General features: G+C 43.8%; 2 protein-coding genes and 1 long non-coding RNA gene across 3 annotated transcripts; 1 reads left to right on the forward strand and 2 right to left on the reverse strand.

Moving 5' to 3' along the window:
- Nucleotides 1–16,237: 16,237 nt before the first annotated feature.
- LOC124688191 (probable amino acid permease 7) lies at nt 16,238–19,217 on the forward strand. The gene is made up of 6 exons (XM_047221906.1): nt 16,238–16,522; nt 16,761–17,003; nt 17,345–17,438; nt 17,952–18,181; nt 18,298–18,431; nt 18,498–19,217. Exons 1-6 carry the CDS (start codon nt 16,417–16,419, stop codon nt 19,104–19,106), a joined length of 1,416 nt encoding a protein of 471 aa, XP_047077862.1. The 5' UTR covers nt 16,238–16,416; the 3' UTR covers nt 19,107–19,217.
- A 705-nt stretch (nt 19,218–19,922) lies between these two features.
- On the reverse strand, nt 19,923–21,719 carry LOC124693018. Its single transcript, XR_006999827.1, has 4 exons — nt 21,053–21,719; nt 20,784–20,979; nt 20,515–20,669; nt 19,923–20,240 (listed from the first exon to the last, which is right to left on the reverse strand). It is a non-coding gene; the product is annotated as an uncharacterized LOC124693018 (long non-coding RNA).
- A 2,609-nt stretch (nt 21,720–24,328) lies between these two features.
- Nucleotides 24,329–28,561, reverse strand: LOC124693017 (ADP-ribosylation factor GTPase-activating protein AGD12-like). The gene is made up of 9 exons (XM_047226458.1): nt 28,483–28,561; nt 27,262–27,363; nt 27,058–27,142; nt 26,591–26,666; nt 26,283–26,446; nt 26,075–26,204; nt 25,784–25,900; nt 25,608–25,703; nt 24,329–24,824 (listed from the first exon to the last, which is right to left on the reverse strand). Exons 2-9 carry the CDS (start codon nt 27,311–27,313, stop codon nt 24,546–24,548), a joined length of 999 nt encoding a protein of 332 aa, XP_047082414.1. The 5' UTR covers nt 27,314–27,363; nt 28,483–28,561; the 3' UTR covers nt 24,329–24,545.
- Nucleotides 28,562–72,089: the final 43,528 nt, after the last annotated feature.

Consider the following 72,089-nt stretch of genomic DNA (forward strand, 5'->3'; position numbering starts at 1 on the left):
CCAAGACACAAATATAAAACAAAAATACTGGAGTAAAAACATGGGTTGTCTCCCATAAGCGCTTTTCTTTAACGCCTTTCAGCTAGGCGCAGAAAGTGTATCTCAAGTAACATCGAAGGGTGGTGCACCTACAGAGGGGTTTGGAGTTTTCTCAACCATGCATAGTATATTGGATACATAAGTTTCAGCGTCTCCCTTTTCATTAGTCTTGGGCTTGCTACTCTCATCGAACAAATTTTCAGGAACAAGCCAAGCATAGTTATGTTCTAGTGCATCATTAATAGCTAGGAGTTTACATGGTATTGGTGCTTTGATCTCCCCACCATCATTAACATTATTAGTGTACCTTATCCTATCCATATCCATTTTTTTAAGGAGACCAACAAAATTAGTATGAGAACCAAGCATATTAAATTTAGCAAAGACCTTTCTAGCCTCTCTTGCTAGACCACCAAATTCTCTAAGAAGGGTTTCTAAAACAAAATCTTTCTTTTCCCCTCTTCCATATCACCAAGTGTAAGAAACATGTGTTGGATTATAGGATTGAGATTAACAAATTTAGTTTCCAACAGGCGAACTAAAGCAAGCAAGCAGCAATTTCATAAGTAGGAGCAAGTTCTACCAAGTGTCTATCTTCAAAATCTTCAACGGTACTAACATGGGTGAAAAATTCTTCTATATTGTTCCTCCCAATTATAGACCCTTGTCCTACCGGTATGTTCTTTGCGGTAAAATCAAAAGGAAACATGATGAATCAAGTAAAGTAAATGCAAGTAAACTAATTTTTTTGTGTTTTTGATATAGCAAACAAGATAGCAAATAAAGTAAAGCTAGCAACTAATTTTTTTGTGTTTTGATATAAGTGCAGCAAACAAAGTAGTAAATAAAATAAAGCAAGACAAAAACAAAGTAAAGAGATTGAGAAGTGGAGACTCCCCTTGCAGCGTGTCTTGATCTCCCCGGCAACGGCGCCAGAAAATATGCTTGGTGGCGTGTATTTCACACGTTCGTTGGGCAACCCCAAGAGGAAGGTATGATGCGCACAGCAGCAAGTTTTCCCTCAGAAAGAAACCAAGGTTTATCGAACCAGGAGGAGCCAAGAAGCACGTTGAAGGTTGATGGCGGCGGGATGTAGTGCGGCGCAACACCGGAGATTCCGGCGCCAACGTGGAACCCGCACAACACAACCAAAGTACTTTGCCCCAACGAAACAAGTGAGGTTGTCAATCTCACCGGCTTGCTGTAACAAAGGATTAACCGTATTGTGTGGAAGATGATTGTTTGCAGAGAAAATAGTAAAAACAAGTATTGCAAGCAGATTTGTATTTCAAGTATTAAAGAATGGACCGGGGTCCACAGTTCACTAGAGGTGTCTCTCCCATAAGATAAAAGCATGTTGGGTGAACAAATTACAGTCGGGCAATTGACAAATAGAGAGGGCATAACAATGCACATACATGACATGATAAGTATAGTGAGATTTAATTGGGCATTACGACAAAGTACATAGACCGCCATCCAACTGCATCTATGCCTAAAAAGTCCACCTTCAGAGTTATCATCCGAACCCCTTCCGATATTAAGTTGCAAAGCAACGTGACAATTGCATTAAGTATGGTGCGTAATGTAATCAACAACTACATCCTCGGACATAGCGCCAATGTTTTATCCCTAGTGGCAACAAGCACAACACAACCTTAGAACTTTCGTCACTCGTCCCGGTGTCAATGCGAGCATGAACCCACTATCGAGCATAAGTACTCCCTCTTGGAGTTAAAAGTAAAAACTTGGCCGAGCCTCTACTAGAAACGGAGAGCATGCAAGATCATAAACAACACATATGTAATAACTTGATAATTAACATGACATGGTATTCTCTATCCATCGGATCCCGACAAACACAACATATAGAATTACGGATAGATGATCTTGATCATGTTAGGCAGCTCACAAGATCCAACAATGAAGCACAATGAGGAGAAGACAACCATCTAGCAACTGCTATGGACCCATAGTCCAGGGGTGAACTACTCACTCATCACTCCGGAGGCGACCATGGCGGTGTAGAGTCCTCCGGGAGATGAATCCCCTCTCCGGCAGGGTGCCGGAGGAGATCTCCGGAATCCCCCGAGATGGGATCGGCGGCGGCGGCGTCTCGGCAAGGTTTTCCGTATCGTGGTTTTTCGCATCGGGGGTTTCGCGACGGAGGCTTTAAGTAGGCGGAAGGGCGTAGTCGGGGGCCGGACGAGGGGGCCACACCATAGGGCGGCGCGGGCCCCCCGGGCCGCGCGGCCTCGTGGTTTGGCCACCTTGTGGCCCCACTTCGTGTGTTCTTCGGTCTTCCGGAAGCTCCGTGGAAAAATAGGACCCCGGGTCTTCGTTTCGTCCAATTCCGAGAATATTTCGTTACTAGGATTTCGAAACCAAAAACAGCAGAAAACGAGAACCGACACTTCGGCATCTTGTTAATAGGTTAGTTCCAGAAAATGCACGAATATGACATAAAGTGTGCATAAAACATGTAGGTATCATCAATAATATGGCATAGAACATAAGAAATTATCGATACGTCGGAGACGTATCATCTACACAGTTCAGTCGTCCCATCCTCGCCCTCCAAACTAACAACGGTAAGGAGTTCGACAACACCACCATCCGCACCCTCCTCTCCACACACGGCACCATCTTCCGCCTAACTTGCCCATACACCTCCCAGCAGAACGGCCGCGCCGAGCGCGTCCTACGCACCCTTAATGACTGCGTCCGTACCCTCTTGTTCCACGCCCACATGCCTGATACGTCTCCGACGTATCGATAATTTCTTATGTTCCATGCCACATTATTGATGATATCTACATGTTTTATGCACACTTTATGTCATATTCGTGCATTTTCTGGAACTAACATATTAACAAGATGCCGAAGAGCCAGTTGCTGTTTTCTGCTGTTTTTGGTTTCAGAAATCCTAGTAAGGAAATATTCTCGGAATTGGACGAAATCAACGCCCAGGGTCCTATTTTGCCACGAAGCTTCCAGAAGACCGAAGAGAAGACGAAGTGGGGCCACGGGGCACCGCCACACTAGGGCGGCGCGGCCCAGGGGGGGCCCGCGCGGCCCTAGCGTGTGGGGCCCCCGTGACCCCTCTGACTCCGCCCTTTCGCCTACTTAAAGCCTCCGTCGCGAAACCCCCAGGACCGAGAACCACGATACGGAAAACCTTCCAGAGACGCCGCCGCCAATCCCATCTCGGGGGATTCTGGAGATCTCCTCCGGCACCCTGCCGGAGAGGTGATTCATCTCCCGGAGGACTCTTCACCGCCATGGTCGCCTCCGGAGTGATGAGTGAGTAGTTCACCCCTGGACTATGGGTCCATAGCAGTAGCTAGATGGTTGTCTTCTCCTCATTGTGCTTCATTGTTGGATCTTGTGAGCTGCCTAACATGATCAAGATCATCTATCCGTAATACTATATGTTGTGTTTGTCGGGATCCGATGGATAGAGAATACTATGTTATGTTAATTATCAAGTTATTACCTATGTGTTGTTTATGATCTTGCATGCTCTCCGTTATTAGTAGAGGCTCCGGCCAAGTTTTTGCTCTTAACTCCAAGAGGGAGTATTTATGCTCGATAGTGGGTTCATGCCTCCATTGATATCCGGGACGATGACGAGAAAGTTCTAAGGTTGTGGATTGTTGTTGCCACTAGGGATAAAACATTGATGCTATGTCTAAGGATGTAGTTGTTGATTACATTACGCACCATACTTAATGCAATTGTCTCGTTGCTTTGCAACTTAATACCGGAAGGGGTTCGGATGATAACCCGAAGGTGGACTTTTTAGGCATAGATGCAACTCGGATGGCGGTCTATGTACTTTGTCGTAATGCCCAATTAAATCTCACTGTACTTATCATGACATGTATGTGCATTGTTATGCCCTCTCTATTTGTCAATTGCCCGACTGTAATTTGTTCACCCAACATGCTTTTATCTTATGGGAGAGACACCTCTAGTGAACTCGTGGACCCCGGTCCATTCTTTTATACTGAAATACAAATCTGCTGCAATACTTGTTTTACTGTTTTCTTGCAAACAACCATCTTCCACACAATACGGTTAACCCTTTGTTACAGCAAGCCGGTGAGATTGACAACCTCACTGTTTCGTTGGGGTAAAGTACTTTGGTTGTGTTGTGCAGGTTCCACGTTGGCGCCGGAATCTCTGGTGTTGCGCCACACTACATCCCGCCGCCATCAACCTTCAACGTGCTTCTTGACTCCTACTGGTTCGATTAAACCTTGGTTTCTTACTGAGGGAAACTTGCCGCTGTGCGCATCACACCTTCCTCTTGGGTTTCCCAACGGACGTGTCAGCTACACGCATCAAGCAAATTTCTGACGCCGTTGCCGGGGAGATCAAGACACGCTGCAAGGGGAGTCTCCACTTACCAATCTCTTTACTTTGTTTTTGTCTTGCTATATTTTATTTACTACTTTGTTTGCTGCATTATATCAAAACACAAAAAAAATTAGTTGCTAGCTTTACTTTATTTACTGTCTTGTTTGCTATATCAGAAACACACAAAAATTAGTTACTTGCATTTACTTTATCTAGTTTGTTTTATTTACTACTGTTAAAATGAGTAATCCTGAAGTTGAAGTTCGTTCGTTTAAGCAACAACGGGGAGAATGTTTAAAAAATGCTTGGTATAGAATTAGTGATGCCCATAATAGGTGCACTAAGAAACACTCCACCACTATCCTACTCAGGAATTTTTATGTTGGTATCTCTAGCTGGAATAGATATGTTCTTGATTGTCTCGCGGGAGGTAACTTCCTAGGCGCTCCCGCTTTAGAAGCTAGTTGCATTATTGAGAGTTTATTTGGAACACCACCTGTTAATAAAACTAAAATTGAAACCTCCCTTGAGGATGTTATGAAAAAATTGGAAACCATAGAGAAAAATTTTCCGAGTGTTGGAACTAAGTTGGAGATGTTACTTGATAAAACTGATGAACTTGATAAATCCTTAGGAGGAATTGATGAAAGAATTAGTGTCCTAGGAACTTGTGTTGACCATGATAATCAAATTAATAGGATTGGCGAACTTGAAAAAGCTATGGGAACCTTGGGTTCAACCTTTTCATCTTTACAGTTTAGAGAGAAAGCTTATGTGGGAAAGGAGCAAAAGTTTATGTATGTCTCTAAAGTGCCTAAACCAAAGAAATATTATTATAGGCCTAAAATTGACAAAACCCTTAGTACCACTACAGATGGGGGAGCTTATGATATCAATGCTCCATCTCTCGATAATACTTGATACACACTTTCTGCGCCTAGCTGAAAGGCGTTAAAGAAAAGCGCTTATGGGAGACAACCCATGTTTTTACTACAGTATTTTTGTTTTATATTTGAGTCTTGGAAATTGTTTACTACTGTAGCAACCTCTCCTTATCTTAGTTTTGAGTTTTGTTGTGCCAAGTAAAGTCTTTGATAGTAAAGTAAATACTAGATTTGGATTACTGCGCAGAAACAGATTTCTTTGCTGTCACGAATCTGGGTCTAATTCTCTATAGGTAACTCATAAAATTAAGCCAATTTACGTGAGTGATCCTCAGATATGTACGCAACTTTCATTCAATTTGGGCATTTTCATTTGAGCAAGTATGGTGCCTCAATTAAATCCATCTTTACGGACTGTTCTGTTTTGACAGATTCTGCCTTTTATTTCGCATTGCCTCTTTTGCTATGTTGGATGAATTTCTTTGATCCATTAATGTCCAGTAGCTTTATGCAATGTCCAGAAGTGTTAAAAATGATTGTGTCACCTCTGAACATGTTAATTTTTATTGTGCACTAACCCTCTAATGAGTTGTTTCGAGTTTGGTGTGGAGGAAGTTTTCAAGGATCAAGAGAGGAGTATGATGCAATATGATCAAGGAGAGTGAAAGCTCTAAGCTTGGGGATGCCCCGGTGGTTCACCCCTGCATATTCTAAGAAGTCTCAAGCATCTAAGCTTGGGGATGCCCAAGGCATCCCCTTCTTCATCGACAACATTATCAGGTTCCTCCCTTGAAACTATATTTTTATTCCGTCACATCTTATGCACTTTGCTTGGAGCGTCGGTTTGATTTTGTTTTTGTTTTGTTTGAATAAAATGGATCCTAGCATTCACTGTATGGGAGAGAGACACGCTCCGCTGTAGCATATGGACAAGTATGTCCTTAGGCTCTACTCATAGTATTCATGGCGAAGTTTCTTCTTCGTTAAATTGTTGTATGGTTGGAATTGGAAAATGCTACATGTAGTAATTCTAAAATGTCTTGGATAATTTGATACTTGGCAATTGTTGTGCTCATGTTTAAGCTCTTGCTTTTGCACCCATTAATTAAGAAACACTTAGAGCTTGCTAATTTGGTTTGCATATTTGGTTTCTCTACGGTCTAGATAATATCTAGTATTGAGTTTTGAACAACAAGAAAGACGGTGTAGAGTCTTATAATGTTTACAATATGTCTTTTATGTGAGTTTTGCTGCACCGTTCATCCTTGTGTTTGTTTCAAATAACCTTGCTAGCCTAAACCTTGTATCGAGAGGGAATACTTCTCATGCATCCAAAATCCTTGAGCCAACCACTATGCCATTTGTGTCCACCATACCTACCTACTACATGGTATTTATCCGCCATTCCAAAGTAAATTGCTTGAGTGCTACCTTTAAAATTCCATCATTCACCTTTGCAATATATAGCTCATGGGACAAATAGCTTAAAAACTATTGTGGTATTGAATATGTACTTATGCACTTTATCTCTTATTAAGTTGCTTGTTGTGCGATAACTATGTTTCTGGGGACGCCATCAACTATTCTTTGTTGAATATCATGTGAGTTGCTATGCATGTCCGTCTTGTCTGAAGTAAGAGAGATCTACCACCTTAATGGTTGGAGCATACATATTGTTAGAGAAGAACATTGGGCCGCTAACTAAAGCCATGATTCATGGTGGAAGTTTCAGTTTTGGACATATATCCTCAATCTCATATGAGAATAATAATTGTTGCCACATGCTTATGCATTTAAGAGGAGTCCATTATCTGTTGTCCATGTTGTCCCGGTATGGATGTCTAAGTTGAGAATAATCAAAAGCGAGAAATCCAAAATGCGAGCTTTCTCCTTAGACCTTTGTACATGCGGCATGGAGGTACCCCATTGTGACACTTGGTTAAAACATGTGTATTGTGATGATCCGGTAGTCCAAGCTAATTAGGACAAGGTGCGGGCACTATTAGTATACTATGCATGAGGCTTGCAACTTGTAAGATATAATTTACATAACTCATATGCTTTATTACTACCGTTGACAAAATTGTTTCATGTTTTCAAAATAAAAGCTCTAGCACAAATATAGCAATCGATGCTTTCCTCTTTGAAGGACCATTCTTTTTACTTTTTTGTTGAGTAAGTTCACCTATTTCTCTCCACCTCAAGAAGCAAACACTTGTGTGAACTGTGCATTGATTCCTACATACTTGCATATTGCACTTGTTATATTACTCTATGTTGACAATTATCCATGAGATATACATGTTACAAGTTGAAAGCAACCGCTGAAACTTAATATTCCTTTGTGTTGCTTCAATACCCTTACTTTGATTTATTGCTTTATGAGTTAACTCTTATGCAAGACTTATTGATGCTTGTCTTGAAGTACTATTCATGAAAAGTCTTTGCTTTATGATTCACCTGTTTACTCATGTCATTACCATTGTTTTGATCGCTGCATTCATTACATATGTTTACAAATAGTATGATCAAGGTTATGATGGCATGTCACTTCAGAAATTATCTTTGTTATCGTTTTACCTGCTCGGGACGAGCGGAACTAAGCTTGGGGATGCTGATACGTCTCCGACGTATCGATAATTTCTTATGTTCCATGCCACATTATTGATGATATCTACATGTTTTATGCACACTTTATGTCATATTCGTGCATTTTCCGGAACTAACCTATTAACAAGATGCCGAAGAGCCGGTTGTTGTTTTCTCGCTGTTTTTGGTTTCAGAAATCCTAGTAACGAAATATTCTCGGAATTGGACGAAATCAACGCCCAGGGTCCTATTTTGCCAAGAAGCTTCCAGAAGACCGAAGAGAAGACGAAGCGCGGCCCTAGCGTGTGGGCCCCCCGTGACCCCTCTGACTCCGCCCTTCCGCCTACTTAAAGCCTCCGTCGCGAAACCCCCAGTACCGAGAGCCACGATACGGAAAACCTTCCAGAGACGCCGCCGCCAATCCCATCTCGGGGGATTCCGGAGATCTCCTCCGGCACCTCGCCGGAGAGGGGATTCATCTCCCGGAGGACTCTTCACCGCCATGGTCGCCTCCGGAGTGATGAGTGAGTAGTTCACCCCTGGACTATGGGTCCATAGCGATAGATAGATGGTTGTCTTCTCCTCATTGTGCTTCATTGTTGGATCTTGTGAGCTGCCTAACATGATCAAGATCATCTATCCGTAATACTATATGTTGTGTTTGTCGGGATCCGATGGATAGAGAATACTATGTTATGTTAATTATCAAGTTATTACCTATGTGTTGTTTATGATCTTGCATGCTCTCCGTTATTAGTAGAGGCTCGGCCAAGTTTTTGCTCTTAACTCCAAGAGGGAGTATTTATGCTCGATAGTGGGTTCATGCCTCCATTGATATCTCGGGACGAGTGACGAAAGTTCTAAGGTTGTGGATTGTCTGTTGCCACTAGGGATAAAACATTGATGCTATGTCTAAGGATGTAGTTGTTGATTACATTACGCACCATACTTAATGCAATTGTCCGTTGCTTTGCAACTTAATACTGGAAGGGGTTCGGATGATAACCTCGAAGATGGACTTTTTAGGCATAGATGCGAGTTGGATGGCGGTCTATGTACTTTGTCGTAATGCCCAATTAAATCTCACTGTACTTATCATGACATGTATGTGCATTGTTATGCCCTCTCTATTTGTCAATTGCCCGACTGTAATTTGTTCACCCAACATGCTTTTATCTTATGGGAGAGACACCTCTAGTGAACTGTGGACCCCGGTCCATTCTTTTATACTCGAAATACAAATCTGCTGCAATACTTGTTTTACTTGTTTTCTTGCAAACAACCATCTTCCACACAATACGGTTAACCCTTTGTTACAGCAAGCCGGTGAGATTGACAACCTCACTCGTTTCGTTGGGGCAAAGTATTTTGGTTGTGTTGTGCAGGTTCCACGTTGGCGCCGGAATCTCCGGTGTTGCGCCGCACTACATCCCGCCGCCATCAACCTTCAACGTGCTTCTTGACTCCTACTGGTTCGATTAAATCTTGGTTTCTTACTGAGGGAAACTTGCCGCTGTGCGCATCACACCTTCCTCTTGGGGTTCCCAACGGACGTGTCAGCTACACGCATCAATGCCCCCTCAGTTCTGGCCGGACGCCCTCTCCACCGCCACCCTCCTAGTCAACCTACGCCTGTGTCGCCCTCGCTGGAATTACACACCACATAACCTCCTGTTTGGCTCACCCCCTTCATACGACGGTCTCCACATTTTTGGTTGTCGTTGTTTCCCTAGTACCGCTGCCACCACCCCTCATAAACTCGCACCTCGCTCCATTCCGTGTGTATTTCTAGGTTACCCGGCTAACACCAAAGGCTACCGTTGCTATGATCCGGTCTCTCACCGCGTCATCACGTCCCGGCACGTGTACTTTGATGAGCAATGTTTTCCCTTTGCACAGGAACAGGTGAGGACTTCTCCTCCCGCGACCGACGGTCCGCGGCGTCGCGGCCCTACCTTGGTGGAGGTCCCTGGCTCGGCAGCGCCTCCGCGCGCTCCCTCTACTACAGCTGCGACGCCTTCCGTGACGCCCTCGAGCCCCGCATCGGGCGCCGCCGCCTCGCCCCCGACACCGCCCGCGTCGCCCTCGAGCACTGCCTCGGGCACCGCCGTGTCATCTGCGCCCTCGACCGCGTCGCCCTCGAGCCCCAGCTCGGGCGATGCCTCGCCTCCGGCCCCGCCTCCGCCTCCTCCGCCGCCGGCGACGGGCCCCCTCACGCGCGCCCGTGCGGGGATTCGCGTCCCGAGCACGCGGTACCCCTCGGACGAGTACGTCTGCACCGCGTCGACTTCCGCGCCTTCACCAGCCACGCCGTCGCCTATGCCCACCTCTGCCCGGGCTGCTCTCCGCGACCCGCAGTGGTTTGCGGCCATGCATGACGAGTTCGACGCCCTGCAGCGGAACCAGACATGGACGCTTGTTCCCCGCCCCCCTCACGCCAACGTCATCACCGGGAAGTGGGTTTTCAAGCACAAGTTCCATCCGGACGGTACCCTCGACCGCCACAAGGCGCGGTGGGTGGTTCGTGGTTTTCGCCAGCGCGCCGGCGTCGACTTCACCGACACCTTCACCCCGGTTGTCAAGCCCGGGACGATCCGCACCGTTCTTCAGCTCGCGGTCTCCCGCGCATGGCCCGTGCATCAGATGGACGTCTCCAACGCCTTTCTTCATGGCCATCTCGAGGAGCAGGTCTTCCGCCGGCAGCCCACCGGGTTCGTCGACGGCGCCCACCCCGACCATGTGTGCCTGCTCTCGCGCTCGTTATACGGGCTCAAGCGAGGCCCCACGCGCCCGGTACCGGCGCATCGCAGCGTTTCTTCACCAACTCGGCTTCCGCTCCACCCGCTCCGATGCATCGCTGTTCGTGTACAACAACGGCGCCACCACCGCGTACCTGCTGCTCTACGTCGACGACATCATCTTAATGGCCAGCTCCACGGACCTACTGCGCCAGCTCACCGACCGTCTTCGCGCTGAGTTTTCCCTCAAGGACTTGGGGCCTCTGCACTACTTCCTAGGCATCGAGGTCGTACGTCGCACCGACGGCTTCTTCCTCCATCAGTGCAAGTACGCCCATGAGCTCCTGGATCGCGCCGGTATGCTTAATTGCAAACCCACGGCCACGCCTGTTGATACGAAGTCCAAGCTCTCCGCTACAGACGGTTCCTTGGCCACGGACGCGTCATCTTACCGCTCCATCGTCGGTGCCCTGCAGTACCTCACCCTGGCTCGCCCCGAGCTGCAGTATGTTGTTCAGCAGGTGTGCCTTCACATGCACGCTCCGCGGGATCCTCATTGGGCTGCGGTCAAGCGGATCCTCCGCTACATTCGTGGTACCATGGACTTCGGTCTCTCTCTCCACGCCTCCACCGCCACGGACATCGTCGCCTACTCGGACGCCGATTGGGCAGGCTGCCCCGACACGCGTCGCTCCACGTCTGGCTACTGCGTCTATTTCGGCCCTTCGCTCATCTCCTGGTCGTCTAAGCGACAGCCCACGGTATCTCGCTCCAGCGCCGAAGCGGAGTACCGGGCTGTTGCTAACGCGGTTGCTGAGGTCTCCTGGCTACGGCAACTCCTCGTTGAGCTCTCATGTCCCGTCGCCAAAGCCACCGTGGTCTATCTGCGACAATGTCTCCGCCGTCTACCTCTCCGCCAACCCGGTTCACCATCGCCGCACCAAGCATATTGAGCTGGATATCCACTTTGTTCGGGAACATGTGGCGCTTGGACACATTCGAGTTCTTCATGTGCCCACCTCCCAACAATTTGCGGATATCATGACCAAGGGTCTTCCTACAGCATCTTTTGAGGAGTTTCGGTCCAGTCTATGCGTTCGACCAGGCGACGCTTCGACTGCGGGGGGTGTTGAGATACATATCTTGTATATCTGGATGTGTGTCCTCTGTAGTTATTGTATAGCGATACATATCCTTGTATTTACTATTAGGCCCGCCTCCTTCCTTGTATAGTCGAGGACGTGGCCTATATATGTACCGCCATATGCATCCGATCAATATATCGAGCATTGCATCTCCTTCTACACTTCCGTGTTGAGTCGATCTCCCCACCCCCACCCCTTTCTCCCCGCGCGGTCGAGCCTTTACACATGGTAGGTTTCTAGACTGTAGTCTTTCATGTGCACTTTGTCGTCACTTGTGCGCACACGGGGCTACTTTCTGGCCAGTCACCCATCCTCAAATTATTTCAGGTCAAACACGCTTAACCTTGGAGTTATTTAGAGATGAGCTCTTCATGACACACATATGCTCCATGTGTGGTCCCATCTTCAAGGAGCGGAGCACAATTAGCTCTTCGTGAAAGCATGTATCTAGGTGGAGAGGGTTGTCAAGGAGGCTTTTAACTACTCCATCCATCTCAGTTTACTAGTCTTCCCCGTACTTCTAGGTTGCCAATTTAATCTATATAATTTAAATTATATAATGAAAAAATTATATTATTAGAAAATAGAACATCTAAACTTTCTTTCTAATGATATAATTTTTCTAACATATAACTAATGCTAACTTGATTAAATTTGCAACCTAGGGGTACGTGCACGCCTAATAAACTGTGAGAGAGGGAGTAGCATGGATGGAGGCGTAATTTGCACATCCGGTCTTCGACAGCTTAATTAGGTATGTTTCATCATTTGTCATATGAAATAGTAGCTTTGTTCAAACTTTATTTTTTTATGTTTTTAGATCATTTTTTACTGTTGTGAGTTGTGTGCATCTCACTGTGCAGATATCAGATGCAGACTCTTCTACTAAAATGGGTTTTCTTCCACAAAATCTCTAGATGTAGGGATTTTATCCTATCTAGGAAAAGTGGATTAATAATTTATCTAGAGAAAATTAGCTTTTAAATCCAATGATGTCATTGGTCGCGAATTCCAGACAAAACTAGAGCTCCAGCAAGGCAATCCACTTTCACCGAGGTTTAATATTGTGGTTGATATGGAATATACCAAAAAAAAACCTCAAACTGGTATTGTGTGCTTTTGAGGAGCTCTCTTGATCTAAAATAAATTTTGACCAGAATAAATTGTTCTGTTTTGACAAGGCCCAAAGAGTTTTGGATGGTTTTCCTACTACCTTTGTTTGTGAGAGGGTGACATAGGCATCCCAAATGGGCCTGCCAAAGATAGTACCCGAGGTTTAATGAAGGCCCACTACCCGAAGAATAAGAAGATTCGGGAGCCCAAGATATATTAAGGAAAGTAGAGTTGTAATAGGAAGTGTTGTTTGTAATCTGGCGGGATGAGTTAGAAACCGTCCCGGACTATGTAACTTGTACAAAACGAAACCCTCGGCTCCGCCTCCTATATAAAGGGGGAGTCGAGGGACGAAGAGATCATCGAATCATTGTTCACAAACCCTAGTTTTCATAATCGTCGAGTACTTTTCGGCTGAAACCTTCGAGATCTACTTGCCCTCTACTTCTAACTAAACCCTAGCCTATAATCCATAGGCATTGACAAGTTGATACCTTGTCAGAGGGTCAGGTCCCTCATTCTTTATCTTGAGATCCCGATTCATTATCGTTCCTGCACGATAGAGGAGTAGAAATCAGGGCAAATGAATTGGAAAAGACTTAGGAATTGAAAAATAAATATCTAACCAGGGGTAGACCTTTGGTATTAATGACTCTGTGATTATGAGTATGGTGTTATACATGTTATATTTCTTCCTTGTGCCAATTTTTTTTTTTGCAAAAACTGGACTATTACCGTTCCAAGTTTTATTTCCAAACTGATAGTAAAAAACAAAAAAAATATCTGGCAAAATGGAGTGTCATATGCTGATAAAAAGACCAATTGGATTGGGGATCTATGATTTGGAACCTAGAAAGACAACATTTCTCAGTACATGGTTGTTCAAACTTTTTACCAAGGATAAGGTGTGGAAAGATGTTTTTCGGAATAAGTATATTGGAACAAAGGCTCTTTCCTAAGTCTATTGGGGAAAAAGTAATTCCTATTTTAACTCTTTGGCCGGATTCATGAAACTGAAGCATTGATTCTTCTATGTTGGGGCATCCACTATTAGAGATTCTCCATCGGATTCTGAATACAGGGCCGGCCCTGGGGAGGGTCTAGCGGGGCGGCCGCCCCGAGCCCAGAAAAATTGGGGGCCCATATTTCTGTATAGGTTTAATATACATTGCAGAAAAAAGAGAGCAGTTTTGCGATTTTAGATGGGTTTGGTCTACAGTTGGACCTTTTCTTTTCCTATTGGTTTTCAATCCGGTTGGCAGGCCACGACTTGAGTCATCGCCTAAAATTTGTTCCATCTATCGATATGTGAAGCATCGCCAATTTGCCCGAGCCCGACGCCTCGATTTCCTGCCTGCCCTCTCACGGTTCGTGGCTATCGCCCAGGACGCCTGGTTCCTGCCCTCGCTCTCGCCGATCGCGACCGACCGACCGCGAGACGATCTGCTGACTGCCCTCCTGCGGACTATGGTGTTGCCTGCTAGTCCGCTGGCTAGTGGCCGTCGCAGTTGGCAGTCCCAGTCCAGTCGTCGTCAGTCAGGCAATCATCCAATCTGCGTATTAGATTAAGATAGAAGGTAAGAATGCCCGCTGCAGTTCTCTTAGAATTCTACTGTATGCTCGCCTATAATTCGGGTTCTAAATTTTAATTAGCAGTTGTTGTTCTTATTTGTAGGATCGGGGTTAACTGGTTTGGCAACTCTATACATCGACAAGTAGTTAATGGACGAGTTTGATATTGATTCCATCGTCACGGATTTTGCTTCTAGGAATTAGAAGAGAAAATTTTAAGGTATCATATAAATATTGTTTTATATGAATATTGAAGTTGTGTGTACTTAAAAGTATTTATTTTTCATCATCTCATTCATGCGGCAAAAAAAGTAGTAAGAGGGACCCAAAATTTTAGTTTCGCCCGGGCCTCCAAAATCTCAGGACCGGCCATGTCTGAATATCCAATAGTTTATTATATTATACGGTATAAATTTGTTATAATCATGAAAGTGTTGGGTTCATATCCCTGAGATGTCTCCTTCTAGTTATCCTGACTTAATAAGGAATAGATTGATAGCATGAAATGATCTTTTAGGTCGACTAGCCGATGTAGTCTTAACACCTGGTCATGACTTCTTTCTGTTGGACTATGCATGAAAATAGCATATTTCTGGTCAGATTCGTGTACCAAGTGTTAGTCCACGTGGATACAACAATTAATAACAAGTGAATTTTTGAAATGAAGGTCCCCTCAAAGATTAGTATATCTTTATTATTTGATATCTAAGACATGGGGTCATTTTAACAAAAGATTATCATGAGTTGGCATGGGAGTAAACATTGTTGTTTTCTCATTAAGATGCACTAGGATCTCTACGCTAGAGTTAGCTCAGCGGTTCAACGGAGGTGTTGATTTCTGAAGTCAGGGCACAATATGTTCGCTAAGCTGCTGGCTTGGGTTAGTGCTCCTGTTTCGTTATAGGGTGACTCGGTGATGCCTCCAGTACCTAGATGGTGAGGTGTTCGTGTTTGTAGGGCATAAGGCCCTGGTATTTTTCAAAATGTGGAATTACCTTGGCCTCTGCATTGAAGATATACATATGGCCTCGATTTATTTTATTTATTCAACAAAAACTGGCAAAAGCCTTACAACGATCGTACAATACAAACTGAATCCGTCAAACAAGCTTTCAAAGCACCACCATCTAAGATAACGATAGAGGATCAAGCGGAGCCTTATGCCCTGGCCAGTGCCATCATGGGCTCCCCAACTAACTCTACAGATAGTGCCTCCCCAACTAACTCTACAGATAGTGCCTCATACGCGTGCTCTGGCGGTCGCCTTCGTCATGTTCTGCCAACTCGTCTTCAGGTTCTAGATCGAAGCAAAGACCCTCTCCAAGCCTGCTATTAATGCCACCATGGTGCCATATAGCGCCACCACCCTGCTCGCGTCCATCATCACCCATCCTCTGACAAATTCCCGTTGCGCCACGTCGTTTTGTCTACATTTTCCTCTCTCATCGTCTAGTTTGTACCTATCGTGTGGCAGCTCTGAATCTTTTGATATATGCTTTTACAGTTCTTTGTTGAATAAAATGCAGATAGAGGCTGAATCTTAACCTCTATTTTGGAAAAAAGAAATACTGTAAACAATAAAGCTACCGGCCATTGAGCAACACACAACCTACTAGTATGTAACAGTAGTCAATACCTTCGTACCTACCTGCGGTCCACGAGCTGATCTGGTGGACTCTTGATTGCGACAGCGCCCTTGTTGTTTGTACATTTCCACTACCAAACGAAGCAATCAACTTAACATTAAATTGACGGCGATTTTGCGGTACCTATATAGACCCTCCATTTTGTGTGATCCAAATGCACTAAACTGAGAGAGTGCTATATTATTACGACGGATTTGGTGGCACAAGAATCTTCATGTTTTCTGTCTGCGGGTGAATCTTTATGTTCTTTATATGAAGCTGACATGGACTAGCCTATTCTCTTGGACAATCAATACAAAGAGGAAATAGAAAAGAGAAGCGAGAAGCCATGGGAAGAGGAGGAGGAGGAGCAGAAGGCGATCGCCAAACAGAGCCGCTGCTCGAGGAGCTCTCGAAGTCCTCTTCATCCAAGGAGCATCTAGTTCAAAGAACCGGTAAGTCGTCCCAGCATCTCATCAGCTAATCCATCAAGGCAGATTATATATCTTGTTTCTTCCCTAATCCCTGACAAGCTATGTACCATATGCCTCCTTCCAACTTCCAAATCCCCCCATCTCTGAAACTGCTGGTCCGTGACTTCAATTCTGTGTAAGGTTGGAGTATAATCCATTCCAATTTTGCTACTGCCGGAAATTTTTGATTGATTCGCGGAGTTTTTTTTTCGATGGACAGGCACGGTATGGACGGCGATGGCGCACATCATCACGGCGGTGATAGGGTCCGGCGTGCTGTCGCTGGCGTGGAGCGTGGCGCAGCTCGGCTGGGTCGCCGGCCCGGCGGCCATCGTGCTGTTCGCCGGGGTGACCGCGGTGCAGTCCTCACTACTCGCCGACTGCTACATTTCTCGCGACCCGGACGAGCTCGGCAGCATCGTCAGAAACAAGTCCTACGTGCAAGCCGTGAGGTTCTACCTAGGTGATCATTGCTCTCTCTCTCTCTGGCTCTCTCAATTTCAACCCTTCCTTTCTTTTTCTATTTTTTAGATGTTTTATCCTTTCCTTTCAGAAAAAAAGAGGTTGTACATCGATGGGTCGCAGGTGTGATTAGTCGATTAGTTTCCAGGCCGTAGTCAAGCCAGAGGTCCCTATATAGGCGAGTACTTTTAGTATACACAAACAGATAATGTAGACAACGACTGAATCTGATATGCATCGGCATACTGATTTGTATTATTATCATCTGTACTTTATTAGGACATATTAATTACATTATTGGTTCTTACACTCGTAATATGCACGACATGCTTGCAATTGCAGGTGAGAAGAGCCGCTTGTTTTGCGTTTTTTTCCTTAGCGTCAACTTGTTTGGGAGCGGCGTGGTGTATACCCTCACCTCCGCAACTAGTATGAGGTAAATTATGTCCACTAAACATATCAGTTCATGTGCATGATCTCAGGTTCTCAGCCTCGCGTGGCAACCACGAGTTTATTAGCTGTGAATGGTCAACTGGGATCCCGCTTTTTCCATTTCTATTTCATTAATTTGGCAATTTCTATTTAAAAGTTCGGTCCAAAATTTTGCACCAAAAATTCCTATATAAACTAAAAGTGAGATATTGGGGGGATCCCACTTATATCTCAACTAGTAGGTAAGTAGGTGAGTGCTCGACCAAACAAAGATCCAAATCAAACTCCTAGTATATGCACTGACCTTCGTGTCCATGAAATTTATTCTTGACTTGGCCGAAGGAGATACTAACCACGGTTTCAACCAGAATTTTGCTAAATTGACAGATGTCAGTGTGACAAATTTTAGCGCATTTTAGAAACTTATCTTCCCTAGTTAGTATGTGCGACACATGTGGTCCTGTAATTAAAACTCACATTTTGTAAGAAAAAACAGTCTCTCAGATTAAATTTTCAGGGCCATTCAGAAAGCGAACTGCTACCACCGTGAAGGCCATGGCACTGCCTCATGCTCCACCGCCGGTGGGGGGTCAGATGTCTACTACATGCTCGTGTTTGGCCTCGCGCAAGTGGTTCTGTCGCAGATACCGGACTTCCACAACATGGCATGGCTTTCCGTCTTCGCTGCCGTCATGTCCTTCTCCTACTCCTTCATCGGCTTCGGCCTCGGAGCCGCCAAAGTGATCGGTATGTGATGTAATCAACACAATGTAATAGCTCGCCCAAAAACCATGATCTCATGGTTTGCATTGGTAAAAGGCATGTGTCCATTCCTTATTGGTTGATTCGTCCATCTCTGGCAGAAAATGGAGTGATCGAAGGGGGGATAGGTGGCATTGCCCTAGCATCCCCGATGCAGAAGGTGTGGCGCGTCGCGCAGGCCCTTGGGGACATCGCCTACGCCTATCCTTACACCTTGGCGCTACTAGAGATCCAGGTAAGCACTGAGTGATATTGCTTCCATGAGACCTGAGCCAATTTGAATGTAATGAGTATCAAACAGGACACCCTCAGGTCACCGCCGGCTGAGAGCGAGACGATGAAGACGGCGTCGAGGGGCAGCATTGTGGTCACCACCTTCCTCTACCTCGGGTGCGGGTGCCTCGGCTACGCGGCGTTCGGCGACGCCACCCCGGGGAACCTCCTCACCGGGTTCGGCTTCTACGAGCCCTACTGGCTCATCGGCCTCGCCAACCTCTCCGTCGTCCTCCACCTCCTCGGCGGCTACCAGGTGTACGGCCAGCCGGCGTTCGCGCTCGCGGAGCGGCGGTTCGGCGCCGAGGCTTGCGTATTGGACGTGGAGATGCCGCTGCTTGGCTGGAGGCGCGTGAGCCTGTTTAGGCTGTGCTACCGCACGGCGTACGTGGCGGCGACCACGACGGTGGCGGTGTGGTTCCCCTACTTCAACCAGGTGGTCGGGCTGATCGGCGCCTTGAGCTTCTGGCCCAAGGTCATTCACTTCCCCGTCGAGATGTACATCGTGCAGGCCAAGGTGGCGCCCTGGACGGGGCGGTGGCTCGCCATCCGGACCTTCAGCGCCGCCTGCCTGCTCGTCTGCGCCTTTGCCTCCGTCGGCTCTGCCGTGGGGGTGTTCGGCTCCAAGAGAAGCTAGACAAATCCTGCAACGAAAGAATGTACACGCTAACACGCATACTATGCGGTTTGTTCGATTGGTTTTCTTCAGGTCGGGAACTGCAGCAACATGATTCTTTGCAGGAGCAGGACTAGGAATGTGCTAATTTGTGAGCATCAGGCTCTGCCCTGCTTGAGTGAAATGTATGTACAAATGTACATAAGCAAAGTGGCAATTCTATGTTCAAAATAGCTAGTGAAACATGTGTGTAGGCGCACCCGTTTATTCAAAGCTTAAACAAAATGCTATTTAGAAGTTTCAAAAAAAAATGGCACGAGTATCACGATGCTATTTCGTGTAGATCACATAGGGTCGTATTTTCACTTGAGAATTGGCACAGGTAAGTATCACAAATTGTACGTTCAAAAATTCATTTCAAAATTTTCTGAAACTTATAAATGGCATTTAAAAAAAAAAAACAGGTGAGCATACACCCATGTCCACCAAATCCGTGTCGGTCTATGTTGAGCACTTCAGCAAACAGCACTATGCAATTCAGGCACATGAAGCACTTTACCAGTTCAAGCTTGAAGTTGACTAAATGGTCAAGCAAGAATTGAATAAGGAACAAAGCATACGCACTGAAGAACCAGTGACACATTAGCGACAGTAACTCAATAGCTTTATGTTCATCTCTGCACAATATACGCGTCCTTTTAATGTAACTAGGAAGTGTTGGCGCGGCGCACGCCGCACGCCGCGCCCATGGGTTGATATTGATGTTTGCAAAACTTAACACTAATGACAGGACTACACGTTAATGAATATACTTTATGGAAATAAAATACGATAAGATTGCATCTAGAGGGTATATTTTTCATAGTCAGTCAAAAGTAGCTTATGAAGTACAATGATGATGCAAGAGTTTTCTTTCTTGTTAGTTCATACACTGGGCGTCACTGATTGACATCAGTTTCATATGCCAATAGCACCTGTGAAACACCAAAGTGTACAGCCCACGTAGAGCTGGTGTTGGCAATCTGGGGCGTCGTCTTCAGTGTTCTGAAGATATCTCCAGCATGGCCCATCATGCTGCAGTCTGTGGTGACCTCTTCATCCCCAGCATCCGGGATCGGCTACGCCTTGTTGTCGTCTCCACCCCACACGCTTTCCCTGAAAAAATCAATGTTCCATGAGATTTTGTTTCATCGTTGTGTTTCTGCTTTTTTTTTCTATTTGTTCCAAAAACTGGCAGTAGCACTGCCGTTGTTATAGTAGCAAAGGCCACTCTTTTCTGAGAAACGGTCAGGACAACTGCTGGTGTATGTTTGGTTTCCAGTGAAGAACAGAACAAAGTATGCAGTATCTTCAAAATAAATTTAATGTGTCGGTAATCGGGTTTAACATTTGATAGATAAAAAATATTAGTTGTAGTTTGCCGTCTCACCAGTATGGTTAGGCGATGAGCCAGCGAAATAGATTTTAGTCATTTTGGTGATGTTCATTCCCAGCTAATTAGTTAGCTTCTTGAGAGAGATCTCAAAACCTTAGACCATCTTCACTTCGTCGAGCTTTGCATCACCATCGTCAAATGAGGCATACCTGATCATTGTAAATGGTGAAGAGATTTTGATCAGTTCAGGTATGTGTTGACTTGACTGTAACATCATACGTATAAATATATATAGTATGAAGAAGCAAAGGAAATATACTTACATGACCTTCATCCTCATATTGGCCTTCTGATTCACCGTTCCTCTATGTATAATGGAATGCTTCTTAATTTTATACCTTATGATCTGGTACTCCATCCGGTAGATTATCAGAATGTTGTTGCTTGATTCCAGTATCAGCGACGACCAGAATTTGTATAAGTCAGCTGACAGAAAGTGTTATGCATGCCTCCTATGTTCTGTGAAATTCAATATTCAGATATTAAAAATATACGCCTTTAAGGAGGCCATTGTAAACACGCATCTTCAGACCTTAGGAATGGAGGAATCGAGCATGCACACCAGGGAGACCAATTTGTTCCTATTGATTGAGTCACCGACGAAGAGCAGCCTCTTGTTTCTGAGCTTTGAAGTACTTTTCTTCACAGTTTAACATGTCATAAAATAAGAACAGGATGGAAAATTCTGACAGCCCATGATCTTTCACTTTCCATCGGTTTCTTTGTGTGTTTTCTTTCTAGTCGTGTAGCAGAGCAATCATATTACTGTTCCAATATGACTAACAGTTGGTTGTCTCTGCTGTACTTATTTTCTGTATTATTTGAATTCAGATAGAGAGCAAGCAAAGATTTACCCTCAAAGAGTTGAATTTCAAAACTGTCACCATCAAAGATTCGATATGCAAATAATTCTATTGTCAGATATGTAGCTAGCCTTATGGAATTGCATGGAGAACTAAGGAGGACAAAATAGGAAAAATCTTTTAGTGTCCATTAGTTTCACCGCTAAACTCTGTTTTTTTAGAAAACACTGACCTCTCGTTCAGCAGAGCATTCAGATTAGTTCTGGAATTTTAACAACTGTTTTATTCTTTACTTGTCTTGCTTTCTTTTCTTTCAGCTGCAGACCAAGAAAAAAATCACCTTCAAAACTACTTAATTTTTTCACTGTATTAATGCATTGTATATGATATATCCTTTTCGCAGGTACAGAAATAAAGCCACTAAATTCGCACCTCATGTGATAAAATTCTGTTCGGCGATAAAGTGTTAACAATGAGGGCAATTTCATCATGTTATCAGATGGACTAAGCAAGAATACTTACTCAGATAAGCAGCGTGCAAAACCACCCTTCGTGTGTAAAAATGTAAAACATTATTTGGAATAGTGTGAACAAAATAAAACAACCATGCAAACTTTTGTCCTTCTGTAAATATAGTTCCCAAGAAACAACTACAAAGGGAACGGATATAAACCGTTTAAAAAAATTTGTAGACTGTATTAATAAATGCACACCACACAAAACATTAGCAGAGTTCCAATCTTGTCGTTCTCGTCTGCCTAAACAGTTAGGTCATTTACCGATGTAGATGGCTTGGCAACTTTAAGAAAAGGTAGATACTTTGAGTCTCTGGTGAGAACATTAGTTCGTAAACTTTGCAAGTTCAAGTATCTCCTCCCAACTCCCAAGTAGAAAACTGATTAAGCATGAACTGTTCCACAGAAATGAAATTATCCAATACGCATGCATTTTTCCACTGAACTGGTACTATAATCAGTGATTGTCGGATCATAATCACTGAGCCAATCTGTATTTCCCGTGAGCATGGGTCTACAATATCATTCTTGCATAACCATACGTTCTAGAACATAATGTAGTTCGATTTCCTTTCAAAATAGCTGTATTCCCCCCAAAGTAATGAGCAAGAAGTGGTTTCATTTACTACATGTCAAACCAAAATAAGTTGAATACTAATAACTACAGGCTCAAGAAGTTACTAATTAGCTCGCTTGTCTGCAGTAAGTAGAAAAGGTGATATATCAGTAGCTGAGTTAATATAATCTATTGACCACAAAACAAATGAGATGTTAAAATGTAGAAGATACATCCTTTTAACACCAGGCACAGTCATTTAGAACAGATATTTGATGATCTTTCAAATATGCAGTAGCTACTAATTTCAGAAGACACACAAGCTGATAGTGGATTATCAATCAAAATCGAGTTGGCATCTCAATAATCAAGGTCCTCCTCAAGCCCGTTCCCTGCCGACTTGGCAAAAGTGATAGGACGTCTCTGAATATCTTGCTTTCTTAGTGCTAATAGCTCATCACCGCACCAAAAATACAGGCAAACCTACCAGTACACTGGAATTGAAGAGAGATGGAGAGAAAAAGCAATACTCGCCTGATGCGCTGCCCATACTCCACATCTTCGATTTAGCCGGCTCATCCAATTTGCCCTGTTCACCAAATAAAAATCCCCAAAAATCAACATTGTAACATAAAAAAGGAAAGCGTGTGAAAGAAAAAGAAAATGTTTACAATAACTTTCTCTCTACCTCTCCCTCTGATTTGAAAGTCGAGTTCAAGATGGAGAGAATTTTTAAACAAATAAAAGAAAGAGAAAAACCTATCTAACCAGCCAGCCCATCCTTTCTTTCCTTCCCAGCCTAGCCGGACCAAACCACCTGGCCAGTACCCCTTGGCTGATCCTTCCATTTCGTTACAACAGAGGGGAGCACAAGAGGAGCTCCTCTGAAGTCTGAATCCTATCGTCGCCACCAGACCGCGCTCTAGCTCTCACTCTGCTATAACCTGGACGCGGTCACGCGGAGAAGCCCCTGCACGCCATCCTCCTTCTCGCCCTCCTTTTCCCACTCATCCACGCAAACAAAGAAGAGAAAAGTTCAGTTAAGGTTCAGTTAAACCTCACCGGAGTTTGCCTCGGCGTCGCTGTTTCCCGCCGTCTTTGGCCGCGCTGAGCACGGGGATGAAATCCCCATTGCTCAGGATTCCTCGTCGCTGAAGATCTGGAGCCGGGAGGCTGTAGAACGTCGACTCCGACCTCGCCGGCAGCACGGACACCGCGGGAAAAATCCGACATCGGAGATCAAGTTCAGGTGGCGCCTCAGCGTCTCCATCCTCGTCGGTCGCCCCGCTCTCGTCGCCGTCGAGGACGTTGGCGACGCGGCCGTCTCTGGCGATGCTGCACCCGTCACTGAATGAGAAAGAGGAGACCAGAGAGAGAAAACCAAGAAAAGAGGGAACGTTCAGGCAGACATGGGTGGCGGCGGCCTGCTGGAAGTCGACGGCGCCGACGCAGATGGAGGCCTGGCGCGACGTGCGCTGCTGGGGAGGGGAAAAATTATGGCAACGGGGTTGAGGCGGGCGGCGGCGACATGGCGGAGCGACAGGGTCGACGCTGATGGTAGTCTGACGGGCGGGCGGCGTGCGTGCCTTGGAAGAGAAAAAGGTGAGATAGAGAAGGGAGATATGGGCTGCCTAGATTGTTCGATGGTCGATCCCACGTTCATTGCAGCACCGCTTTGACCTATCCTCCACCGCTTTGACCGCGGGAGGAGAGAAATAGAGCGGCAGGGCATATGCACTGAAGGAAAAAAAAAAGAAACTACAAACTAAACCATGATATCTACGGTGGTAAAGTTAACGTGTCAATCGCTAATTGGAAAAAACGTATAGGTGAACAGTTGCCCAATCGCTGTGGTAACAGCAAACACCTTCAGCTTTGATATATAGTAAATATAATACAAGATGCTGAGTCAAACGGAGCACTCAGTACCCGCATGGTTTAAGCAAACTCAGTATAAAACTAGTATCAAATATGTCGCGAGTATATCCGACAAACTACAACAACACATTGTACAATCTTCATTTTTACAAATTTCGGCCATGAGGAAAAGCTAAGCTTCAGTCACTAGATGGGGTCTTGAAGCTGTCCAGCATGAATTGCAAAAATTTGATGCTTTTGGAGTAGACTTTGGCAGGGATACAATGAGATGTATTAATCTAGACGAGCCCATTCCAGTTCTAACTCCATCTCACCTGATTCTACGTTCTGCAGCTTTAGGAACACTTCCTGTATTACCCTTCCGGAAGAAATATTGACAATGCTGTCGTTCAACAGGCAATTGTCTTTGGTCATGAACCACCTTCCAATCTGCATGTCCGCATGACGCGAAGGGTCTCCAAAGGCCATCGCAGCTGTGATCATTGGTTGGAGATCTATCTCTGCTTCCCCCATGATATCGTCAGCAGAGAAAGTATCATGGTCATACACTTCCTGGAAATAGGAAGATTCTATGTTATTTGGATGGAATAAAAAAACAGAAGCAATACCTTGTCTGCTTTGTCATTGAGCACAAGGACTATACGGTTTTATAAAAAAACAACTTCTCTCCCGTATTTGTGTACTTTTATGGTGAAAAATCATTTTACGCATCAATAAATTTCTAAAGAACTATAAGGTGTAACATTATAAGCTCTTCAGCGCGTGTGCATGTTGCCATACCAGCCCATTGGCCACTGGTACACATGAAGTTTCTTATGGACAAAGTACAATTGAATATATGAATCTCTATGCTTTCACTACACAGAAATTTCAAGAACAATGATGATGTTGATAAAATGATCGTCATCACGAAATCATCTCTTTCTCTTGTAGTTGGTTCATAATCTGCATTAAGGAACCTCTCCATAACTGATACTGATGCAAGTAACAGTTGTCGGCAAAATATGATGTGGTTATTCACTTGAAACTGGGAATGGTTAATGTGATTGAGAAACCTGTTTACGAAACTCTCTTTAATTTTGCACTATTTAAGTACTGACAATTAAGTAGGTTCGCATTTATTCAACCATGTTTACATATAACTGAAATTAGGCAAATAGCAGTAAGCAGGGTTGTTTTTATATAACTAAATCAGGAAAATAACAGTAAGCAAGTTTTGCAGTTCTTTTTTGCAAAAACAAAATTATTAATACCTTGAATGCACATATTACATGAGTTTCCTATGGAGAGAAGCAAAAGAAATTGTAGGGAGCAAATAGTTAGTATTGAGCTTACAAGTTTTAAAGGTCCAAAATTTCGAGGAACTTTTAGTTCAAGGACTTCATTCCATATAGGGTTGAGGTCACTCGCTTTAACTGTTGTCTGAGCCTTCTGCATTTAAACCAGTAGTTCAATGTGTTCAGCAATAGGTCACTATAGCAATATATGTATAAGATGAAACAAAATTATACCTGCTCTCCGAGAGTTAAAACAACATAAGGATCACTTGTTAGCATATCTCTGACAGCCAACTGACTACCTTTTACCACTGTAATGTTGAGTTGCCCAACAAAATCTCTTGTATCTTCCTGTGACCATTTGCAAGGGTAAGGTTGATAGGATGGTTAACTAAAATTATGCACTTTCAATCAAATACGCTCCATTGCACTTGCTATGCAGCAATTTTCGGCAAAAAAGAGATAGAACTAAATAAATCTCTACTATTTGTATCATATCATCTATGTTTCAGCAAGACAACTTACCGGGACACGATTCCTTGAAGCGCTAGAGAAACTGCTATCTACACTCTTCACAGAATTGGTAGATTCGAAACCTGCCTTTGACGTAATGCGCAAACTTGGCTTCAGAAAATCTTGTGTTTCGTATTTGGCTCTGTGTATCAACAAGATACAAGGTTAGTACTGAAATTGTGATGACATTACAGAGTATATGAAATGGAGCAATAACCACCTTATAAATTGGGTACGATATTCCATTGGTGAGTCTTGTTTAGGTTTAGGGTAGTCTTTTGGAAGAAAAGCCTCATAAATTGAATTGGCATACGAGTTTCCACCAACCTCAACCATGGAGTCAATATCACTATCAGACCAATCATCCAAAGTCACAGACAAAATCTGATGTGAAGAACAGATGGAAGAATGAAGGTGAATTGAAGGTGTCAGTCCCAGGAAAAAAAAATAGATCCAATCTAAGCATTATCGGCAGAATTATTTTGAAAAACTGGAAGTGAAAAGAAATATATTGGTGTTAACAATTACATTTGAAATGTCTGGTCCAAGGGCCCTGTGGACATCTCCGCATTTTAAGCAAAGAAATACTCCAATATTAGAAGACCTGAAATGCACAGTAAATGAGCCTTATGTAAAGACATGACGTTAAAATAGAAACAATGCAAGACCAAATCAAAAGTTCCTAAGTTCCTTCAGTGTGCTGGCATTGTATTATGCAGTAGGGGTATGATTTATGAACTACATGCATGTCACATAATAAATCTATTGTACTCCCTCTGTCCCATAAAGGATGTCTTAGATTTGTCCAGTTTTGGTTGCAACCAAAACTGGACAAATCTAAGACATCCTTTATGGGACGGAGGGAATACAATATATCTGTAAAATGAAGAATCATTCTGTAACAATGACATACAAAACATCTCTCTTCTGAAATGGAAATATGGTAAGTGTTCGTACAGAAATAATCCCTTAATGTGTGTAACAAAGACACTTACGCCCATTTGGGATCAGGTGCACTACAATCCGCACATACTCGATTGTCGCTTTTTAGCATAAGATCCTTCAACTTTCTTGCTTTGCCTGCAAATTGTAAAGAGTTATTGGAGAACTTGCATATGATAATCAACACCTCCTATGATTACAAAAGTATATACTATGATACATGGTATCCAATGTAGTAGCTAGAATATGTTATGCACCTATGACAGGCTTGGTTGACTTGATGGGTTGGTACCGATTAGCAGTACTCATCTTTGAAGTGAGCCTCGGATAACTTAAAACAGCAATACAACTTTTTATACCTGCACAAAACATACAAGAAAGTTTCAATGATCAAACTTAGAAGGAAAATAAATGTTACAGTAACTGTCAAAAGGCATTTTCAAGTTCAGATACGACGATCACTCTAGTTACCGCCATTATTTTATCATGCACGAAAAGTCAGATTCCAGGCCCTCCCCTATAAGCGCCTACTTGTTGTCATAAAAATTGAAGCATATAAGATAGACGGTTTTTGGGTCGTAACACAGTTGGGAATTTTGGAAACCAAGCTCACAGAGTCCATTCATCAAATTTCTTCCATGTATTCCTCGATTTTGGCAAAAACAGAACTAGCTTATAAAACCTACAAATTTGCAACTCAAGAAAATAAGCCCTAAGAAAAAGATGGTATGTAGGCTAGCTTGCAGATAGGTGGCTCCATAGTACCCATCTGCCTAACATAACATGTTGCAGGCTCTGCTCCCGTTAACCCATGGCTAAAATGAGAGCGATTCCAGGAAACTAAGGGTGAAAACAAGAGCATGAAAAACACCAGAATGTCTTAAGACAAATCGATCATTTCAGCAACCGCAAACTGAACATTAGATCTTTGTAAGAAAAGTGGATTTGTCGCCCATCTCTGTCAATTGTAGGGTTGTGCTTGGCAGCGTGTATGAGTGGTATGCATTTGTAGTGGTGTATCCGTGTATGGATCTCCAAATCGCAGAAAACAAAACAGATATGAGATGATGAGGGGAACAGGGGATTCGCGTAGACAGGTCTCTATGCTCATCAATCATTCCATAATCCATATACCAAACAAATTGGACCTGAGATCTTCGTGATCTACCGCCTGGAGCTCCCAATCGAAAGGGGCCGCTGATTCATGGTTTCATTCGAGACGAAATGGCCAACGGATCAGAAGTCAAAGGCCTGGGAGGGGGGCCAATCAAGCAACTAGGCCACCATACGGGGCACGGTCAGACGTACCGGATCAAGCAATCAAATGGGCCATGGCATCCAATGAATCGCAGCGGCGCGACGGCACCGCGGCACATTCTCTACCAATCGGATCAAGAGGCTAATGGCATCCGGGGCACGATTACAACCAAATCAACCGACACAAATCATCAACCGGCCAGAGGCGCGAGGAAACCAACCGGACGGGGTGGAGCGGCGGCGCTCACGGCGGGGGGAGGGCGGCGAAGGCGGGCACCGCCGGCGGCTCCGGGGCGGGTGAGGTCGCCGGCGGCGGTGGAGCGATCGCCCCCCGGCTTCGTCGCGCTGGCTCGCTGGCTATGGTCGCGCAAACGAAGCACGGTGGCGGGGGGGAATCAGGTGGGATTGGGTAATGGAGATGTCTTGTAAATATTCTCCAAGTGCGCATTTTCGGAAAGTCTTTTCTTTCACACGGTGAATTGGTGGCCACGGTGGACCGGCACTACAGATCCCCGTCAAACCAGATTTGTACTGCACGATATAGTAAAACGAAACATCCCAAAATTCAGTGCAAAATATGATTTGTACGCACAAAATTCAGTGCAAAATATGATTTATGCACGCCATTTTCTATCATAGTACTAGAACAGAGAACACCGATTTTTTATCGGTGTTTTGTCGGCTCCCCTCGTCTCCATCGACTTTCATGTTACCCAAAGGTGTAGAAACCATTGACAAATGTTTATGGTTTGTACTCCCTCCATCACAAATAAATGTACATGTAAGTTTTTTAAGATAAATTATGAAGTATAATTGGAAATACATTGGAAAAATGCAAACCAATATCTCACTCGTCTTTAATTTTTTGACCTCCAATGAGCTAAGTGCATGTAGAAAACAAAGAGAATATGTGCTAAATATTATTGGGTTTGATTTTCGCCCGATGAGAGAAAAGCAGTTTTTGCTACTTTATTGTGCATTAGCAAGATAGAAGTGCGCTCTTTTATAGATAAAATTTAAAGCTAAACGTCTACGTATTTGAGAACGGAGGATTTCTGCAATGTTACCGTTATGTGCACTACATCACCATTTTGTTGTTATCAGCTGGCTAGACTAATAAACCATCATAAGAAAATATTTGAGGAAAGGATTGGCCATGGCAACATGCTCAACAACTTGGATGATAACCACAAAGCAATGATGTGTGATGTTTGTATGAGTTTCTCAGAATCAGGTGTTCTATTGAGAGAAATAAGATGACAGTAAAACTAAATACATATGTGGTGATGTTTTAACACACTTCCTCTTAAAGAAACTATTTCCTCAGATCCATATTAGTTGATTATAATGGGGATGTATCTTGATACATACTACCTTCATCCCAAAACCTAAGACTTATATTATTTTTGGAAAGTCAAACTATTCAAATTCGACTAAGCTTTTACCAAAAATCATTAATTGCAAAATACAAAATTAATATCATTAAATAGATAATAAAATCTACTTTTATATGGTATCTACAAAATATTATATTCGTTGATAGATTGTTCTAGGAGTTTGATCGAACTTTACTTGGTTTAATTTTAAAAAAAAAATATAAACCTCAAATTTTACGATGGAGGTATTATTGATATAAATCAAGGGAGTACAAAAATGTACACCTTAAAACTTATGGGTCAACGATTTTTCATTATGTTTCATTGACACTGCTGTCATCACTTGTAAGAGCATCTCTAGCCACGTCCCCTAAAGCGTCCCCCGAAGGAATTTAGGGCGTGCCGGATGAAAAAACATTCCCAGTCGCGTGTCCCAAAGTCTATTTTTGTCCGGCGCGTTCCAATACGGTGTCCGGCGCCCGAGCCCGTCCCCGCTACATAGGGGACGCTCCGGGCACGCCGGACACAGCGAAAAGCGAGGCGAGGAGGCGTGGGCCCGATGCGTCAGTGGGTCGGGAGCTTAAAACCTCGTCGCCTACCTTTGATCAAGCGACGTTAATGCCGTCACCGGGCACAGAGCGCTGGAGGGACGCGATCAGGACCCTCCGGTCCCGCCTCACCGCCAAGGAGCAGGCGGATCCAACCTAGGCGGCCACCGGCAACGACGCCTGGTGGGTCGCCTACTTCCAGGCGCAGCACGATGTCGAGATGAACAGGACCGCAGGCCTCTGATGTCTACGCACACTTCTATTCTTGTAGACAGTGTTGGGCCTCCATGTGCAGAGGTTTGTAGAACAGCAGTAAGTTTCCCTTAAGTGGATCACCCAAGGTTTATCGAACTTAGGGAGGTAGAGGTCAAAGATATCCCTCTCAAGCAACCCTGCAATTACGATACAAGAAGTCTCTTGTGTCCCCAACACACCCAATACACTTATCAGGTGTATAGGTGCACTAGTTCGGCGAAGAGATAGTGAAATACAAGTAATATGGATGATTATGAGTGGTAATTGCAATCTGAAATAAAAATGGCAGCAGGCAAACATGTAGCAGAACTGGTTGTAAACGGTGTTTCAATGCTTGGAAACAAGGCCTAGGGATCATACTTTCACTAGTGGACACTCTCAACAATGACACCATAATTGAATACATAGATATTATCACTTCACTATGTTACTCTGAACCACTATCCGGTTTGATAATAAACACAAATTCACTGCGCATGTATGCATAATCATTCCTTAAAGTTCGCATTTTCAATCTATGGACACCCCACGATGTCACTTTGAGCATAAAAAGATGATACTAACTAGTCACCACAATTCATAAGTATTTCTATAAATTAAGCATAAGAAACAAACACGGTGTGCACACTGTCACCTTCACACCGTTGGACAAGGTGTCCCCGGAAATCACATAATAAAACAACTTGAGTAGCACAATAGTTGAAGAATAACATCTATTTATTCCACTAGATTACAAAGCTCATGATCACATAAAGATCATACATGGAGAGATAGATAGACCACATAGCTACCGGTAAAGCCCTCAGCCTCGGGGAAGAACTACTCACTCCTCATTATGGGAGTCAGCAAGGGCTATGGAGATGGCGGTGGAGTCGATGGAGATGGCTCCGGGGGCAATTCCCCGTCCGGGCAAGGTGCCGGACCAGAGACTTTTGTCCCCTGAATCTTGTCTGCGACGGCGGCGGAGCTACAGAACTTTTCGTGGACGGAGGCTGATTTATTTAGGGTTCACGCGTCGGGAGGCTTCTTATAGGCGGAAGGGCAAGGTCGGTGGAGGCCAGGTGCCCCAGACCACCCCTAGGCGCGGGCCAGGGCCAGGCCGCGCCTAGGCATGGTCTGGCCACCCTGTGGCCCCCCTTCGTCTCTCCTCTGGACTTCGTCTTCGTTACGGAAAAATAAGAACTTCGGCTTTTGTTTCATCCAATTTCGAGAATATTTCCTGTACAACTTATCTGAAATACAAAACAGTAGAAAACAGGAAACTGGTACTATGGCATCTTGTCAATAGGTTAGTGCCGGAAAATGTATAAAAGTGCAATGAAGTATGAGTAAATCATATATAAATTGGTGTAAAACAAGCATGAAACATCAAAAATTATTCATACGTTTGAGACGTATCAAGCATCCCCAATCTTAACTCATGCTCGTCCTCGAGTAGGTAAGTGATAACAAAATAATTTTTGAGGTGATATGAAGCCAACACAATCTTGATCAAGTTATTGTAAAGCATTGTGAGCTGAGATCAAAGTACTCTAAACATAGACATGATAGACATAATTCTAACAATAGAACTTAGCAACTATGTTATAACATGAAGAGTAACAAAGGATCATGAATAATTGTGCATTGAAAGCAACTGTTTGTTTATGAGCATAGAGTAAACATAACAAAGTGGTACTCAACATGTCCTTTATGAAGTAGCAAAATATAAATGCTATGACACATTTAAAGATCAAAGGGTGACTAGATACAAGTAATTTAAGAACAAACAATAGTATAATCATGAATCAATCAATAATAATTTTGGTATTATGCATATTATACTCTGAACGACAACTATGCTCTCTTAATTGGTGCATAAAGCAAGAAGATGAATACTCAACATAAAAGTAAAATAAAGATCCTTCGTAGAAGGAAGCAAGATTAACAAGTTTTATAAACCTTCCAAAAAGTATGGTACTCATTAGCTTTGAGCTCTCATTACCCCTATCATAAGCATCTTGAATGGTTAAAGTTAAAGTGAGGGCAAATATGAGTTATATGCTTGACAAATCACAAGTTGAAAATCTCGTGCCCATTGAATACGAGTACCTAAACATCATGCTACTCAACTTAGGTTCCAAAAGTCATTGTCATTGTAAGTATACATATATCATTGAGAACGTCAACGGGGTACCTCCTGCCCTATGATATGGAAGTACTCCTGCCTAGGAGCAATCCCACGCCAAAATGACAAGACAAACAGATAATGAGCATCTCATCAATCCTTTTATTTACTATGGGCATAACTTTTTATTGAAGATGCTTCATAGGGTGCCGGAACAGAGACATCTGTCTCCCGAATCTTGTATGCGACGGCGGAGGAGCTACGGAACTTTTCGTGGGCGGAGGCTGATTGATTTAGGGTTCTGATACGTCTCCAACGTATCTATAATTTCTGATGTTCCATGCTAGTTTTATGATAGTACCTACATGTTTGTTCACACTTTATATCGTTTTGATGCATTTTCCGGAACTAACCTATTAACAAGATGCCACAGTGCCAGTTCCTGTTTTCTGCTGTTTTTGGTTCCAGAAAGGCTGTTCGGGCAATATTCTCGGAATTCGACGAAACGAAAGCCAAACATCTTATTTCACCGAGACGGACCAGAACACCGAAGGGTAGATGGAGTGGAGGCCTAGGGCCCCCAGACCACAGGGCCGCGCGGGTGGACCCCTGGTCGCGCCGGCCTATGGGGAGGGCGCCCTGGTGCCCCTCCGATGCCGCCTCTTCGCCTATAAAGTCCCTCGCGACCTAAAAACCCGATACCAATTGATGAAACTCCAGAAAGACTCCAGGAACGCCGCCGCCATCGCGAAACTCCGTTTCGGGGACGAGAGTCTCTATTCCGGCACGCCGGGACGGGGAATTGCCCCCGGAGTCATCTCCATCGACACCACCGCCATCTTCATCGCCATCGCTGTCTCCTATGATGAGGAGGGAGTAGTTCTCCCCGGAGGCTAAGGGCTGTACCGGTAGCTATGTGGTTCATCTCTCTCTCCCATGTGATCTTTATGTGATCATGAGCTTTGTATCACTATTACTATGTGCTACTCTAGTGATGTTATTAAAGTAGTCTATTCCTCCTTCATGATGTAATGTGGACAAGTGTGTGCATCATGTAGTACTTGGCGTAGGTTATGATTGTGATCTCTTTTAGATTATGAAGTTAACTATTACTATGTACTCTAGAGTTACTTTAATATGAACTCCGGATTCACTCTCCATGGTGTGACAGTGACAGTGTTTGCATCGTGTGATTCCTTTATGACGTTGTGGAGCTTGTTTACTCCGGCTTGATGGTGCTCTCGTAGCCCTACACAATGAATGGTGTTTGTTATCCAACAATAGAGTCTTTGAAAGTAGCATAAGAGAAGAGAACTTATTTATTTATGTGATCATTGTTGAGAGTGTCCACTAGTGAAAGTATGATCCCTAGGCCTTGTTTCTAAGCATTGAAACTCCGTTCCAACAAGTTCTGTTACATGTTTACTTGCTGCCATATTTATTTCAGATTGTTATTACCACGCATATTCATCCATATCACTTGCATTTCACTATCTCTTCGCCGAACTAGTGCACCTATACATCTGACAAGTGTATTGGGTGTGTTGGGGACACAAGAGACTTCTTGTATCGTAATTGCAGGGTTGCTTGAGAGGGATATCTTTGACCTCTTCCTCCCTGAGTTCGATAAAACTTGGGTGATTCACTTAAGGGAAACTTGCTCGTTGTTCTACAAACCTCTGCTCTTGGAGGCCCAACACTGTCTACAGGAATAGAAGCGTGCGTAGACATCAAGCTATTTTCTGGCGCCGTTGCCGGGGAGGTAAGGTAAAAGGTATTCACATCCTCCGACTACTATGCTATTTTCTAGCATTGTTGCCGGTGTGTGAGTGCTTGAAGCTATTTCCTTTAGATCCTGCAATTGCATCTTTTTGTTTCTTGTTTTCACTAGTTAGGCTTAATGGAAAACAACAACAAAATTACAGATCTTTATGAATTTTATATTGAATTAGGACATGATGTGTTTGAAGAGAGAATTAAAAAACCGATGGAACTTTGTTTGCAAAATAGTTGTAGCAATGTTATTAGCATGAACTCTTTGAATACTATTATTGCTAATGCTATGGAAGAATTTAAGCTTGGGGAAGCTGGTTGTGATATTTTTAGTCCCCCAAGCATGGAGGAGAAAATTTACTTTGACGATACTTTGCCCCCCATTTATGATGATTATAATGATAGTGGTATTTTGGTGCCACCTACTATGGAGGATAAAGTTTATTATGATTATACTATGCCTCCTATATTTGATGATGAGAATAATAATGATAGCTACTTTGTTGAATTTGCTCCCACTACAATTAATAAAATTGATTATGCTTATGTGGAGAGTAATAATAATTTTATGCATGAGACTCATGATAAGAATGCTTTATGTGATAGTTATATTGTTGAGTTTGTTCATGATGCTACTGGAAATTATTATGAGAGAGGAAAATATGGTTGTAGAAATTTTCATGGTACTAAAACACCTCTCTATATGTTGAAAATTTTGAAGTTACTTGTGTTTTATCTTCCTATGCTTGTCACTTTGTTCTACATAAATTTATTTGTGTACAAGACTCCTTTTCATAGGAAGTGGGTTAGACTTAAAAGTGTTTCTTATTTTCTTTTGATGCTCTCTTTTGCTTCAACTCTTATTTCTTGCGAGAGCACCATTAAAATTACTGAGCCCATCTTAATGGCTATAAAGAAAGCACTTCTTGGGAGATAACCCATGTTTTATTTTGCTACTGTTTTGTTGTGTCTTGGAAGTTGTTACTACTGTAGCAACCTCTCCTTATATTTATTTTATTGCATTGTTGTGCCAAGTAAAGTCTTTGATAGTAAGGTTGATACTAGAATTGGATTACTGCGCAGAAACAGATTTCTTGCTGTCACGAAATTTAGCAGCCCCGTCTGTAGGTAACTCAGAAAAATCTGCCAATTTACGTGCGTGATCCTCAGATATGTACGCAACTTTCATTCAATTTGAGCTTTTTCATCTGAGCAAGTTAAGTGCCTCTAAAAAATCCGTCTTTACGAACTGTTCTGTTTTGATAGATTCTGCCTTTTATTTCGCATTGCCTGTTTTGCTATGTTGGATGGATTTATTTGTTCCATTAATTTTCAGTAGATTTGTGCAATGTCCAGAAGTGTTAAGAATGATTATGTCACCTCTGAATATGTGAATTTTTTATTATGCACTAACCCTCTAATGAGTTTGTTTTGAGTTTGGTGTGGAGGAAATTTTCTAGGGTCAAGAGAGGAGGATGATATAATATGATCAAGAAGAGTGAAAAGTCTAAGCTTGGGGATGCCCCCGTGGTTCATCCCTGCATATTTCAAGAAGACTCAAGCATCTAAGCTTGGGGATGCCCAAGGCATCCCCTTCTTCATCAACAACTTATCAGGTCACCTCTAGTGAAACTATATTTTTATTCCGTCACATCTTATGTACTTTACTTGGAGCGTCTGTGTGCTTTTATTTTTGTTTTGTTAATTTCATTATCTGAATAAATTCATCCTTATGTGGGAGAGAGACACGCTCCGCTTTTTCATTTGAACACTTGTGTTCTTAATTTTACTTTTAATGTTCTTGGCGAAAGTTAAAAACTGCTTCGTTCATTGTTATATGGTTGGAAACAGAAAATGCTTCATGTGGTAATTGGTATATGGTCTTGAATAATTCGATACTTGGCAATTGTTTTGCTCAATAGATCATGTTTAAGCTCTTGCATCATGTACTTTGCACCTATTAATGAAAAACTACCATAGAGCTTGTTGAAATTTGGTTTGCATGATTGGTCTCTCTAAAGTCTAGATATTTTCTGGTGAAGTGTTTGAACAGCAAGGAAGACAGTGTAGAGTCTTATAATGCTTGCAATATTTTCTTATGTAAGTTTTGCTGTACCGGTTCATACTTGAGTTTGCTTCAAACAACCTTGCTAGCCAAAGCCTTGTACTGAGAGGGAATACTTCTCGTGCATCCAAATCCTTGAGCCAAAAACTATTCCATTTGTGTCCACCATACCTACCTACTATGTGGTATTTTTCTGCCATTCCAAGTAAATTGCTTGCGTGCTACCTTTAAAATTACATTCCTTGTCTTTGCAATACATAGCTCATGGGAAAATAGCCTTAAAAACTATTGTGGTATTGAATATGTTACTTATGTATCTTATTTCTTATAAGTTGCTTGTTGAGCGGTAACCATGTTTCTGGGACGCCATCAACTATTACACCTTTGTTGAATATCATGTGAGTTGCTATGCATGTTCGTCTTGTCTGAAGTAAGGGTGATTTATCATGATCAAATGGTTTGAGTATGCATATTGTTAGAGAAGAACATTGGGCCACTAACTAAAGCCATGAATCATGATGGAAGTTTCAGTTTGGACATTAATCCTCAATCTCTTATGAGAATATTACCTGTTGTTGAATGCTTATGCATTAAAGAGGAGTCCATTATCTGTTTTCTATGTTGTCCCGGTATGGATGTCCTTAGTTGAGATCTATCAAAAACGAGAAATCAAATGCGATCTATCTCCTTGGACCTTTGTACAGGCGGCATAGAGGTACCCCTTTGTGACACTTGGTTGAAACATATGTTATGCAATGATAATCCATGTAAATCCAAGCTAATTAGGACAAGGTGCGAGCACTATTGGTATTCTATGCATGAGGCTTGCAACTTATAGGATGTCTTATGCATAACACATATGAATTGTTATTACCGTTGACAAAATTGTTTCTATGTTTTCAAAATGAAAAGCTCTAGCACAAAAACAGTAATCCATGCTTCCCTCTGCGAAGGGCCCACTCTTTTACTTTATGTTGAGTCAGTTTACCTACTTCTTTCTATCTTAGAAGCAAACACTTGTGTCAACTGTGTGCATTGATTCCTACATACTTGCTTATTTGCATTCATCATATTACTTTGTGCTGACAATTATCCATGAGATATACATGTTGAAGTTGAAAGCAACTGCTGAAACTTATATCTTCCTTTGTGTTGCGTCAAAACTTTCTACTAAGAATTTATTGCTTTATGAGTTAACTCCTATGCAAGTCTTATTGATGCTTGTCTTGAAAATACTATTCATGAAAAGTCTTTGCTATATGATTCAGTTGTTTAGTCATTGTCTTTACCATTGCTTCGAATCACTTCATTCATCTCATATGCTTTACAATAGTATTGATCAAGATTATGATAGTAGCATGTCACTTCAGAAATTATTCTTTTTATCGTTTACCTACTCGAGGGCGAGTAGGAACTAAGCTTGGGGATGCTTGATACGTCTCCAACGTATCTATAATTTCTGATGTTCCAAGCTAGTTTTATGGCAATACCTACATGTTTTGTTCACACTTTATATCGGTTTGATGCATTTTCCGGAACTAATCTATTAACAAGATGCCATAGTGCCAGTTCCTGTTTTCTGCTGTTTTTGGTTCCAGAAAGGCTGTTCGGGCAATATTCTCGGAATTCGACGAAACGAAATCCAAACATCTTATTTCACCGAGACGGACCAGAACACCGAAGGGGAGACGGAGTGGAGCCCCAGGGCCCCCAGACCACAGGGCCGCGCGGGTGGACCCCTAGCCGCGCCGGCCTATGGGGAGGGCGCCCTGGTGCCCCTCCGACGCTGCCTCTTCGCCTATAAAGTCCCTCGCGACCTAAAAACCCGATACCAATTGACGAAACTCCAGAAAGACTCCAGGGACGCCGCCGCCATCGCGAAACTCCGTTTCGGGGGACAGAAGTCTCTGTTCCGGCACGCCGCCGGACGGGGAATTGCCCCCGGAGTCATCTCCATCGACACCACCGCCATCTTCATCGCCATCGCTGTCTCCTATGATGAGGAGGGAGTAGTTCTCCCCCGAGGCTAAGGGCTGTACCGGTAGCTATGTGGTTCATCTCTCTCCCCCATGTGATCTTTATGTGATCATGAGCTTTGTATCACTATTACTATGTGCTACTCTAGTGATGTTATTAAAGTAGTATATTCCTCCTTCATGATGTAATGTGGACAGTGTGTGCATCATGTAGTACTTGGCGTAGGTTATGATTGTGATCTCTTTTAGATTATGAAGTTAACTATTACTATGTACTCTAGAGTTACTTTAATATGAACTACGGATTCACTCTCCATGGTGTGATAGTGACAGTGTTTGCATCGTGTGATTCCTTTATGACGTTGTGGAGCTTGTTTACTCCGGCTTGAGGGTGCTCTCGTAGCCCTACACAATGAATGGTGTTTGTTATCCAACAATAGAGTCTTTGAAAGTAGCATCAGAGAAGAGAACTTATTTATTTATGTGATCATTGTTGAGAGTGTCCACTAGTGAAAGTATGATCCCTAGGCCTTGTTTCTAAGCATTGAAACTCCGTTTCCAACAAGTTCTGTTACATGTTTACTTGCTGCCATATTTATTTCAGATTGTTATTACCACTCATATTCATCCATATCACTTGCATTTCACTATCTCTTCGCCGAACTAGTGCACCTATACATCTGACAAGTGTATTGGGTGCGTTGGGGACACAAGAGACTTCTTGTATCGTAATTGCGGTGGTTGCTTGAGAGGGATATCTTTGACCTCTTCCTCCCTGAGTTCGATAAACCTTGGGTGATTCACTTAAGGGAAACTTGCTGCTGTTCTACAAACCTCTGCTCTTGGAGGCCCAACACTGTCTACAGAAATAGAAGCGTGCGTAGACATCAGGTTCACGTGTCGGGAGGCTTCTTATAGGCGGAAGGGCGAGGTCAGTGGAGGCCAGGTGGCCCCAGACCACCCCTAGGCGCGGGCCAGGGCCAGACCGTGCCTAGGCATGGTCTGGCCACCCTGTAGCCTGATGACCCAAAAGTATAGGGGGTGTATCGTAGTATCTTCGATAAGTAAGAATGTCGATCCCAACGAGGAGCAGAAGGTGTTGACAAGCAGTTTCGATGAAGGTTTCACTGTAAATGCTCACAGACAAGTATTCAGGGGGTTTTGATGTAACAGATGAAATAAGTACGAGTAGGTAAAATGCGAGAGGAATAATTGCAGCGAGTGGCCCAATCCTTTTTAGCACAAAGGACAAGCCGGTTTGTTTACTTATAATGACCAAACGTTCTCGAGGACACACGGGATTTTAGTCTAGTGCTTTCGCTACATACAGACTGATTAATCTTCATTGTTTTGATAAGTGTTGTGTGGGTGAACCTATGCTAATGTACCGCCCTTCCTAGGACTAATACATACTTGTGATTATACCCCTTGCAAGCATCCGCAACTACAAGAAAGTAATTAAGATAAATCTAACCACAGACCTTAAACTCGAGATCCCGCGATCCCTCCCGCATCGATATACCAACGGGGTTTAGGTTTCGTCACTCCGGCAACCCCGCGATTGGCAAACGAGTACAAGATGCATTCCCCTAGGCCCATAAATGGTGAAGTGTCGTGTAGTCGACGTTCACACGACACCACTAGAAGAATAACACCACAACTTAAATATCATAACATTGAATATTACTCAACCATAGTTCACTACTAACATTTAGACTTCACCCATGTCCTCAAGAACTAAACGAACTACTCACGAGACATCATATGGAACATGATCGGAGGTGATATGATGATGAATAACAATCTGAACATAAACTTGGTTCAATGGTTTCACTCAATAGCATCAACAACAAGTATGAATAGATACCGGGAGAGTTTCCCCTATCAAACAATCAAGATCAAACCCAAATTGCTACGGCGGTGACGAGGTGCTGCGGAGGAGATGGCGGTGATGATGGTGGAGATGATGATGATGGTGATGGAGATGATGTCCAGCTCGATGGCGGTGACGATGGCGTCGATTTCCCCTCCGGGAGGGAATTTCCCGGCGGATTCCCGCCCGCCGGAGAGCTCTTTTCTCTCCGGTGTTCTCCGCCCCGCAGAGGCGGCCGTAACCCTTCGTGAGGATTCCTCCGTGGCTTAGGTCTTCGGGACGAAGGGTTTCACGAAGAAAAGGAGGCGAAAGAGGCCGAGGGGGCCCCACACCACATGGTGGCGCGGCCGAGCCTTGGGCCGCGCCACCCTATGGTGTGGGCCCACCTTGGGTCCACCTCGGCTCCCCTTCCGGCTTCCTCCGTCATCCGGAAAAATAGGAGTTTCGTAAAACTTCCTTCCACAATTGATCTTCCGAAATATCGCATCCCGACGGTGCTTTTTCCAGCGAGAATCCCGACTCCGGTGCTCAATCTCCAAATAATCATGAAACATGCAAAATAGATGAAATAACATAAGTATTGTGTTCCAATATGAAATATATCAATGAATAACAGACAAATTATGATATAAAATAGTGATGCAATTTGGACGTATCAACTCCCCCAAGCTTAGACTTCGCTTGTCCCCAAGCGAAACTGAACTCTGTAAACAGGTCCACATGTTTATGGAGTGAAGAGTCGATAAATAAAATACGGACAAGAAGCATCATATTCATTCACACAAGACATTATAGTAAAAAACTTCCTCATATAATTCAATCTTGAAACAAGTATAAGGTAGTCACAAATAAAGGTGCATAAGGAATCATAATTGGTGATGGCAAACTTTGTTCTTGGTCAGAGAACATTTAACAGATTATATTCATCTATTGAGCAGTACTCTCATATCTTATGGTAAACTTGCATACTCAATCATATTAATCATTGATGACTTTCAAAGCTATATTCATTCAAGGTAAAACTTGTACTAAACAAGAAAGAGTAAAGACATGATGAAGCAAATCACAATATAATAGTTTGATCACAACAACTCAAATGCTTGCTTGAGATGGAGGGAAATAGGTTTACCGACTCAACATAAAGTAAAAGACAGGCCCTTCGCAGAGGGAAGCAGAGATTAAATCATGTGCTAGAGCTTTTTCAGTTTTGAAATCATATAAAGAGAATAAAAGTAAAGTTTTGAGAGGTGTTTGTTGTTGTCAACGATCGGTAGCGGGTACTCTAACCCCCTTGCCAAACAAACCTCCAAAGAGCGGCTCCCTTGAAGGACGTTATCTCTACCAAGCAAGGTAGATCATCCCTCTTCTCTTTTGTTTACACATGTATTTTAGTTTATTTAAGGGTGACACTCCCCCCAACCTTTGCTTACACAAACCATGGCTAACCGAATCCTCGGGTGCCTTCCAACAATCTCATACCATGGAGGAGTGTCTATTGCAAAATTAAGTTGCTTGCTGATGAATCAGAGCAAAACATGTGAAGAGAATTATTAATGAAAGTTGATTAATTGGGGCTGGGAACCCCGTTGCCGCCTCTTATTGCAAAATTATAGGATAAGTGGATGAAGCCACTAGTCCTTTAGTGGAGGTTGCCTAACAAGACTGAAAGATAAAACACCACATACTTCCTCATGAGCTATAAAACATTAACACAAATAAGAAGTAATAAGTTTTGAATTGTTTAAAGGTAGCACATGAAGTATTTACTTGGAATGGCAAACAATACCATGCAGTAGGTAGGTATGGTGGACACAAATGGCATAGGTTTGGGTTCAGGTTTGGATGCACGAGAAGTATTCCCTCTCGATACAGGTCTTTGGCTAGCAAGGTTAATTAGCAAGCATAAGAGTTGAGGGAAACAAACAAATATACATGTGATAGAAACAATCATGCATCTTACTTGTAAGCACAAACAGTTTTAACTTTAGAATACTAAGCTAAGAACTGATAAGAAAGATAATAATATCTTCTACATGTACTTCCTCTATTCATATAAAACTCAAAGTGTTGTTGCTATTGACCATTGCTAAGTTTGCCAAAACCAAATAGATTAAATCAATGCTCCCAAAGTGGTACCAATACTAAAATCAAGATCAATCATATAGTAGAAATTGCAAACTAAAATAAGATGTGCAATATGTAAATGATAAGACTTCTCATTAATATTCCATAACGATAACTCACACCAAGGGATACATAGACAAACTAAAGGAGAGATACTTCCATACCGCAACCCATCTCATACGATAACTTCCCTACTCATGATATGACACTACTTGATAGTAAAAAGTAAAAGGTAATGATAATGTGATACCGCGGCACTCCCCCAAGCTTGGAACAAACCAAGGGGATGCCAATACCGATGATGAATTACTCCTTTGGCGATGGTGGTGATGAATTCCCGACAAGCTTCTCAATAAGCTCATGAAGCTCATCAATCCTGTATATGAGGTTGCGAATCATCTCCGAATTGTGCTTGACGCGGTTAAGAAGTCTGTCCGACGACGAGTCCCAACTCTTGGAGTTATTTCCCCAACCTTCAGCCTTCGGGCTCCGTCTTTCCCGCATTGTTAGAACGATCTATATCCCAATTGCTAGGCAAGTGCTGCCTTGGGAGTCCTTTCAATTTGATTATTGTAGATTAGATTGTGGAAAGGATGGTGAATGCCTGAAGAAGATGTCCTTGGAGCTAGGTAATGGCGGGGAAGTCCTCCTCCGGTCCTAATCCGTGCGCTCTTCTTGGCGTTAAGCGAGTTTGTCACCACTTCGACGCTTGCAATGGTGGTGCGTGGGTGCTCTTGCGGAACTTCTTCGACTTCCTCTTCATCCTCCTTTGCTTCTTCCTTGACGCTCTTGTCCTCTTCTTTCCACTCACGATCCTGATTATTTTCATCCGGAAACTCCTTGCCCTTGTTCTTGGAGACCATGGTGCCTCTAGACTGAAAACAGATCCTGGCAGAAACAGCTCGAAACAAAACACGTCGAGAAAACGATATATGGACCTCCAGGGGTCCGGGGGATTTTATAATAAAATTTTTCAGAACAAACGGAAAGTACCAGATCAAACCAGAGTCGGAAAGGGGCGACGAGGCGGCCAGACCATAGGTCGGCGCGGGCCCAGGTCAGGCCGCGCCGGCCTATGGTGGCACGCCCTCGTGCGTCCTTTCCACTCCGTTTCGAACTCGTAATTTTTCATATTTTCCAAAAACAACAAAAATAATGTTCGGAAAGTAAATCGCGAACTTTTCATTACCAAGCATCGTTACCTATTCAAAGTCGAGTTCGGCGGATCTGTCAATTTGTCCCTTGATGAAAGCCTCCGGTGTTTCCACTCGAATAATATCAACATCAACATTATAAGAATCACCCGAGATATAATGCTTGAGTCTTTGTCCATTCACCACTTGCGTAGCATTGCCTTGGAGAGAGCTAATTTTAATTGCTCCCGAACGATACACCTCCTCAACAACATATGGTCCTTCCCATTTCGAGAGTAATTTCCCGCAAAGAATCCGAGACGAGACCGATACAATAGGACTTTATCCCCAATATTAAACTCTCTTTTGATGATCCTTCTATCATGCCATTTTTTAACTTTTTCTTTAAAGAGTTTAGCATTTTCATAAGCTTCACTTCTCCATTCATCTAGAGAACTTAATTGTAACAACCTCTTATCACCGGCAAGTTTAGGATCTTTATTCAATTCTCTAACAGCCCGATAAGCTTTGTGTTCTAGTTCTAAAGGTAAATGACAAGCTTTTTCGTAAACCATTTTATAAGGTGACATTCCCATGGGGTTTTTATAAGCAGTTCTATAAGCCCATAGTGCGTCTTTCAATTTACTAGCCCAATTCTTTCTAGATTTACTAACGGTTTTCTGCAAGATAGATTTAATTTCTCTATTTGATAGTTCTACTTGACCACTACTTTGAGGGTGATAAGCGGAAGCAATTCTATGATTAATACCATACTTAGCAAGAGTTTTTCTAAAACCTCCATGAATAAAATGAGAACCTCCATCAGTCATAATATATCCGGGTACTCCAAATCTAGGAAAAATAATATCTAAAAGCATTTTTAAAGAGGTCTCACCATCAGCACTTTTTGTAGGTATGGCTTCCACCCATTTAGTAACGTAATCAACAGCAACAAGTATATGAGTGTTACCTTTTGAAGAGGGAAATGGTCCCATGAAGTCAAATCCCCAACAATCAAATGGTTCAATAACAAGAGTATAATTCATAGGCATTTCATTGCGTCTGGAGATATTACCAACCCTTTGACATTCATCACAAGATAAAATAAACTTCCTTGCATCTTTGAAGAGAGTTGGCCAATAAAAACTTGACTGTAGAACCTTTTGCGCGGTTCTATCTCCAGCGTGATGTCCTCCATAAGCACTGCCATGACATTTACTCAATATCTCTTGTTGTTCATATTCTGAACACACCTTCGCATAATACCATCCACTCCTTCTTTATATAAGTGTGGGTCATCCCGTAAATAATGCCTCAAGTCATAAAAGAATTTCCTCCTCTCGTTGAGCTGAAAAGGTTGGAGGCAAGTACTTGGAAACAATAAAGTTAGCATAATCAAGCATACCAAGGACTGTCTCGCGAGCTCACCTTTATTACAGCCAATTGTTCATTTGGAAAACTATCATTAACAGGAACAGGATCATAAGCAATATTTTCCAATCTAGACAAATTATCAAGCAACAGGATTATCAAGCACCTTTCCTATCTACAATATGTAAATAAAATTCTTGCAAAAGAAGTACCCATCTAATAAGCCTTGGCTTAGCATCTTTCTTTGTCATAAGGTATCTAATTGCAGCATGATCGAGTATGAATTGTAACTTTTGAATCAACAATATAAGATCTAAATTTATCACAAGCAAAGACTACAGACTAATAATTCTTTTTCAGTAGTAGCATAATTTCTTTGAGCAAGCATCAAGAGTCTTGCTAGCATAATGAATAACATTTAATTTTTTATCTACTCGCTGTCCAAGAACAGATGCCTACAAGAAAATCACTAGCATCACACATAATTTCAAAAGGTAAGTTCCAATCAGGAGGTTCAACTATAGGAGCAGCTTGTTAAGGCTTTCTTTAGAGTTTCAAAAGCTTCCTTACAATCATCATCAAAAACAAAAGGTACATCTTTTTGAAGAAGATTAGTAAGAGGCTTTGAAATCTTGGAGAAATCTTTAATAAATCTCCTATAAAACCCAACGATGACCAAGAACACTACGAATACCTTTAACATCCCTCGGATAGGGCATCTTCTCAATAGCTTCAACTTTAGCTCTATCAACTTCAATACCTCTCTCGAAATTTTATGTCCCAATACAATTCCTTCATTAACCATAAAGTGGCATTTCTCCCAATTAAGAACAAGGTTAGTTTCTTCACATCTCTCGCAAAACTTTATCAAGGTTTCGCAAGCAACTATCAAATGAATTCCCATAGACAGAAAAATCATCCATGAATACTTCCACAATACTCTCACAAAAGCCATGAAAAATAGCAGACATGCATCTTTGAAAAGTAGCAGGAGCATTACATAAACCAAAAGGCATACGCCTATAAGCATAAGTTCCATAGGGACAAGTAAAAGTGGTTTTCTCTTGATCTTTAGCTTTAACGACAATTTGTGAAAACCCGTAATAACCATCAAGAAAGCAAAAATGAGTATTTTTAGACAACCTTTCTAGCATTTGATCAATAAATGGTAAAGGGTAATGATCTTTCTTAGTAACTTTATTAACTTTTCGATAATCAATGCACATTCTATACCCTACAACTACTCTTTGAGGTATGAGCTCATCATTATCATTAGGCACAACGAGTCATTCCTCCTTTCTTAGGAACGCAATGCACAGGACTAACCCATCTACTATCGGCAATAGGATATATAATACCAGCTTCAAGAAGTCGTAATACCTCATTTCTTACCACATCCTTCATCTTAGGAATTAGACGACGCTGAGGTTCAACAACAGGCTTTGCATCATCTTCCATATTAATGGCGTGTTGGCAAATAGAGGGAGAAATCCCCTTCAAGTCATCAAGAGTATAGCCAATAGCACTTCGGTGTTTCTTCAATATTTGCAATAATCTTTCTTCTTCAAACTCTGTAAGCTTAGAACTAATAATAACAGGATATATCTTCTTATCATCAATATGAGCATATTTTAGATTATCAGGTAAAGGCTTTAAATCAAAAACAGGATCTTCCTTTGGTGGCGGTGTTGTACCCAAGTCTTCCACCGGTAAATCATGTTTGAGAATAGGTTGGCGAAGAAAAATCTCCTCAAGCTCCTCTCTTTCTTTCCTAAAAACTTCACTCTCGCTATCCTCCAAATGTTGCTTGCAAAGGATTATTAGGAACAAGAACAATAGATGCACACTCGCTCCATTTTAAAATCATTACTAGGCAAATCAGCTTTATAAGGAGTTTTAGTAAATTTAGAGAAGTTAAACTCATAAGATTCACCAGACAAATTTAGTCAAAATTTTCTCTTTCTTGCAATCTATAATAGCTCCACAAGTATTTAGAAAAGGTCTACCAAAAATGATAGGACAATAATCACTAGCAGCAGAACCAAGTACCAAAAAGTCAGCAGGATATTTAATCTTACCACATAGAACTTCCACATCTCGAACAATACCAATTGGTGAAATAGTTTCTCTATTAGCCAGCTGAATAACCACATCAATTTCTTCAAGTTCACAAGAATCAATTTCGTGCATAATCTCCGTGTAAAGCTCATAAGGTATAGCACTAACACTTGCACCAATATCACATAAACCATAATAGCAATGATCACCAATTTTAACGAGATAGCATAGGAACACTAGCTTGTTTGGGTTTATTAGGATGTGAAACAATATTAGAAGCATCTTCACGGAAAATAATATGACCATCCTCAACATTTTCGAGTCACAAGATCTTTAACTATTGCAACAAGCGAGTTCAACTTTTGTTTGTTCTTCGGGTTCTCTAGGTTTCTTTTCACTTTTATGAACCGCACTATTTATAACAGAGTACTCTTTCATTTTAGCAGGAAAAGGAGTTTTTTCAATATAAGCTTCAGGAATAACACGATCAGCAGTTTCAATTACAACACACTTATTAATAGATGAATCTTTATATGGTTCATGATACTTATCAAAATTCTTCTTAGGCAATTCATAATGAGAGGCAAAAGCTTTATAAAGGTTTGCAGCAACTTGAGAATCAAGGCCATATGTAGCACTCATATTACGAAATGTATCAGTATTCATAAAAGCTTCAATGCATTTATAATCATAAATTATACCTGATTCTCTATCTTTGTCGTTTTCCCAACCTTCAGTATTTTCTTGGATCCGATCAAGAAGGTCCCTTTTAAACTCTTCTTTGTTGCGTTTAAATGATCCAGAACAAGAAGTATCCAGCAAGGTCTTGTCTTGAAAAGAAAGTCTTGCATAGAAATTATCAATAATAATATTACCAGGAAGCTCATGAATGGGGCATTTGAGCATTAAAGACTTCAATCTCCCCAAGCTTGGGCAATACTCTCTCCATCATGAGGCCGGAAATTATATATGCGGTTCCGATCTTTGTGAATTTCACTTGGAGGATAAAATTTGGAATAAAATAAAGGCACAATGTCCTCCCAGTCAAGAGAATCACCATTCTTCAGCAATTTATACCAATGCGCCGCTTTACCAGACAGCGATATAGTGTTATCACCAGATTTTGGCTAAATCAGGAGGTGGGCCGCGATCAGGATGGGCTTGGAAGATTACACGTGGAAGATCTCTGAAGCGGCCTTGCTCGGTGAAGTTGGGCCAGATTGCCCATGTATCTTTAATTATAGTAGATTGTATCTAGATTAAAAGTTAGAGTTTATCTCGTGCACGGTTTAGTGCACGCCCACATTAGAAAGTCCGCTGGACTATAAATATGTATCTAGGGTTTATGGAATAAACAACAACCAACGTTCAACCACAAACAAATCTCGGCGCATCGCCAACCCCTTCGTCTCGAGGGTTTCTACCGGTAAGCATCATGCTGCCTAGATCGCATCTTGCGATCTAGGCAGACAAGCCTGCCCACGTTGTTCATGCGTTGCTCGTACTCGAAGCCTTTTTGATGGCGAGCAACGTAGTTATCTTAGACATGTTAGGGTTAGCATTGTTCTTCATATTACATGCTTTCGTAGTGCAACCCTTGCATGTCTAGCCGCCCTTACACCTATCTTAGGTGTAGGGCGGCACCCCGCTTGATCATAGTTTAGTAGATCTGATCCGTTACGATTGCTCCTTGTTCTACAAGGATTAGTTTAATATCTCGCAATAGTTAGGCCTTACAAAGGGGGAGGATCCAGCGGCACGTAGGGTGTCGTTCGTTGGCCCTAAGCGGGATGTTCCGGGGATCAACCTCGTGTTGGTTTTTAGGCCTTGTTTAGGATCGGCTTACGATCACCGTGCGTGGCCGCGAGGCCCAACCTGGAGTAGGACGATCCGATTATGCGGTGAAAACCCTAGATCGTCGTAGATCTCATTAGCTTTACCTTGATCAAGCAGGACCACCATATATTCGGACACCTCGTCTGAATCATGGGTGGATCGGCTCTTTGAGCCGATTCACAGGATAACCTGAGAGCCGATCGAGACTTGTATTTAACGTTTACGTGTGTGCCCTGCAGGAAACTAAGCGAGGCATCATCCACACCTTCCTGACCAGGTATAGGTCAGGTGGCACGCCCTTGTGATAAACATCGGCGCGTGCGACCAGGAGGCTTTGCGGGCCGTCGCTCTGAGGGACTGGGGCCAGCCGCAGCCCTAGTTGTTCCCGGCTCTACCGTGTTGACCGTCTCTGCCCGCCAGGGGGTTTCTGACGTCAACACATTCTGGCACGCCCGGTGGGACAGCCTTCGACATCCGCAACATCGCCATCTACATCCGAGATGGCGGAAGACACTCCGGTCACGTACGCGGATCTGCCTGATGAGCTCAAGAAGAAGCATGACGAGATCAAGGCAACCCTCGAAGCCGAACTCATCGGCTCCTTCCACCGAACCCGCTCCCATGGCGTCGGGTGGAAGGGTTTCACACCTGAAGGCGCGCTCGATGGAGTGGACCTGTCCGCCCGTCGAAGAACGCACCGGGTCGCCGCGGCAGGAGATCAACTACATGGTGGCTCATTCGCTGCACCGCCACTCGAGAGCCTCGGTGAACACCTTGGAGCGTGTCGCTCTGCGCGTCGTCCAGGAAATCATGAGTCACCGGTACTCCCCGTCGGGACCGGCTCTGGGGACTTTCAAAGGAGAGATGCCGCTCCAGCCCCAGCCGTTCGCTTGGGTAGCACCGGAACTGCCGAACTCATCGGCATACGTCGTCTACAAGGTTGGTGGTGATCCTAGTGACTACCAATTCCTACCTGAGCCACCTAAGGAGATCCCGCACGGATACACGTGCGCATACGTACCGGACTGCAACGCCCGGGCACTCTCGAACCAGGCTGCAATATCAGCGGCCTCCGGAACGGCGGGAGGAACGTCGGGAGCCAATCCCGAGAAGCAATCGTGGCTGGCTAAGTACGCCACCCCGACGAACCTCCAAAGCCCAGCTCCTGCAGTTGGCTTAGAACCGGAAAAGCAAGCATGGCTGGTTAAGTATGCCACCCCGGCGAATCTTCAGGGTTCGACACCTTCAGCCATCACAGCGGATCAGATTTGTACAATTCTGAAAGATCTGTTCGGTATGATGCCGAAAAGGAAGGCGTTCGGCTACACCAAGCCGTACCCCAACAGCTACGAACTGATCCCGCTGCCACCCAAATATCGGCTCCCGGACTTCACAAAGTTTAGTGGATCAGATGGGTCCAGCTCCATCGAGCATGTGAGCCGATATCTGGCACAGCTGGGCACGATCTCAGTGTCAGATGAGTTGCGCGTGAGGTTCTTCTCACAGTCCCTCACAGGATCCGCTTTCGGGTGGTACACATCGCTGCCACCGAACTCCATCCAAACTTGGAAGCAGTTGGAAGAACAGTTCCATGAGCAGTATCACTCGGAGGCTTCCGATGTTGGTTTTGCCGATCTAGCGCAAGTACGACGAAGCGCGGGGAGACAGTGGCGGAATACGTCCAGCGCTTCAGGACCATTAGGAACCGATGCTTTTCAGCTCGTATAAGTGAAAAAGAAGCAGTCGAGTTGGCGGTGGTGGGTCTCTCATCATCAATCAAGGACGTGGCCTCCCAAGCAGACTACCCTTCGTTAGCGCACATGGTGCGAAGGCGACAGCATATGAACATCGCCACCCGGATGTTTACCAGGACAAATTCAAGCGGGTGGTGACCGTGGTTGAGGCGGACGAAGATGAAGGTGCCATGGGAGATCGGGAGGTAGCAGTGGCTGAATGGACTCGAGCGACGAGCCCCGTGACTCGCAAATGGGTGAAGCCACAAGGCCCTCCAAAAGGGTTCGACTTCAACGTGACTAAGACGGAGCAGATTTTTGACCTCTTACTCGTGGAGAAGCATATAAAGGTACCCGAAGGCCACAAGTTCCCCACGGTGCAAGAGCTGAACGGAAGGCCATACTGCAAATGGCATAACACGTTCTCCCACACCACCAACGACCGCAGGGTGTGGCGGCAGCAGATCCAAATGGCGATAGAAAACGGACGGTTGATTTTCAACCAATACGCCATGAAGGTCGACACACACCCCTTTCCCGCCGTGAACATGGTGGAGTATGCTTGCCATGGAGGGTGCCGGCCGGGTTTCCTGTGCAATATCAACATGGTAGATCTTGGACACCACGCCGGCAAGGATGGAGATGAGGGCAGCTGCTCTCATAGCAAAGATACGAGAGGAAGCCGCTCCACGCGATCGGCTCCGCCAAGACGGCAAGCGCTACGTCACGGAGGGAGAAGTGAAGAACATAAGATATCGGCGACCTCTCTCGATCACCTCCTCAACAAATATGTGAGTCGATACGACCAACGCCAACGGTCCAGCGATGATGATGAAAGAAATCGGCTGGCTAGAGAAGCCGAAGACATCGTCGGCATAATCTCGATGAGGGGAGCACGAGCGTTGTGCCAAGGAAAAGGCAAGGGAGCAAGACGACGAGGACAAGCACCGGGATTGCCCCTTCTTCGAGCACTCGCTGGGATTCAGGAATGAGCCGATTGCCAACAATCGGCAATTGCCCGAATGCAACCGAAAAAGAAGGAGGCAGCCAACGTGTCCGTGTTCGAGCGCTTGGGACCTCTCCCGCCACAGAGCAAACGAGCTGAGTCCCCTCGGTTGGAAGATCTCGAAGATTCGGAAGACGAGGGAGAAGAAGAAGACAGGTACCACCGGCCAAGGTGGTGCCCTGACGGACTCAGCCGTTCCCAGAAACGCAGGGTTCAACGATTGCGCGGCCTGGAAGAAGCCGAGAGGTTATACTTGCATACATTGAGGAAGGCAAGGCCCAATCTGGCTGCGAAGGTTCAGCGAACCCTGGATGAAGAGGGTCGTCCACGAAAAATGGAGTGGCGCCCCAAGCAAAGGAAAGCCGATGATGAAACATCGGCTGGCACAAACATGGTGCTCGTTCTTCCGACGAAGCTCAGTGCTCCACGATTACACGATACATCCAAGGTGGACGACAGCAAGCGCACCAACATGATAAAGTTAGAGATTGGGCTGGTTTTGTCTACCGGCCTGAACGAGTAGCAAGAGCACGCCAAGGAGAAAACATGGCGAGGCTGGTCCTTGTGATCGGCCCCAAAAATTTATGAAGGGAACTTACAAAACCTTCACCGAGCAAGCAACGTGGAGGCCGATTCCAGCAATCGGCCAAAATTATCCTCACCCACCATTCTGCCTGGGTTCAACATGTTATCCAACAGAGCCGATACCATCAATTCTCTTGACAGAATCGGCTCGGGGGGGCACCCAGGTGGATAGAACACGAGGATATGCACTAGAAGCGTCTCATCCGTTGATGATGGGTATTGGAGTATGGGGGCCGATACACAAGTCGGCCGAAAATTCAAAAAATTTCGAGCATAGCCGATGTGCAGACATCGACTTAAGGATCAATGGAGCAGGGGGTGGATCTTCCCTTCAAGGACCCCTAGTTCCCATTCGCAAGTCTCCAAGATCGGCGGCGTTAGCAGCGAGGAACGTGACATCTTCTAAGACCCTGACTAAACGGCAAGGGCAGCATAAACGTACAAGTCAGGGTAGGGGTGAGCCTGACGAAGGGAGCATATCTCTTCCAAGACCAGGAGAACCGCCGATGACGAAGCCATCGGCTGTCACGTGTTGACTCAGTAAACTGTCACTTCCAGGGGATGTTGCGCCCAGGGTTGGAGGGCGTCAGAAATGCGGGGACATCTTCACCGGGAGATTGCTGCAGCCTGCCGAAGATAATGAGCCGATCTGATCAGCAAGGCGCAAGGGTTGAACTGAAGAAGCTCGGGGGAGGGCGATTCGCCCTGAAATTGCATTACGAATGGGAAACCGAGGATGATCAACGTGGTCGGCTCACTGCTATTCTCGCCCGGTTGAGGCTCGGGGGGCAGCTCACCTTGAAGGTTCTCTCGTTCAGGGAGCCGATTTCGTTGGAATCGGCTAACTCTGCATCACAACTTGCCTGAAGAATGGTGCTGATGTTGCAAAATTATCAGTTTCAGTATGCAAGACGATCCAGCGACAAGCCCAGAACTATGTTGAGGGCACCTACTCAGCGCCAGATTACTAGCCTGCTGAATCGGCTGTATAAACTGTCAACGGATGAAAGGTGATCAATTGATTGGCCACGCACGATAGCACTCTCGGACATGGTCGAGCCCAGGCCTGTTTGCTCGAATTACGGGTCCTCATCATTATTTCCACCCCGGCCGAGGCTCGGGGGGCAACTTGCTACGAGAGGTCCTTTGCTATAGGAAAGCCGATTTTGCTAAAATCGGTTGGCTTTGCATCTCGGCTTGATTTTGAGCAATGGTTGCTGAAAGAGAACAGAGCAGGATTATAAAACGTCACCACAGAAGTGATGCCTGTCCTGCAGAAGTGGCAGCTTCGGCGTTTAAATTGATCCAGCAACAGTCCTAGGGCTCTTTCGAAGGCAAAGAGGATCTGGAAGGAAAGGATACGGCATAAGAATGTCTGAAAGGCCTAGGGTTTACACGATTATGGCTTGGCCTTGTTTGACCAGGAGTTTGGGCCCGGATGGATCTATCTCGAAATTTATCGTGAAAGACCGATGCGATGCTATCGGCTTATTGGGCATTGACCAGTTTGGCAATCGGCAGAACTAGTACGAAAGACAATCGGCTAAATTATCATAAAGGGAATCGGCAAAATCAAAATTGGGGAATTTCTTCATTGATAAACCGGATTTCTTACATAGAAGAGCTGATTGCTCTCAAAAGAAAATGCTAGGGGATACATTGCCCCGTCTGCTACTGCTGGCCCTATGCTAAGATCCTATCTAGGGGCCGCTGCTGCCCTCGTCGTCATCGTCGCCGTCATCGCCACTGTCGGCGCTGCTCCCTACCGGCTCGTCATCGCTGCTCCAGCGGCCGCCGGCAGGACCCTCGTCGTCTTCGTCCTCTTCGTCAGCGTCGTCGTCACTGTCAACGTCGCTGAGGTTCCCGGGCCAGAGGTGGCGGCGTTTGGCCGGCGGCTCGTCGGAGGAGCTGTCTTCCTCCTCCTCCTCCTCCTTCACCTCCTCGGAGGAGGTGAAGTCGTCCCAGGAGAAGCGATCGTCATCGCTCTCCTCCTCCGATTCCCCGTCGGCGAGGAAGCGGAGGTCGCTCTCCCCCCACTGGTCAAGGATTTATCGTCCTCGGACCAGATGGAGGAGGCGTGGTCTTCCAGGTCCCATTCTTCTGGTGCGCGAATGTCCGGCGGCGTCTCACGGGAGGAGGAGGACCCGAGGGAGAGTTCCGAGGAGGTGGAGGAAGAGGAAGACATGGTGCGCAGAAGGGTTTTTTTGGGAGTACTAATGTGGGGAGGAAGAAGAGGAGAACTGTTCGATGCAGTTAGATAAAGGGGATGGAGATTTAATTTGCGAACAGTTTTCGAGGGCGTGGTGCCAAAACTGTCAAATCGTGCAGAGAAGTTGGGAAGGCAAGTCGTCATGATGAAACATACTGCGACGGTTCTGCTCTGCCACGACATGACCCTTCGAGGGAAAAACAGAGTGGTTTTGAAATTATCATTACCAAAACCAGGGGGCACGTGTTATCACCAGATTTTGGCTAAATCAGGAGGTGGGCCGCGATCAGGATGGGCTTGGAAGATTACACGTGGAAGATCTCTGAAGCGGCCTTGCTCGGTGAAGTTGGGCCAGATTGCCCATGTATCTTTAATTATAGTAGATTGTATCTAGATTAAAAGTTAGAGTTTATCTCGTGCACGGTTTAGTGCACGCCCACATTAGAAAGTCCGCTGGACTATAAATATGTATCTAGGGTTTATGGAATAAACAACAACCAACGTTCAACCACAAACAAATCTCGGCGCATCGCCAACCCCTTCGTCTCGAGGGTTTCTACCGGTAAGCATCATGCTGCCTAGATCGCATCTTGCGATCTAGGCAGCACAAGCCTGCCCACGTTGTTCATGCGTTGCTCGTATCGAAGCCTTTTTGATGGCGAGCAACGTAGTTATCTTAGACATGTTAGGGTTAGCATTGTTCTTCATATTACATGCTTTCGTAGTGCAACCCTTGCATGTCTAGCCGCCCTTACACCTATCTTAGGTGTAGGGCGGCACCCCGCTTGATCATAGTTTAGTAGATCTGATCCGTTACGATTGCTCCTTGTTCTACAAGGATTAGTTTAATATCTGCAATAGTTAGGCCTTACAAAGGGGGAGGATCCAGCGGCACGTAGGGTGTCGTTCGTTGGCCCTAAGCGAGGATGTTCCGGGGATCAACCTCGTGTTGGTTTTTAGGCCTTGTTTAGGATCGGCTTACGATCACCGTGCGTGGCCGCGAGGCCCAACCTCGGAGTAGGACGATCCGATTATGCGGTGAAAACCCTAGATCGTCGTAGATCTCATTAGCTTTACCTTGATCAAGCAGGACCACCATATATTCGGACACCTCGTCCGAATCATGGGTGGATCGGCTCTTTGAGCCGATTCACGGGATAACCCGAGAGCCGATCGAGGCTCGTATTTAACGTTTACGTGTGTGCCCTGCAGGAAACTAAGCGAGGCATCATCCACACCTTCCTGACCAGGTATAGGTCAGGTGGCACGCCCTTGTGATAAACATCGGCGCGTGCGACCAGGAGGCTTTGCGGGCCGTCGCTCTGAGGGACTGGGGCCAGCCGCAGCCCTAGTTGTTCTCGGCTCTACCGTGTTGACCGTCTCTGCCCGCCAGGGGGTTTCTGACGTCAACATATAGAGAATAGTTTCTTCCTAACTTCATTCATAGCAATACCTGCACATTTGAATAACCCGCATAATTCATGCAAAAACAGTAAATGATCACCGGGATGGACAGTTCCATCCCCTTCATAGCGGTTATCCATAACATGTTCAATAATTTTCGTAGGTATTTTATATGGTATTACTTCCTCACCTGGCGCCTCATCCACTACCGTTGCAGTAGTAGTAGATTTCCCAAATAGAAATTGAAGAGAAGACCTCTCCATAATGACTTATAGCAGCAGGCGAAAATAAAATCAGCACAAACAGTAAAGGTTTTCCTTACCAATTCCACTTACCAATAGCGCTTCACACCCCGGCAACGGCGCCAGAAAATAGTCTTGATGACCCACAAGTATAGGGGGTGTATCGTAGTATCTTCGATAAGTAAGAATGTCGATCCCAACGAGAAGCAGAAGGTGTTGACAAGCAGTTTCGATGAAGGTTTCACTGTAAATGCTCACAGACAAATATTCGGGGGTTTTGATGTAACAGATGAAATAAGTACGAGTAGGTAAAATGCGAGAGGAATAATTGCAGCGAGTGGCCCAATCCTTTTTAGCACAAAGGACAAGCCGGTTTGTTTACTTATAATGACCAAACGTTCTCGAGGACACACGGGATTTTAGTCTAGTGCTTTCGCTACATACAGCTGATTAATCTTCATTGTTTTGATAAGTGTTGTGTGGGTGAACCTATGCTAATGTACCGCCCTTCCTAGGACTAATACATACTTGTGATTATACCCCTTGCAAGCATCCGCAACTACAAGAAAGTAATTAAGATAAATCTAACCACAGCCTTAAACTCGAGATCCTGCGATCCCTCCTCGCATCGATATACCAACGGGGGTTTAGGTTTCGTCACTCCGGCAACCCCGCGATTGGCAAACGAGTACAAGATGCATTCCCCTAGGCCCATAAATGGTGAAGTGTCGTGTAGTCGACGTTCACACGACACCACTAGAAGAATAACACCACAACTTAAATATCATAACATTGAATATTACTCAACCATAGTTCACTACTAACATTTAGACTTCACCCATGTCCTCAAGAACTAAACGTACTACTCACGAGACATCATATGGAACATGATCAGAGGTGATATGATGATGAATAACAATCTGAACATAAACTTGGTTCAATGGTTTCACTCAATAGCATCAACAACAAGTATGAATAGATACCGGGAGAGTTTCCCCTATCAAACAATCAAGATCAAACCCAAATTGCTACGGCGGTGACGAGGTGCTGCGGAGGAGATGGCGGTGATGATGGTGGAGATGATGATGATGGTGATGGAGATGATGTCCATCTCGATGGCGGTGACGATGGCGTCGATTTCCCCCTCCGGGAGGGAATTTCCCCGGCGGATTCCTGCCCGCCGGAGAGCTCTTTTCTCTCTGGTGTTCTCCGCCCCGCAGAGGCGGCTGTAACCCTTCGTGAGGATTCCTCTGTGGCTTAGGTCTTCGGGACGAAGGGTTTCGCGAAGAAAAGGAGGCGAAAGAGGCCAAGGGGGCCCCACACCACATGGTGGCGCGGCCAGGCCTTGGGCCGCGCCACCCTATGGTGTGGGCCCACCTTGGGTCCACCTGGCTCCCCCTTCTGGCTTCCTCCGTCATCTGGAAAAATAGGAGTTTCTGTAAAACTTCCTTCCACAATTGATCTTCCGAAATATCGCATCCTGACGGTGCTTTTTCCAGCAGAATCCTGGCTCCGGTGCTCAATCTCCAAATAATCATGAAACATGCAAAATAGATGAAATAACATAAGTATTGTGTTCCAATATGAAATATATCAATGAATAACAGCAAATTATGATATAAAATAGTGATGCAATTTGGACGTATCATAGCCCCCTTCGTCCCTCCTCCGGACTTCGTCTTCGTGATGGAAAAAATAAGATCTTCGGCTTTTGTTTCGTCCAATTCCGAGAATATTTTATGTACAACTTTTCTGGAATACAAAACAGAAGAAAACATGGAACTGACACTGTGGCATCTTGTCAATAGGTTAGTGCCGGGAAATGTATAAAAGTGCAACGAAGTATGAGCAAATCATATATAAGTTGGTGTAAAACAAGCATGGAGCATCAAAAATTAAAGATACGTTTGAGACGGATCAGCCTCATCGGCCGGCGAAATAGCTGGAACAAGGACGGGCGCGTCCTCTTCTGGGGCGTTTCAAGGCGCACCTTGGAGAACGTCATCGACGGCATCCACAACAACGCTCCAAGGTTGGAGACGCCGTCCTTGCCGCCACCGTCTCACGCAGTGCGCTGGCAGCCGAGGAGGACGTACTCGTCCTCCTCCAACTCTTCCTAGTCAGGGCCGGCGCGATCGACGCCGTCCTCGTCGCACTGCACCGCGCCCTACACCGTCCCCAAACGCGAGGTGAAGGAGGAGTCGGAGTTCGCGACGCCGCCCGTCAATCCGAGGCGCGGCGGCGGCGGTAGCCGGCAGCAGCAAAGGCGCGGCGGCGGCGCCCTTCTCATCCCGAAGCCGGAGGTGAAGGAGGAGCTTGAAGACGAGACAGCCGGGAAGGCGGCGCTGCTGGTGGAGTACGAGCGGCAGCAACGACTCATCGCGAGCAGCGATGTCCCCGAGGACTGCTCAGGGCTGCGCGCGGCGTTCGCGGCGTCGCTGAAGACAAGGATGCCTGGAGGGGAGACCTGAACATGGCGATCGTCATGTCCATCCGCGACACCGGCAAGCCGCTCGTGGACCTCACCGACGACGGCGAGGCTGGGCCAAACAACCTACTGAAGGACGAGCACGTCGACGAGTGCGTCAAGCAGGAGGTCGTCACCGACGACATGTACAACTTCCACCAGTACTACGACGGCTCTAACCGCCGCAAGTACTTCTAGATTAGGATTTAGTTTAAATTTCATCGAATTTCATTCGAGTCTATGTAATATATAGCAAGTTTGAATGAATTCGCTCAAGTTTTAAATTTCTAAAATTTTGTTTGGAGGACGCGACGTCCTCCAAACGTGGCACGAACAAAACACATACCCAAACTCTCGATCCAGCGACATTTAAGGACGCTTTAGATGACGCGGCTAGAGATGCTCTAAAACCCGGAGAAAGTACGCGATCTCGACAAATTGGTGCAGAAATCAACTCTTCCACTATTTTGAGATCGCCTGCCGGCACTTTAGCCACAGCCTAGACAACAAGCAAGTTAGTTAAAAAGTGTGTCTTACGGCACTGTTATCCAGCCACACGCCACCGGGACGCGGCCGGCCTGCATTCAGCGTCCGAAGCGGTCGCCTCTGTTTCGGAGTTCTGAAAAGGAAAATCTAGGGTCATACGCCGCGCGCGATTATAATTAACACATCAATTCTGAGTCGATGCGTGGCAGCGTGGGAGCTGAATGCAGTGTCAAACCTCAATTTTCTGCATGTTCCTTAATCCGTTGTTTTGGTTATTCTGTTTGCTTAATATTTTTGTATGAAGAGTGATGCAAAGTTGCATCATAATCCCGTGATACCACATAGATCGTGCAGCGGACATCTGCACCATGTGCATAGTTTGGGATAATGATGACTGGACACGAAATAGTCCTACATTTCTTTAAAGCCGGTTTTATTTTATACTCCCTCTATTTCATATGATTTGATAATTTATGATAAAATCATATTTAAGTTACCGGTCTCAATTGGAACATGATAGGCACGAATTACAAAGCAAATTTAAGGGTTTGTATTTTTGTAGTTGCATATCCATTTACAATTAAAAAAAATTAAGTTACAATCCAATTCGTAACTCATACATGCACTCATCGTGATGCTATCAGATGGTGTAGCACTGAGAACAAACTTTAGTTCTCAGCCGATGAAGTTATATTAAATTAGTGGCGATTAATAGTCACCCTAGATATATACTCCATTCGTCCTCAAATAAGTATAAGTTTGGACATGTTTTAAGTTAAATTTTATTAAGTTTGATCAACTTCCTAGAAAATGTAGCAACATTATGCTAGTAAATTAATATCCCTAAATTAATCTGGACATGTAGTTCAATAATATAATAATTTAATGCCACATATGTTTCTATTTTTATGTAAAAATTTGGTCGGGTGACGGAGAGAATACATATCTAAACAAATCTACAACGTTCTTTTACTTTTCGGGACAAAGGGAGTATGAGAGACGTAAAGCCCCACGTGCATAGCTCTGAACAGTCAAAATAAATCTAGGTTTAATGCGACAGAGCTTGTGTTTGGGCTTAGGGCATCTGTAAGGCTGTCTTGGTTCGTTTGGGCCGTGCTGCAGACATAAAATCGCCTACGTTGCCCTTTTTGCCTGTTTGGGTCAAGGTCGGCCAGCGGCCTGACGCAGTTTTTTTATAAATTTATTGATAGAGAACTTAATTTACATAGTAAATAACAGGAAAAAAACATTTGATACTAAAAGCCCTAGCCTATTCCACTGCTCCTTGTCGTCTTCTGGGTGAGGTCCACGATCAACTACATCTCCCATGGCCAGTTGGATGCCAGTGCCACCAGAGGGTATACTAGCGGAGGAGGAGGAGGAGCCGAGGTAGTAGCAGGATACTTCTCCCAGGGCAAGTTCGGCGCCAATGATGTTAAAGGGTATGGCGGTGGAGTAGGAGGAGCGGTCGGGGCAGACACTGGACGCTACTCCCACAAGGATTGTGGTGTGGAGGGGTGATGACCCACAAGTATAGGGGGTGTATCGTAGAATCTTCGATAAGTAAGAATGTTGATCCCAACGAGGAGCAGAAGGTGTTGACAAGCAGTTTCGATGAAGGATTCACTGTAAATGCTCACAGACAAGTATTCAGGGAGGTTTTGATGTAACGGATGAATAAAGTACAAGCAAGTAAAATGCGAGAGAAATAATTGCAGCGAGTGGCCCAATCCTTTTTAGCACAAAGGACAAGCCGGTTTGTTTACTTATAATGACCAAGCGTTCTCGAGGACACACGGGATTTTAGTCTAGTGCTTTCGCTACATGCAGCTGATTAATCTTCATTATTTTGATAAGTGTTGTGTGGGTGAACCTATGCTAATGTACCGCCCTTCCTAGGACTAATACATACTTGTGATTATACCCCTTGCAAGCATCCGCAACTACAAGAAAGTAATTAAGATAAATCTAACCACAGCCTTAAACCGAGATCATGCGATCCCTCCCGCATCGATATACCAACGGGGGTTTAGGTTTCGTCACTCCGGCAATCCCGCAATTGGCAAACGAGTACAAGATGCATTCCCCTAGGCCCATAAATGGTGAAGTGTCGTGTAGTCGACGTTCACACGACACCACTAGAAGAATAACACCACAACTTAAATATCATAACATTGAATATTACTCAACCATAATTCACTACTACCATTTAGACTTCACCCATGTCCTCAAGAACTAAACGAACTACTCACGAGACATCATATGGAACATGATCAGAGGTGATATGATGATGAATAACAATCTGAACATAAACCTTGGTTCAATGGTTTCACTCAATAGCATCAATAACAAGTAGAAATCAGTACCGGGAGAGTTTCCCCTATCAAACAATCAAGATCAAACCCAAATTGCTACAGCGGTGACGATGTCCAGCGGTGGAGATGGCGGTGATGATGGTGGAGATGATGATGATGGTGATGGAGATGATGTCCAGCTCGATGGCGGTGACGATGGCGTCGATTTCCCCCTCCGGGAGGGAATTTCCCCGGCGGATTCCTGCCCACCGGAGAGCTCTTTTCTCTCTGGTGTTCTCCGCCCCGCAGAGGCGGCTATAACCCTTCGTGAGGATCCCTCTGTGGCTTAGGTTTTCGGGACGAAGGGTTTCACGAAGAAAAGGAGGCGAAAGGGGCTGTGGGGCCCCCACACCACAAGGTGGCGCGGCCAGGCCATGGGCCGCGCCGGCCTGTGGTCTGGCCCCACCTTGGGTCCTCTCAGCTCCCCCTTCTGGCCTTCTCCGTCATCTGGAAAAATAGGATTTTTGGTGAAATTTCCTTCCACAGTTGATCTTCCGAAATATTGCATCCTGACGGTGCTTTTTCCAGCAGAATCCTGGCTCCGGTGCGCGATCTCCAAATAATCATGAAACATGCAAAATAGATGAAATAACATAAGTATTGTGTCCCAATATGAAATATATCAATGAATAACAGCAAATTATGATATAAAATAGTGATGCAAATTGGACGTATCAACTCCCCCAAGCTTAGACTTCGCTTGTCCCCAAGCGAAACCGAACTCGGTAAACAGGACCACATGTTTATGGAGTGAAGAGTCGATAAATAAAATACGGACAAGAAGCATCATATTCATTCACACAAGACATTATAGTAAACAACTTCCTCATATAACTCAACTTGAAACAAGTATAAGGTAATCACAAATAAAGGTGCATAAGAAATCATAATTGGTGATGGCAAACTTTGTTCTTGGTCAGAGAACAGTTAACAGTTTATACTTATCTATTGAGCAGCGCTCTCATATTAAAGCTTATAGTAAACTTGCATACTCAATCATATTAATCATTGATGACTTTCAAAGCTATATTCATTCAGGTAAAACTTGTACTAAACAAGAAAGAGTAAAGACATGATGAAGCAAATCACAATATAATAGTTTGATCACAACAACTCAAATGCTTGCTTGAGATGGAGGGAAATAGGTTTACTGACTCAACATAAAGTAAAAGACAGGCCCTTCGCAGAGGGAAGCAGGGATTAAATCATGTGCTAGAGCTTTTTCAGTTTTGAAATCATATAAACAGAATAAAAGTAAAGTTTTGAGAGGTGTTTGTCGTTGTCAACGACTGGTAGCGGGTACTCTAACCCCCTTGCCAAACAGACCTCCAAAGAGCGGCTCCCATGAAGGACGTTATCTCTACCAGCAAGGTAGATCATCCCTCTTATCTTTTGTTTACACATGTACTTTAGTTTATTTAAGGATGACACCCCCCCAACCTTTGCTTACACAAGTCATGGCTAACCGAATCCTCGGGTGCCTTCCAACAATCTCATACCATGGAGGAGTGTCTATTGCAAAATTAAGTTGCTTACTGATGAATCAGGGCAAAACATGTGAAGAGAATTATTAATGAAAGTTGATTAATTGGGGCTGGGAACCCCGTTGCCAGCTCTTATTGCAAAATTATAGGATAAGTGGATGAAGCCACTAGTCCATTAGTGGAAGCTGCCTAACAAGACTGAAAGATAAAACACCACATACTTCCTCATGAGCTATAAAACATTGACACAAATAAGAAGTAATAAATTTTGAATTGTTTAAAGGTAGCACATGAAGTATTTACTTGGAATGGCATGAAATACCATGCAGTGGGTAGATATGGTGGACACAAATGGCATAGGTTTGGGTTCAGGTTTGGATGCACGGGAAGCATTCCCTCTCAGTACATGTCTTTGGCTAGCAAGGTTAATTAGCAAGCATAAGAGTTGAGGGAAACAAGCAAATATACATGTGATAGACATAATCATGCATCTTTCTTGCAAGCACAAACAATTTTAACTTTAGAATAATAAGCTATGAGCTAACAAGAAAGGAAGACAATGAAACAACTATATGTATTTCTCTTTTCTACTTAAACCTCAAGGTGTTGTTGCTATTGACCAATGCTAAGTTTGCCAAAACCAAATAGATTTACTCAATGCTCCCAAAGTGGTACCAATACTAAAATCAAGATCAATCATATAGTAGAAATTGCAAACTAAAATAAGGTGTGCAATATGTAAATGATAAGACTTCTCATTAATATTCCATAACGATAACTCACACCAAGGGATACATAGACAAGCTAAAGGAGAGATACTTCCACACTGCAACCCATCTTATACGATAACTTCCCTACTCATGATATGACACTACTTGATAGTAAAAAGTAAAAGGTAGTGATGATGTGATACCGCGGCACTCCCCCAAGCTTGGAACAAACCAAGGGGATGCCAATACCGATGATGGATTACTCCTTTGGCGATGGTGGTGATGAATTCCTCATGCGCTTCTTACAGATCTCCTTCAGCTTCAGCTTCTCAGCTTGGCAAATCTGCACTAGGTCTCGAAGAGATTCATTGTTATCTGAAGTCGGCGATGGCGAACCTGTGACGGGCATCAAGTAATATCCCAGCATTCTACGGAGTCGGTAATTCTCCTCCCTGAGTATCTCCACTTCTCTTCTTAGAGCCCGGTATTGACCACAAAACTCATCGGTAGTCCGTAGAGCTTCTTCCAGCACAGGGAAAGAGTCGAGGCCAAGAGCAGGTGGTAAGGGTCCCTGCAAGTTATGAGAGAAAGAACGTCGAGTATCAACAGATCCCACCAAGACTTGCTTACTCCCAACAGCTTGTTGCTCTTGTTTTGACAACACCCTTTTCACTTCTTCCTTCGAAGGCCCTTTGCCCTTGTTGTCGGAGGCCATGGTGCTCCTAGATTGAAAATAGATCCTGGCAGAAACAGCTCGAAACAAAACACGTCGAGAGAACGATATACGGACCTCCAGGGGTCCGGGGGATTACATAATAAAAAAAATCGGAACAAACAGAAAGTACCAGGTCGAACCAGAGTCGGAAAGGGGCGACGAGGCGGTGCCCTCATAGGGCGGCGCGGGCCCAGGCCAGGCCGCGCCGGCCTATGGTGGCGCGCCCTCGTGCGTCCTTTCCGCTCCGTTTCGATCTCGTAATTTTTCATATTTTCCAAAAATAGCAAAAATATTATTCGGAAAGTAAATTGCGAACTTTTCATTACCAGTACTGTTACCTATTCAAAGTCGAGTTCTGGCGGACTGTCAATTTGTCCTTTGATGAAAGCCTCCGGTGTTTCCACTTGAATAATATCAACATCAACATTATAAGAATCACCCGAGATATAATGCTTGAGTCTTTGTCCATTCACCACTTGCGTAGCATTGCCGTGGAGAGAGCTAATTTTAATTGCTCCTGAACGATACACCTCCTCAACAACATATGGTCCTTCCCATTTCGAGAGTAATTTCCCCGCAAAGAGTCTGAGACGAGACCGATACAATAGGACTTTATCCCCAATATTAAACTCTCTTTTGATGATCCTTCTATCATGCCATTTCTTAACTTTCTCTTTAAAGAGTTTAGCATTTTCATAAGCTTCACTTCTCCATTCATCTAGAGAACTTAATTGTAGCAACCTCTTATTACCGGCAAGTTTAGGATCTTTATTTAATTCTCTAACAGCCCAATAAGCTTTGTGTTCTAGTTCTAAAGGTAAATGACAAGCTTTTCCGTAAACCATTTTATAAGGTGACATTCCCATGGGGTTTTTATAAGCAGTTCTATAAGCCCATAGTGCTTCTTTCAATTTACTAGCCCAATTCTTTCTAGATTTATTAACGGTCTTTCCCAAAATAGATTTAATCTCCCTATTTGATAATTCTACTTGACCACTAGTTTGAGGGTGATAAGCGGAAGCAATTCTATGATTAATACCATACCTAGCAAGAGTTTTTCTAAAACCTCCATGAATAAAATGAGAACCTCCATCAGTCATAATATATCTAGGTACTCCAAATCTAGGAAAAATAATATCTAAAAGCATTTTTAAAGAGGTCTCACCGTCAGCACTTTTTGTAGATATGGCTTCCACCCATTTAGTAACATAATCAACATCAACAAGTATATGAGTGTTACCTTCTGAAGAGGGAAAAGGTCCCATGAAGTCAAATCCCCAACAATCAAACGGTTCAATAACAAGAGTATAATTCATAGGCATTTCATTGCGTCCGGAGATATTACCAACCCTTTGACATTCATCACAAGATAAAATAAACTTCCTTGCATCTTTGAAGAGAGTTGGCCAATAAAAACCTGATTGTAGAACCTTTTGCGCGGTTCTATCTCCGGCGTGATGTCCTCCATAAGCACTACCATGGCATTTACTTAATATCTCTTGTTGTTCATATTCGGGAACACACCTTCGCAGAATACCATCCACTCCTTCTTAATATATGTGTGGGTCATCCCAGAAATAATGCCTCAAGTCATAAAAGAATTTCCTCCTCTGCTGAGATGAAAAGGTTGGAGGCAAGTACTTGGAAACAATAAAGTTAGCATAATCAGCATACCAAGGACTGTCTCGCAAGCTCACCTTTATTACAACCAATTGTTCATTTGGAAAACTATCATTAACAGGAACAAGATCATAAGCAATATTTTCCAATCTAGACAAATTATCAGCAACAGGATTATCAGCACCTTTCCTATCTACAATATGTAAATCAAATTCTTGCAAAAGAAGTACCCATCTAATAAGCCTCGGCTTAGCATCTTTCTTTGTCATAAGGTATCTAATTGCAACATGATCAGTATGAATTGTGACTTTTGAATCAACAATATAAGATCTAAATTTATCACAAGCAAAGACTACAGACTAACAATTCTTTTTCAGTAGTAGCATAATTTCTTTGAGCAAGCATCAAGCGTTTTACTAGCATAATGAATAACATTTAATTTTTTATCTACTCGCTGTCCAAGAACAGCGCCTACAAGCAAAATCACTAGCATCACACATAATTTCAAATGGTAAATTCCAATCGGAGGTTCAACTATAGGAGCAGCTTGTTAAGGCTTTCTTTAGAGTTTCAAAAGCTTCCTTACAATCATCATCAAAAACAAAAGGTACATCTTTTTGAAGAAGATTAGTAAGAGGCTTTGAAATCTTAGAAAAATCTTTAATAAATCTCCTATAAAACCCAGACATGACCAAGAACACTACGAATACCTTTAACATCCCTCGGATAGGGCATCTTCTCAATGGCTTCAACTTTAGCTCTATCAACTTCAATACCTCTCTCGTAAATTTTATGTCCCAATACAATTCCTTCATTAACCATAAAGTGGCATTTCTCCCAATTAAGAACAAGGTTAGTTTCTTCACATCTCTCGCAAAACTTTATCAAGGTTTCGCAAGCAACTATCAAAAGAATTCCCATAGACGGAAAAATCATCCATGAATACTTCCACAATACTCTCACAAAAGCCATGAAAAATAGCAGACATGCATCTTTGAAAAGTAGCAGGAGCATTACACAAACCAAAAGGCATACGCCTATAAGCATAAGTTCCATAGGGACAAGTAAAAGTGGTTTTCTCTTGATCTTTAGTTTTAACAGCAATTTGCGAAAACCCAGAATAACCATCAAGAAAGCAGAAATGAGTATTTTTAGACAACCTTTCTAACATTTGATCAATAAAAGGCAAAGGGTAATGATCTTTTTTAGTAACCTTATTAACTTTTCGATAATCAATGCACATTCTATACCCTACAACTACTCTTTGAGGTATGAGCTCATCATTATCATTAGGCACAACAGTCATTCCTCCTTTCTTAGGAACGCAATGCACAGGACTAACCCATCTACTATCAGCAATAGGATATATAATACCAGCTTCAAGAAGTCGTAATACCTCATTTCTTACCACATCCTTCATCTTAGGAATTAGACAACGCTGAGGTTCAACAACAGGCTTCGCATCATCTTCCATATTAATGGCGTGTTGGCAAATAGAGGGAGAAATCCCCTTCAAGTCATCAAGAGTATAGCCAATAGCACCTCGGTGTTTCTTCAATATTTGCAATAATCTTTCTTCTTCAAACTCGTAAGCTTAGAACTAATAATAACAGGATATATTTTCTTATCATCAATATGAGCATATTTAAGATTATCGTGCAAAGGCTTTAAATCAAAAACAGGATCTTCCTTTGGTGGCGGTGTTGTACCCAAATCTTCCACCGGTAAATCATGCTTGAGAATAGGTTGGCGAAGAAAAATCTCCTCAAGCTCATCTCTTTCTTTCCTAAAAACTTCACTCTCGCTATTCTCCAAATGTTGCCGCAAAGGATTATTAGGAACAAGAACAATAGATGCACACTCGCTCCATTTTAAAATCATTACTAGGCAAATCAGCTTTATAAGGAGTTTTGGTAAATTTAGAGAAGTTAAACTCATAAGATTCACCAGCAAATTTAGTCAAAATTTTCTCTTTCTTGCAATCTATAATAGCTCCACAAGTATTTAGAAAAGGTCTACCAAAAATGATAGGACAATAATCACTAGCAGCAGAACCAAGTACCAAAAAGTCAGCAGGATATTTAATCTTACCGCATAGAACTTCCACATCTCGAACAATACCAATTGGAGAAATAGTTTCTCTATTAGCCAGCTGAATAACCACATCAATATCTTCAAGTTCACAAGAATCAATTTCGTGCATAATCTCCGTGTAAAGCTCATAAGGTATAGCACTAACACTTGCACCAATATCACATAAACCATAATAGCAATGATCACCAATTCTAACAGATAGCATAGGAACACTAACTTGTTTGGGTTTATTAGGATGTGAAACAATATTAGAAGCATCTTCACGTGAAAATAATATGACCATCCTCTACATTTTCAGTCACAAGATCTTTAACTATTGCAACAACAGGTTCAACTTTTATTTGTTCTTCAGGTTCTATAGGTTTCTTTTCACTTTTATGAACCGCACTATTTATAACAGAGTACCCCTTCATTTTAGCAGGAAAAGGAGTTTTTTCAATATAAGCTTCAGGAATAACATGATCAACAGTTTCAACTACAACACATTTATTAATAGATGAATCAATTTTATCTTTATACGGTTCATGATACTTATCAAAATTCTTCTTAGGCAATTCATAATGAGAGGCAAAAGCTTTATAAAGATTTGCAGCAACTTGAGAATCAAGACCATATGTAGCACTCATATTACGAAATTTATCAAGTATCCATAAAAGCTTCAATGCATTTATAATCATAAATTATACCCGATTCTCTATCCTTGTCGTTCTCCCAACCTTCAGTATTTTCTTGGATCCGATCAAGAAGGTCCCTTTTAAACTCTTCTTTGTTGCGTGTAAATGATCCAGAACAAGAAGTATCCAGCAAGGTCTTGTCTTGAAAAGAAAGTCTTGCATAGAAATTATCAATAATAACATTACCAGGAAGCTCATGAATGGGGCATTTGAGCATTAAATACTTCAATCTCCCGCAAGCTTGGGCAATACTTTCTCCATCATGAGGCCAGAAATTATATATGCGGTTCCGATCTTTGTGAATTTCACTTGGAGGATAAAATTTGGAATAAAATAAAGGCACAATGTCCTCCCAATCAAGAGAATCACCATTCTTCAAGCAATTTATACCAATGCGCCGCTTACCGTACAGCGATATAGAGAATAGTTTCTTTCTAACTTCATTCATAGCAATACCCGCACATGTGAATAACCCGCATAATTCATGCAAAAACAATGAATGATCACCAGGATGGACAGGTCCATCCCCTTCATAGCGGTTATCCATAACATGTTCAATAATTTTCATAGGTATTTTATATGGTATTACTTCCTCACCTGGCGCCTCATCCACTACCGTTGCAGTAGTAGTAGATTTCCCAAATAGAAATTGAAGAGAAGATCTCTCCATAATGACTTATAGCAGCAAGCGTAAATAAAATCAGCACAAACAAGTAAAGGTTTTCCTTACCAATTTCACTTACCAATAGCGCTTCACTCCCGGCAACGGCGCCGTAAAATAGTCTTGATGACCCACAAGTATAGGGGTGTATCGTAGTATCTTCGATAAGTAAGAATGTCGATCCCAACGAGGAGCAGAAGGTGTTGACAAGCAGTTTCGATGAAGGATTCACCGTAAATGCTCACGGACAAGTATTCGGGGGTTTTGATGTAACAGATGAATAAAGTACAAGCAAGTAAAATGCGAGAGAAATAATTGCAGCGAGTGGCCCAATCCTTTTTAGCACAAAGGACAAGCCGGTTTGTTTACTTATAATGACCAAGCGTTCTCGAGGACACATGGGATTTTAGTCTAGTGCTTTCGCTACATGCACCGATTAATCTTCATTGTTTTGATAAGTGTTGTGTGGGTGAACCTATGCTAATGTACCGCCCTTCCTAGGACTAATACATACTTGTGATTATACCCCTTGCAAGCATCCGCAACTACAAGAAAGTAATTAAGATAAATCTAACCACAGACCTTAAACCGAGATCATGCGATCCCTCCTGCATCGATATACCAACGGGGGTTTAGGTTTCGTCACTCCGGCAACCCCGCAATTGGCAAACGAGTACAAGATGCATTCCCCTAGGCCCATAAATGGTGAAGTGTCGTGTAGTCGACGTTCACACGACACCACTAGAAGAATAACACCACAACTTAAATATCATAACATTGAATATTACTCAACCATAATTCACTACTAACATTTAGACTTCACCCATGTCCTCAAGAACTAAACGAACTACTCACGAGACATCATATGGAACATGATCAGAGGTGATATGATGATGAATAACAATCTGAACATAAACCTTGGTTCAATGGTTTCACTCAATAGCATCAATAACAAGTAGAAATCAGTACCGGGAGAGTTTCCCCTATCAAACAATCAAGATCAAACCCAAATTGCTACAGCGGTGACGATGTCCAGCGGTGGAGATGGCGGTGATGATGGTGGAGATGATGATGATGGTGATGGAGATGATGTCCAGCTCGATGGCGGTGACGATGGCGTCGATTTCCCCCTCCGGGAGGGAATTTCCCGGCGGATTCCTGCCCGCCGGAGAGCTCTTTTCTCTCTGGTGTTCTCCGCCCCGCAGAGGCGGCTGTAACCCTTCGTGAGGATCCCTCTGTGGCTTAGGTTTTCGGGACGAAGGGTTTCGCGAAGAAAAGGAGGCGAAAGGGGTTGTGGGGCCCCCACACCACAAGGTGGCGCGGCCAGGACATGGGCCGCGCCGGCCTGTGGTCTGGCCCCACCTTGGGTCCTCTCAGCCTCCCCTTCTGGCCTTCTCCGTCATCTGGAAAAATAGGATTTTTGGTGAAATTTCCTTCCACAGCTTGATCTTCCGAAATATTGCATCCCGACGGTGCTTTTTCCAGCAGAATCTCGGCTCCGGTGCGCGATCTCCAAATAATCATGAAACATGCAAAATAGATGAAATAACATAAGTATTGTGTCCCAATATGAAATATATCAATGAATAACAGCAAATTATGATATAAAATAGTGATGCAAATTGGACGTATCAAGGGGGCGGTGCACTTGTGGCATCCATGGTGAGCCTGGTCCCCTTCTGGTATATGCATAACTGGGTTGGGTGCGCGACGGCGACGGATCTTGTACCTCTAAGGCCTTGATGGCTAGCATGATCACCTCCTCCACGTCAAGCCCATCCGGCATGACGTGGAGCTGGTCTACAATGCCCTCTTCCTAGGCCTTCTCCGCCAAGTAGGCGAGATAGCCAATAAAGTCTTCAACGTTGTCCCGTTCCTTCTCGCTCGGGACCTGGTCGTCCTATTCGCCCGATGGCGTCTGATAACCCACAAGTATAGGGGATCGCAGTAGTCTTCGCGGGTAGTAAAACCCAATTTATTGATTCGACACAAGGGGAGACAAAGAATACTTGAAAGCCTTAACAGCGGAGTTGTCAATTCAGCTGCACTGGAAACAGTACTTGCTCGCAAGAGTTTATCGATAGTAACAGCTTTACAGCAGTAGCAGTAGTGAAATAACGAGTAGCGGAGTAACGAGACAAGCAGTAGTGATTATAGTAAACAGCAGGATTAAAATACTGTAGGCACGGGGACGGATAACGGGCGTTGCATGGATGAGAGAAACTCATGTAACAATCAAGCATGGCATTTGCAGATAATAATAAAACGGTGTCCAAGTACAAAGCAATCAATAGGCATGTGTTCCAATTATAGTCGTACGTGCTCGCAATGAGAAACTTGCACAACATCTTTTGTCCTACCAGCCTGTGGCAGCCGGGCCTCAAGGGAATCTACTGGATATTAAGGTACTCCTTTTAATAGAGTACCGGAGCAAAGCATTAACACTCCGTGAACACATGTGATCCTCACATCACTACCATCCCCTCCGGTTGTCCCGATTTCTGTCACTTCGGGGCCATTGGTTCCGGACAGCGACATGTGTATACAACTTGCAGGTTAGACCATAAACAATGAATATCATGATGAAATAATAACATGTTCAGATCTGAGATCATGGCACTCGGGCCCTAGTGACAAGCATTAAGCATAACAAGTTGCAACAATATCATCAAAGTACCAATTACGGACACTAGGCACTATGCCCTAACAATCTTACACTATTACATGACCAATCTCATCCAATCCCTACCATCCCCTTCAGCCTACAGCGGGGAATTACTCACACATGGATGGGGGAAACATGGCTGGTCGATGGAGAGGCGTCGGTGGTGATGATGGCGATGATCTCCTCCAATTCCCCGTCCCGGCGGAGTGCCAGAACGCAGACTT

This window comes from Lolium rigidum, chromosome 2 (genome assembly GCF_022539505.1).
Source record: "Lolium rigidum isolate FL_2022 chromosome 2, APGP_CSIRO_Lrig_0.1, whole genome shotgun sequence".
In the NCBI taxonomy this organism is placed as follows: Eukaryota; Viridiplantae; Streptophyta; class Magnoliopsida; order Poales; family Poaceae; genus Lolium; species Lolium rigidum.

Coding starts and splice junctions, on each gene's coding strand:
- LOC124688191 (XM_047221906.1), top strand. CDS start 16,417: ATGGGAAGAGGAGGAGGAGGAGCAGAAGGCGATCGCCAAACAGAGCCG. Junction 18,182..18,297: donor CGGAGCCGCCAAAGTGATCG/GTATGTGATGTA, acceptor CATCTCTGGCAG/AAAATGGAGTGATCGAAGGG. Junction 18,432..18,497: donor TGGCGCTACTAGAGATCCAG/GTAAGCACTGAG, acceptor AGTATCAAACAG/GACACCCTCAGGTCACCGCC.
- LOC124693017 (XM_047226458.1), bottom strand. CDS start 27,313: ATGAGTACTGCTAATCGGTACCAACCCATCAAGTCAACCAAGCCTGTC. Junction 27,143..27,261: donor GTCAACCAAGCCTGTCATAG/GTGCATAACATA, acceptor TACAATTTGCAG/GCAAAGCAAGAAAGTTGAAG. Junction 25,901..26,074: donor CTTCAAGGAATCGTGTCCCG/GTAAGTTGTCTT, acceptor AAATGGTCACAG/GAAGATACAAGAGATTTTGT.